This window comes from Euprymna scolopes, chromosome 46 (assembly GCF_053919585.1).
Source record: "Euprymna scolopes isolate OS-2025 chromosome 46, ASM5391958v1, whole genome shotgun sequence".
Classification (NCBI taxonomy): Eukaryota; Metazoa; Mollusca; class Cephalopoda; order Sepiida; family Sepiolidae; genus Euprymna; species Euprymna scolopes.
In genome coordinates, this window is record NC_136527.1 from 66,893,889 (window position 1) to 66,965,977 (window position 72,089).

General features: G+C 33.5%; 1 protein-coding gene and 1 long non-coding RNA gene across 3 annotated transcripts; one reads left to right on the top strand and one right to left on the bottom strand.

Annotated features, from left to right (window-relative positions):
* Nucleotides 1-1,486: 1,486 nt before the first annotated feature.
* LOC145270977 (uncharacterized) lies at nt 1,487-20,778 on the top strand. Its single transcript, XM_080126513.1, has 2 exons — nt 1,487-1,579; nt 18,099-20,778. Exons 1-2 carry the CDS (start codon nt 1,491-1,493, stop codon nt 18,922-18,924), a joined length of 915 nt encoding a protein of 304 aa, XP_079982639.1. The 5' UTR covers nt 1,487-1,490; the 3' UTR covers nt 18,925-20,778.
* Nucleotides 20,779-48,226: 27,448 nt separating this feature from the next.
* Nucleotides 48,227-67,555, bottom strand: LOC145271403 (uncharacterized). 2 transcript variants are annotated; one of them, XR_013865857.1, is made up of 4 exons: nt 67,455-67,547; nt 57,662-57,811; nt 56,892-56,950; nt 48,227-50,550 (listed from the first exon to the last, which is right to left on the bottom strand). It is a non-coding gene; the product is annotated as an uncharacterized LOC145271403 (long non-coding RNA). The 2 variants fall into 2 exon arrangements; XR_013865856.1 differs by lacking the exon at nt 57,662-57,811 and having other exon boundaries at nt 67,455-67,555.
* Nucleotides 67,556-72,089: the final 4,534 nt, after the last annotated feature.

Here is a 72,089-nt window from a genome sequence, read left to right on the forward strand (position 1 = left end):
TTATTTGAAAAATATATTAATTGTCGCTGAAGTTAATATTTTAAAGAATACTTAAATAAATATTTAATTGTCTTAAAAACGCACACAGAACCCCACCCCCACAAAACACGGTACATAAAAATCAATCTTGGTCGCAAAAATCCGAAACAGAAAGAGACACCCATTTATTAAAATATCTTTTATTTAAATACGTTCGTTTTGTTACTTATTTAAAAAAAAATGTTTTGTAAATATATACTTTTTCTTTTAAATCTTCAAAGGTTTTGTAAATATATTAAAAAAAAAAAAATGCTGGTGAATATTCGAGCATGTTTGCTATTTGACGTGTTTACAAACAACCGACGCCATGTGCTTGTGCCAATGTCAAGGTCGAATCACCGGTGTTAGTTGAAATGTGCGCCTGGCACTGTACGGGGTATCTATTCTTTACTTGGTCCGTTTTTTAAATTTTATTTTTAATTCCTTTTTCCAACCAAACTTACCGTATCAAAGAGAGTGTCGGTCGCCATTTTTAACTTTCCAATGCATTGGTAAGCACTGTGTTTTTCGAGCTGAATAAACATGTTACATTAAATAAAAATACTAAAATGTATCCAATTAGGTAGAAAAGTAACTTATCTTGCCTTTGACATTTATTTGTTATATATTTGTTTTTTGACAACTTCTTCGAATCTAAAAAAAATCGGCATTACTGTACAGTAATACAACCCCGATTAAAAAAAAAAAATGTCGTTTAAACCAAAAACAATATTACGCACTTAATTGTCATATCGAAAATAGTAATATATCAAAAACTTAGGAAAACTCGTCTAATAGAGCAACTGTTATTGTGTTTTTAATAAAATAAATTCTATCGTTATAGGCCAAAAAACGCCCAAACGCTAGTCTCAATTAAAATATAATATAAATTATACGTTCCAAATTATACCCGCACGTGTGAACTCTACACGTATACTTTATAACATCTAGGAAAAATGCAATTTTACCTAATTTTCTTTAACAATAACTTTCTATTAGATGCATTTTCATAATTTTTGGTGATATTATAATTTCAACATGGCAATAAAATACGTAATTAAAACGACATATTTTAAATAATCGATCTGTCGACTTTATCTAAACAAGCACCCAATTTTCATTCCTATTCATATCTTATCCGCATTAACTTTTTTTTTCATAAAATCATCATTCATCGATATTTTTGTTCTGACATTAGATAAATATTAAGATCAACAAAACTCAACAACATTAACACAATGATTTTTGTTTTTTATCCCCACTCATATTAAGTGTTTTCATTTTTTCATTAAAAAAATCAGGTGTTTTGTTTTTTTTATTGTTAAAAACATATTAATACATTTTAACGATAAAATCGTAATAGTTAATTTTTACTAACACGTCACGACAAAAAAGTAATAGAGAACTAGAAATCATAAATGAAAATAATATTTTAATTTTCTGCGAAATTGCTTTTCCGGTCGCCATTTTCAATGTCAATTTCCACACGTCAAACTCGTCTGGTTTTAATTAACACATTTTATTATTGTTTCTTTGTTGAAAGCAGATTGCCAATCAAAAAGTAAGTATCATTTGAATTTAAATACTTTTAAATGTTCTTTTTTATTACAGAGGCGCGTCCAAACTATTACGTTTCCTTTTTGTTTTGATATGATTTAGAAAACGAAAAATGGTAATATAAAATTCTCTGTAATCCGATATTTTTAAAAGCCCCCCCCCTTCTTTTTTTGCAATCATGAAGTTTAACTCGGGTTTGTATTACTGTACACATAGATTCGAAAAAGTTGTCAAAAAACAAAAAAAAAAAAACAAAAACAAATATATAACAAATAAATGTTATTAAAGTCAAGATAAGTAACTTTTCTACCTAACTGGATATATTTTTCGTATTTTTATTCAATGTAACATGTTATTCAGCTCGAAAAGCATACAGTGTTTACCGATGTATTGGAAAATTCAAAATGGGGCCCGACACTCTCTTTAACACGGTAAGTTCAGGAAAAGATGTTATAAATAATAAACTAGACAAAATACTGTTAGAAATTCGCTCATTATATGTTACGTGACATAAGTTGACATATATTAGGTGTTTTTTAAATGGTATTTTATCTAGTTTATTTTTATAACACCTTTTCCCAAACTTACCATGTTAAAGAGAGTGTCGGGCGCCATTTTGAATTTACCAATACATCGGTAAACACTGCATGTTTTTCGAGCTGAATAAACATGTTACATTGAATAAAAACAAAAAAATGTATCCAGTTTGGTAGAAAAGTAACTTATCTTTCCTTTGATAATATTTATTTGTTATATATTTGTTTTTTGACAACTTTTTCGAATCTATGTGTAAAGTAATACAAACCCGTTTGATTTTAAGTATTGTGACAATGGCGGCTCGTGCCTAAGATTAGTGGTGGTGCTGCTTCAAAAAGTTTTATCTATTATTTTAATATTGTGTTAAAGGGAAATAAATATTTAAGCAAATATTCAAATATAAAAGAAATACAAATAATCTATCAGAAAATGATAATACGCAAATTTTTTTTATTAAAAATATTCTTTTAAATTGTGTACACTTTACAGAATAATAAAAATAATATATACATTTATTCCTTTTAAACTTTTCAGATTAAATGAAAGTTTGCGTTTTTTTTTCTGCAAGCAAACGAAAAACATTTTTAAAAGACTTTTATTTACAATTTTTTAAGAAATTATTTAAAAAAAAAAACACAAAGAAAAACTTTCCCACAAGGATAATTATTTACCCACGAGAGTAATTTAGGGGTTTACTATTTGAAAAGAACGTTTTGTTTGATAACGGTTTTATTTACAAAAATTTTTTTAACTAAAAATATATTTATAAGAAACGTATTTGTAAATAAATACAAAATAAAATAAGATTACATTTTTGTATATTGGGCAAACAAACAAAAATTATTTAAAGATACATGATTTTATTTACAGATCCTTATGCAACTTACTTTTTATATAAAAAGAACAAACAAACTTCGCTATTTACTGACTTTCTCATATGAACAAAGTTCGACATGAGGTCAAATTTAAAGATTTATTATAAGACTAGCGGGGGTACCCGGTGTTGCCCGGGTGTTTGGAGGTTTAAAAGAAAAAAAAGTTTTGGTAGGTAGGTGGGTGTGAACCTGAAACCTTAAGGTTGATAGGCTGAGGATTTACAGCCTCACAAAGATAGCAGAGAACTGAAAATGTGTGAAATAAGATCATTAAAAGTGATGTAACCTGTGCGTGTTAAATGAGGTCAAACATCACGCCACAGTGAATGAACAATTTAATTCCGCACTTAATTTTACTGCGCGATAGTTCTTTTGGGTTAGTTTTTCCCAACTTTGGTTTTTTTTTTCCATAACATTTTGGGAAAAACCAGCTCCTCTTTTATTAGGGAAGTGTCCAAATGAAAGCAATTGTCTGATATGACAGTGAAAACTGACATTGACCAAACGTCAATCGTTTTCTGGATGTTCCCGGCCTGTAGCCGAGAACTGCTCCTTAGTTTCACATCAGTTTCGCTTTTATACGAAAAAGCCCAACCAACACGTGAGAAGCCGATATAGCAATAATTTTGTAAAAGTCGACGTAAATAATTCTAGATGTGACGCACATTCGCAATTTGTACATATTATGATCTACACAGTATATAAGAAGTTCTAAGCAATAGTAATCCCTGAGAACTCCCCCCCCCAGCCTTTCTTGGACATAAAAACGCGTGCCCGTTTTGTCTTTTATATACATAAAAAAAAATAGGGCGTCATATATATTGGATGTTTATATACAAGCATAATGAAAAATCGGATGTTTAATGCATCCCCCACCTAAAAATAAAATAAAATTGCCTCAGTCTAGAAGGATTTCTAATTACTTTTTAATGCATATTATCTGCTCTATCTGCTAACAAATTCAATGTAAAGTATAAAAATGAATAATTATAAAAACAGTTTTTTTTACTTACAAACACATTTTAATTAAAAAGACCTTTTATAAGTAAAAAACCCTTCTTTTCCAAAGTGTAAAACTTCTAACAATTACTTTGTGGGAGCCAAATAAATGCTAATTATATATATATATATATATATATATATATATATATATATATAGTGGATAAATGAAAAACAAATATATTCCAAAGTTCATGATGTTTCCCATCTTACAATTTATTCCTTTAATTCAGTTGACATTTACAATTCTTGACAGTATCTGTTTTGTAGCGCAAAATCAATCACTTAATTATTATATCAATAAGTGAATCTATTTTTCCCTTAACTCCTCAGAAGAAATAGCAACAATCAATCCGTCGAAAAGAAATGAAGTGCGTTTTGACATGATTAAAAATCCAATAATTGGAAGAGAAGCTGTAAATACCTGTTTACGTTTTGCGCTACGAAACAGATACTGTCAAGAATTGTAAATATTAACTGATTTAAAGGAAGAAATTATGAGATGGTCAATATATTGAACTTTAGAATATAATCTTTTGTCATTTATTCACTGTATTGCTCTGTAATTACATTGAGCTTCTTAAATAAGGATTGGTATATATTATAAGGAAATAAAATATATTTCTACAGAAACGTGTATATATATATATATATATATATATATATATATATATATATATATATATATATACAAGTTGAAAAGATTTCTAACTCAAATTTTCAAAATAAAATGTTTCTTTGCTTGTTAGCTCATGGAAAACAAAATGTAAACATTTTTTATTCTATTAAGTTTAGTTGCTACAAAATAAATAGCATTTTAAACTACTTAAAAAACAAGCATTACTAGTTAACTTTTTCTTTTTAAATAATTGTTATTTTATCACCGTGCATGAAAAGAGCTATGTAAAAGATGCTTAAAACCGTTTGAAAATACCATCAGTAGTTCAAAAGAATTTAAAGTGCCAAAATTTAGGCTTTTCCGTGGACATTTTTCTTTAGAAAAAGTGGGCTAAATTACGGGCCTCAACATTTCAAGAAATTCGGTAATTTCGCCACCATTTATTTATTTTTCAAGCTATTCTCATGAAACTTGGCACTCTTATGTAAAATTGTGTGTTCTTTCTGATTATGCAGTCAAATCTGCTTTATCTCTTTACCATAAGCCATGAATTATAAATTCAAATTTACAAATTCAAATTTTTTTAAAACCGGTGCATGGTATCATACAGTGGATGTCTATTTATGAACAAAACTAAGTATTATAGGACATTACCGTGATCCATTTCTCTCATTATCATGGTTGTTATTGAAGTAGGAATATTGCTTAAATCTTATTTTCACACACGTCAGCGTCCTCCCCCCAGTGAAGGGGAGGGGACGACCTGTTAAGCCATCTGTTCTTCTCTACGTCCAAACCAAACTCACTCACTCCAGCTAACCTGATCACATGACTCACACGCAGATCTGATCAGCTGACCCTCACTTCCGGTAAAACGTGTCTACAATATGATTTACTATATTTCTTTCTTATGTTCGACCTATTTCCTAACATATATATAATATAGTAATGGATGGTATTTACTACTCCCCTCAAAGAAAAAAAAATTGAGTAGATATGGATTAATCTCAGAAATAAATCGAAGAAAATTTTCATATAGATTTTGGATTTGTGTAATAGATTGAAATTCCCATAGTCGACCATTTTGGGACCAGTCCAATTTTCAATTTAGTAAATCCTCTCTATCTGGCCCAAAATATACCCCTATTTTCTGAGATGCAACCATAAATCGTACTCTACATGAATCCTCGATATAACTTTCACAGTACCAGAATACTAGGAATCCTGATAAGCAACAACTATATATTCATCAGTTGATGATAATTTTTGTCATTTCTATTGTTGTTTTACTGGAAATTCAATTATGTGAACAAAGAAATAAAACGGTAATTTTTTTACCTTGTTTCCACCTCAACATTTAAAATGATTACTTTTAAAGGTTGTTGGGTATGCTGAAAACAAATATCGTATTTAAATTTTCTGCAAATAACTAGTTTTCTTGATATTAACCAATATCATTTCTTATGTTATCGCTGGTAGCCATCTTGGTACATGCAAGCGCAACCTTGAAAAAATATGCACAAACGCACATACTAAGATGGCCACCAACAATAACATAAGAAATGACATTGCTTAATATCCGGAAAACTACTTATTTGTGGAAAATTTAAATGTGATATTCGTGTTTAGCATACCCGAAAACCTTTAAGTAGTCTTTTTCAAGAAAAATGTTAAGGTGGAAATGAGTTAAAAATTTACAAAATGCATAATAATGAAATTCTTTATCGAACCCCCAATTATTATTATTTAAGTATCCTCAGTTAAAAAAAAACGGGTGTGTTTTACAGATTCGAAAAAGTGGTCTTGATAATGAGTTAAAAATAAATTCAAGTTTCACAGTGTCTTTTTTTATTTAATTTTTAGGTGAAAGTACAGAATAGTTAACAAAACATCCTTCCTTCCCATGTTAAGAATGGGTTTCTAAATAATAATGTTATTATTTCAGCATGGTAACATAATTGCACAAGTACCTTTTATTTGTTACTAGTGGGGGTATCTGCCATTGCCCGGGTGTTTAGAGGTGTGTGTTGCAGGTGGAGGAAAATAAAAATAAAAGAATAAGCGAAGTATTAAACCTGTTTACATATTATATAACAAAAAAACAATGTTTACATATTATATAACAAAAAACAATGTTTAAATATTATATAACAAAAAAATAATGTTTAAATATTATATAACAAAAAACAATGTTTAAATATTATATAACAAAAAAAACAATGTTTAAATATTATATAACAAAAAACAATGTTTAAATATTATATAACAAAAAAACAATGTTTAAATATTATATAACAAAAAATAATGTTTAAATACTATAACAAAAAACAATGTTTAAATATTATATAACAAAAAATATTTAAATAGTATATAACAGAAAATTTAAATATTATATAACAAAAAAATAATATTTAAATATATAACAAAAAACAATGTAAAATATTATATAACAAAAACAATGTTTAAATATTATATAACAAAAAAAACAATGTTTAAATATTATATAACAAAAACAATGTTTAAATATTATATAACAAAAAAATAATTTTAAATATTATATAACAAAAAATATTTAAATATTATATTACAAAAAATAATAATGTTTAAATATTATATAACAAAAAACAATGTTTAAATATTATATAACAAAAAATAATAATGTTTAAATATTATATAACAAAAAACAATGTTTAAATATTATATAACAAAAACAATGTTTAAATATCATATAACAAAAAATCATGTTTAAATATTATATAACAAAAAATGTTAAATATTATATAACAAAAAATGTTAAATATTATATAAAAAAAATAATCGTTAAATATTATATAACAAAAAACAATGGTTAAATATTATATAACAAAAAACAGTTTTTAAATATTATATAACAAAAATCAAGGTATATTATATAACAAAAAAAATTAAACATTATATAACAAAAAAATTAAATATTATATAACAAAAAATAATGTTTAAATAGTATATAACAAAAAACAATATTTAAATATATAAAAAAATAATATTTGAATATTATATAACAAAAACAATTTTTAATATTATATAACAAAAACGATTTTTAATATTATATAACAAAAACAATGTTTAAATATTATATAACAAAAAAATGTGTAAATATCATACAACAAAAAATTATGTTTAAATATTATATAACAAAAAACATATTTAAATATTATATTACAAAAAAAACAATGTTTAAATATTATATAACAAAAAATAATGTTTAAAGATTATATAACAAAAACAATGTTTAAATATTATATAACAAAAAAACAATCTTTAAATATTATATAACAAAAAAAACAATGTTTAAATATTATACAGGGTGGGCCAAAATAAGGGTCCTATTTTTAAAAATTCATAAATTCATGTAAGTTTTAAGAAGTGTTTTTCGGCCAAAATTTGTTTTGTTTATTTCAAAAAAATCTCGGAAAGGTCAGTCTACACACACACAAAGTTTGGTGAGTTTAACTTTTATTTTGTGGAAGTTATTCAAATTTAAAGATAGGATCCTTATTTTGGCCCACCCTATATAACAAAAAAATTATTAAAATTTCTTTAAAAAAATTGGAAAAAAGACAATAAACGAACAATGTTAAACTTTCTTAAAATCGGAAAAACAAAAACTTAAAAAGAAAATGTAAAGTGGTGGAAAAAAAAGAAACAGAACTTTATGAAAAATGAACAATGTTAAAACTTCTTAAAAAAATCTGAAAAATAAAAACAAAAAAAAACAGCGAATGCGAAAAATGGCATAAATAACCCTGTTTCAATATAGTATTGTTTGGAAATCGAATTTGAAAAACTTGAAAATAATTTTTTTTAAATTCACAAACTCAGAATAAACAATGATTAGTCTCATATGGTGAAAACAGAAAAACAGTTTTCTATTTTTAAGAGAATACTTTAGTCAGCTCAGCGCATTATATTAGTATTAGTGTTTTGCGAGAGGTTTATCTGTTAATTTTAACATTTTAAAGAAATTTCTGCACAATTAATAATTATCAAATATTTACATATACATGCAAATAATTTTGAAACGATTATCTATATATATCTGATTTATCTGATCAATTTTGAAATATTCTTTGTTAATTTTGCTCGGTTGTAACTTTGCTTCCTGTGATCGTAAAAAAATCAAACACTAGTAGAGATGGGCTATAGCATGTAAAATTCCAGCCATATCCAATCAAATTTAACCCCACGCATATGTATCCAAGCATAACGTATAAAATGTAAACATTGAAAAAATAGTTTCCCTTTTTGCTGCCATCATTTTTTTTACCGTTTTTTTTTTTTCATTTTTAACCTGGTGCATAAAAATAAATTAACATCATCGGAATGCTTATTTTATAATCTTTCCATAAAAATTGACCAACAAATAAAAAAGATATGACTTGTTGAAGCACATTAGGTATGTAATATTGCTGATGTCCATGAAAATACAGCATATGCTTGTAATGCTAAAAAAACAAGCAAAAAATCAGGTGGAAAGGTGGAAAAGTAACTTTTATTTATTGTACATTTGATTTTTACCCTTAGTCGCATGTTGGTTTTACTGCTAAATCCCCAAATCTTTTTAATTAAAATAAAAAATGGTTTTGCATGTTACATATGTTCGTCTGTTACAAAATTAAATCGCAACATTAAAATTGTGCATAGTAAAAAGAAGTACAAGATTTTAGTTGTAAGCACGCATTATACACATATTTTAATAATAATAAAAAAATTGTAAATAAGCCTCCTTTTTTTTTAAATAAAAGAAATGTTATCAGAATAAGCAGATACACTGCTGATCAAAAATTTACAACTTAAAAATATTATAAAAAACGAACTTTTTTAAAGGATAAACTTTAAACTCTTCCGACTGAAGGTTACTAATACCATAATCTAAAAGGTTATGAAACAAAAAGGTACATTCCAAAAAATTTATTTTAAAATTTGCATTTTTATTAAATTAAGCTTTTTACACATGATCAAAATTATAAGACCAAGGGTATACATTTTAAGATTTATGGTAATTCTAATGTTTATAGTTCAGTTAGAGATTAGCAAGAAAACTAACCGAAGTTGAGTGCTCTCGAATTCTAGGATTCCATAAACAAGGTTTGTTACAGCGAGCGGTAGCAGTTAAGGTAAATCAAAGTAAAACTGTTATTTGCAACTTTCTAAAGAACACTGAGAATTATGGAAAAGCAAAATCCTTTGGTAGCCCCCCCCCCAATTTCTCCTGCATTGAGTAGGAGAATCAGACAGGTTGTTATGAATGACAGAAGACTTTCTTCTAGTCAAATTAAGGCGGTTACAGATGCTGATTGCAGTCCAATAACCATCAGATGACACTTCCAACAAAAAGGGATGGTAAATAAAAAAGCGTAAACAAATTTCTCGATTGCTTCCATGTCACAAACTGGACCAATTAAGATTTGGTAGTGAATGCAAAACCTGGGACATTGAGAAGTGGAAGAAAGTCCTGTTTTCTGATGAGAAAAATTAAATTTAGATGGTCCTTATGGCTTCCAGCGATATTGGCATGAGAAAAATATGCCACTTGGAATTTTTTCCACACATCATAATGGTGGGCGTCCGTAATGGTATAATGGGTGCCTTTTCTTACAGAGGGACGATGGAGCTCCAGGTGGTGCAAGGCTGTTAGACAGCAGCTGGTTATGTTAGCATGCTACAAAAAGTATCTTTGATGATGGAGGGTCATCGTTTGTGTGGAGACTGATGGTTATTCCAACAGGATAATGCTGCAATCCGCACTGTAAGACGGACCTTGAGCTTGAGAAAGCTGCGAGAGAAACCGTACATCAAAAGAAAAACCAAAATACAAAACACAAACATGACAGCAAATGCAACTCCGGCAGCATATAAGCACGGATAATTATTTCACAAAACACTGCAACAGTACAACACTGACTAGATTACATTCACAACTTTCTTAGCTTGAAATCAATATAACAAATGTATACATACACCAAACAGACGATTTCCTACAATGTATTAAAACACAAAAAATAAACACAAATAAAAAGCAATACACCAACCGGTGATTAAAACTCCCTTTGTTCACTACTACGTCCGCTCCGTGACTATAAAAGCATCAGCTTTTTCAACAACCAGCAGATCAGCCCATGTGTGGCAAGCTGTGAACTTCGCTCCATCAACAGCCACTAGCAGTTAACCCCTTGCCAGCAATACCAGATGCTGAGATTACTGTGCACTGCCGCCGCCACATCACAGCTCACTAATCCCTTGCTAGCGACACCAGCTATTAAGGATCGCCGCACGTGCTAAGCCACATTTCTGCCATCACCGCCCCTCACCCAGCCTAACAGTAACTTAGATCGCCACTGAGTTCATATCAGCACTTGATCAGCATTCCTACTGCCGTGCCACCACCACCGCTGCTGCCATCAAAACTGACACACTAACAGATCATTTCACAATCATTTAAACTTTAAATAAAATGTTTAAACTCAATCTTTTTGTTGTCACTTTCTTGCTTTCCATACGCTCAGTTATGTAATATAACAAATTGGTATCAGAGCATTTAGCAAGAGAAATATGGACAACTATAAAGGTTTCACATGATCCGAACTGTTCAGGCTAATTAAGGAACAAAAAAGCTTCTTTTCAACTTGATGACCCACACAGCCTTCTGAAGATGAACTCCAGGAAATTCGACTCGACATAGATGCCATGACAACTGCCTTAAAATCAGCTGCAATAACAGCCATCACTGCCCAGGCTAATGGTGATTATAAATTACTCATGCACCAACAAACAATTCAAGATGCCATGAGACAGGAAAAGACCTTCTGCCCAGGAAATGATGTGAGTTAGTTTATTACTGCACTAAACAAAATATATATGATTCACGTCGCACCAGAGTTAGGATCTTACCCACACTTGGAAGGCAAATTTGTCAAGTCCGCAAAAGACTTATTGGATCAAGGTGTATTCCAACAGATGCTCGACTCTGACCAAGATACAGCCACCTTCACCCTCCTAAAGAAGTATCTCTTACCAACCCATGGCAGCCAGATGACCACTTTTCAGCACTTAAGCCAAGCCTGGGACCTAGAACGTCGAGAAGATGCAGGCCAGCTTGAAAATACACTTGGAAAAGCAGCCGTGCACATCAAGAGAAAATTTAAGAAGGACAAGAATTGTGAGCTATTCGTCGACTTATTTTGATCATAAGTGCAATGCTTATGAGCGAAAAAGTCAAACCGTGGAATTCTAACATTTACCACCTCGTCAAGATAATGGACAGCCATTATGCCACAACTGGCATAGTGTCTGAGGTTCAAAGATACTTGCATCATAGTGTAAAATCTGACTTTGCCACCCTCGAAGACACCGCATTTCTCTCTCAAAAACAAAACTCGAGTCAGAGAAATCCAATGAATCAACACACTTGACCCAACAGACACCTTCACCCGAAATGTACGAGAACTAGTGAACAAATAAATCCACACCATCAGCATCTGAACTGTACGAGCACCAGCGAAAAATTTAATCCACACTATCAGCACCTGAACCGTATAAGCACTAGCAAACAGATCAATCCACACCATCAGCACCTGAACTGTATGAGCACTAGCGAACAGATCAATCCACACCATCAGTACCCGAACTGTACGAGCACTAGCGAACAGATCAATCCACACCATCAGCACCCGAACTGTACAAGCACTAGCGAACAGATCAATCCACACCATCAGCACCCAAACTGTACGAGCACTAGCGAACAGATCAATCCACACCATCAGCACCCGAACTGTACGAGCACTAGCGAACAGATCAATCCACACCATCAGCACCTGAACTGTACGAGCACTTGCGAACAGATCTATCCACACCATCAGCAACCGAACTGTACGAGCAGAAGCGAACAGATCAATCCACACCATCAGCACCTGAACTGTACGAGCACTTGCGAACAGATCTATCCACACCATCAGCAACCGAACTGTACGAGCAGTAGCGAACAGATCAATCCAAACCATCAGCACCAGACCTGTACAATGCTAGCAAACAGATCAATCGACACCAAGAATTACAAAGTTTTCCCATATGCCTTTTTATTTTTCACTTTCTTGCTTTCCATATGCTCAGTTTTGTAATATAACAAAGACAACACTTATGGATGCTGTAGAATGAGTGAAAGACTATCTTCTCAATGTGTCAATAAAATATATATATATTTGGTTCAATTAAAAAATATAGTCTTTGAATGATTTTCAGCTATAATTTTCTAAATATAGTTTATTTATTTTTTAAACTTTTTAATAAGTTCCTTTAATGAATGATAAATCTTTCGTTTGTTTAATAATTCTGAAAGAAAAGTTACTTTTTTAGTTTAGTTTACGTATATTCTTATGTATGATGTAAGATATATTTAAAATTGTTTTAAACATTCATCAAAATTTTAAAAAATACATGCTATACATCAATTAAATAAATAAAAATTTGTGTAAATTTAATGAAGAGCCAGATAAGATCTAAAGAAATACAGGATTGGATGCAGTGTCAAAGATGTTCATTTCAAATCAAAACAAAAGGTACACTTAACACATGACGGAATACAATTCATTTCAGTGATTTATTTTGTTATGATGACAAAACTTATGTTTCTTGTAGAATGAGTGAAAGACTGTCTTCACAATGTGTCAATAAAATTGTTAAGTTTGTGGTGGCAGTGGGATAGGCTGGGGAATGATTTCATCTTAACGAGTTAGCCCTTTCATGTGCATACTTGGCAATATGAATGCTAGAATTTACAAAAGGCTTTTTTCAATAGCATATGGTAACAAGATTACATCATCATTTTTATGAATCTCTTATTTTATGTGGTACAATACAAATTGACAGGAGGTTCAGAATGGTGTGGCTATTAAAGGAGAAATAACGCTAATGATATTTTGAGCATAAAACCTCAACCCAAATCTAATAAAAAATGTTTGAAAGATAACTGGATAAAGGCATCAGAAAAGAAACATGCAAAAGCAAGATCATTTTTGGTATCAATATTAATATTAAAAGCTGAATAAGAGAAAATTACTGCAGTTTTTTTATTCATGATCACGTGGTCGACGATGCAAAGAAATCATGAAAAATAATGTAATTCTTATCAAATATAAAAATTTGTTGATCTGTTGTTCACAATCAAATATTAACAGGTTCGTTTCTTAACTTTTGTCCAGTAATTTTTTTAATGGATATTGAGTGAGACAAGGCTTGAAGCCACGTGATTAAAGAGCTAACAAAAACAAAGATGATGACTGCAAAGGCAGGATATGCCTATTGATCTTAGTCTTGAAAAGACCAAGGCTGTAGGTAGAAGGAAAACAGTAAGCAGGAAGGGAGTTCAACCGCCTTGAATTCATTAGTAAAATGCTACTGGAATAAAAATCTGTTTTATAATTGGGTATTAAAACAATGAACTGATGGTGATCACTAGATGAACAGAACAAATGAGCTGTCTGTGAAAGAGAATTGCAGTAGAGAAGGGTGAGGCCAATCAAATTACAGATACGTTTCTGCAAATTATCAAGATTCTTCAAACAAGACAGAAAATATGACAACAGTACTACATGCATGGTCTGATAGTATTTTGGTAAAGATGGAGAAGAGTCGTCAGTGTTAGAGCAATAAGGAATAACGATTTTACAAGAGGCAGAAAAAGAAATTAAATATATGAATTCTAAGAAAGATTTGAGGAGAAAGAAACACAAGAAGTTTTAATATTGTTTAATCATCTAGAGACGAGCTACCCAGGAAGAAAAGGGACATGTATACGATTGAAAGACAATAGCTAAGTCTTAAGATTAAACAAAACAAGATATTTTTTACCAATTTATAACTGAATTCAGATAAACTTCTAAACTAGCTGAATATTTCAACTGATCCGATTTAAATAGACGAGTGTAAATGTTATATAAATATATCATTCATATAAAGAAAAAACAGTGTTGGGACTAGAAATAAACCCTTGTCAAACACTGGCATTGATAGGAAAAGAAAATGAAGATCTAGTTACTCATAAGCATTGATCAGAAAGAAAAGATCTAATGTCAACAAGTTTACCACCAATATAATAATCTCAAAATTTATATAGAAGACCAGGATGCCACACTTTTTTGAACGCTTTGAAATGCCAATGTCTCTACCCTTTTCCCCTTTTTATTCATAATTTGACAGAACCATAAAGTTACAACAGAATATAGATCAGCTATTGAACGAAAACTACAAAATTCAACAAATAGGGCCAGACTTTCTAGAATATTAACAAGCCTGCCGTGGAACAATCTCTAAAACACTTTGCTAATATTAGAAAGAAAACTAACAGGACTATATTTAATTTGGTTCGACCAATCACACTTTTTCAAGATAGGAACAACAGAGAAATATTTCCAAGAAGGGAAAAAAGAACTGAGACAACAGATTAAACCATTTTGAGAGGATACAAAAGATTTCAAGACCACAATGTTTATGAACAACAGGAATCAAAACGGGACCGAAAGCCATAGATTAGTCAAGAGCAACATGAAAAATAGCAACAATATTTGGATTAATAATCACAGAATCTAGAGATTGACCAATTTAAAAAAATTCGGAATAAAAGCATCAGAATCATGCGAGAATTGTAAACAAAAAAATGGCCAAAGAGATCAGTTTTAGATAAATTAGATTAAATCACTTGAAAATCATTAAAAATCGTAGAAATTATTTTTGCCACTGTCATATCAAAGAACCTATATGGCATAATCACGTTGACACACCTGTTCCCGTTGAGCCTGGTCAGTAATAAATGGGTGACCATTTAGGACTTCCAGTGTATGCTCTCTGCTTATCTCGGCATTGTTTCCAGTCGCCCTGGTCTTCTCCTTGCCACTGGACTCAAACAGGAGAGGTGTGGTAAGAGATTGCATGACCCTTGCCTCACAATTACACACGCAACTGCCTCTACAGGAGTATCCTTTGTCTTTCGAGACTGAATAGAGGCATCGATCGATCAAAGAACCTACTGTTGATTTTATATATCTGGTTTTAACAACAGCATTAAGAGACATACCAAAAATAGGATCTATGGAACCTCATATAGGAAGCTGTGAAGCGTATCCAATTTAGAGTTAAACATCCAAATCAGCTTTACTTGGGTTAAACGTCTTAATATGAAAGGGACGATCAATGGAATTCTTAGAAAAAGTCAATCTCAACATCAACAGCAGCATGACCATGAGAATCTAATGAACAAGAAATACAACATGCTTAAAGAACGGAAGAAAGAAAAAGATCAAGAAAGGATTGTTAATGAAGGTCAGTAACAGAAAAGCATTTAGAAAAGGTGACAAGTTGGGGCAAATTATGAGACAGAAATTTTAGAACGGATTTCATTATAAAGCTGTGCGATTAGACTGGGTGAGCCAAGCAGAAAGGTGAGTTAGTCTCAATAAGAACCAACATTTGAAGATATCTGTGCAAAAAAGAACTGAACACCAGGAAAGTTTGACCTGAAGCTCTGATTTACTATAAGAAATAGTAGTGTTCTTTTTGTGTGAATATGTTGAAAGAATTATAAAATAAACAAAAAGGACAGAAAGTAGAATAATTTCAAAACAAATAAATCCTGAAAGAGACCCCCCTAATACCATTTGAATGTCTGCACTTTAAACATTCGAACTAAACAGATAAGCCCTTCAAGATACAATAGAGAAGAAACGTGTTCCTAAGCTGGGCAACAAAATGTCTACCCTGTAAATCGTTATGTCGCTAGCCATAAACCATTGATTTTCTCATGACACTATCACTTTTGAACAAACGCTAAATAAACTACATAATACAGTAGATGAGGGTCAGATAACAATAATAAAAAGAAACAAAATTGAGACAATATGAATGAGTTTTCATAATAAAATCTAATCATCCAAGTATTATGACCAAAATGTGATTGATGTCCTGAAAATTCCATTACATATTTGAAAAATATGCTGTTAAAGACTTGAAAATTGATGTTAAAGATTGCATCATGTGTCGTTTTGTGAATATCACAATTAATATATGCTTTAATATTGATTGATGATTGGTAATCACATCTATGTTGTACTATTTGAGTGGCCACTGACAACTATCGGGTTCTTTATTTTGATTTAAAATCTGAATGTATCAAATATCAGTCTTGTTGTTCGACGAAGTTAAGCATTTTAAGAATGGTGAAGTATCACTAGATTGATTAATACTTCTAACATATTAATGAGGAATATGAAGAGATGTCTGGGTCGATAATTTTGCAGGTCAGTTCTTTCAAAAAATTCTTGACACCTTGTATCAGTACTGCTGTCAGGAAATCCAGATTCACTAAGGCACTTGGCATAGAGTACAGCGATCATCTCAGCGGCTCATTTATTTACTAGTTTAGCATTGCTGTAGAAATGACTTGATTTTGGTTGAATGATGGGCAATTATTAATTGCTCATTATTTTCCACACATTTAGAGATTTTCCAGAAATCGAAAGTTCCTAATTTCTTTGATGTAATGTGAACTCTAGGTATAAATATACTAATTATAGCTTCATCCATCACGCTCTTACAGTAATTTCTTTATATTTTTCATTTTCAGCTGACTTACTGTGCATAAAACGCATTGTTAATATTATTTTTAATAAAATCCCTTCTCTTTGGGGATCGATGGTTTAAACCTATGCCGACCATTCTAATGAGGTGATGAGTGTTGTTGAGGTCAAATATTAGCATTTGCTACACAAGATTCTGGCCGTGTTATTATAAATAAGTAAAGAAATGAGGCCAAAAAATGGATTTTTGTAAAGTAGTGGACAATCGATTTACACATGCATTCTTATTATTATAACACTCTTGAATAAATCTCATACAACTATCCTTAATTCTTTTTTGATTATAATGAAGTCTTGAAAGAATGTTATAAAATCTTTGATCACAATAAATAAAGTATCCTAATATTCTTAATGATGTAATTTAATAATATGACTTGTTAATCAAATCTATTTTCTAAAGCTATAATATCTTGTTAACATTGAGAAATTGTATATCATAATCTATTTTTATTTTCTGTTCATTTTACAGATACTTCAATTAGAAAATGCATTCTTACAGATTAAAATGGATTACGATTTCACAAACATGACAATGAAAACCATACAAAACTGAAATGTTTGAAATGATGTTATATAAAAGGTTAATAATTAACTTTTAAAAATAATTAGACATAAAAATGTAATCTTCATTTACTCATCTGTCAATCTTCTTAAATTATGGTGTACCGTTTCAACATTGTATCCTTACATGTTGAGCAAGGAATTCTTTTGAACATGATGCAACGCTTACTGCTGTAAATATATAATTGAACAAGAAAAACAATATTACTTGCACTTATATATGTAATCTCTTAGTCTGATAGTAGTTTTATTGTTTTTTATTTCCAGAGAAACAGATTCTGCTAAAATGCCGAAGTTTGAAGAGAAAGCATTTTGTTGCGATATATGTGGAAAAGGATTTTCATATAAATATACATTAAAAAAACATATCCAAATACACACTGAAGAGAAGCTATATTCTTGTGATATGTGTGATAAATCATATACAACTAAACACAATCTAACTTATCATATTCAAAGTCATACTGGAGAAAAGCCATATACTTGTGATATATGTGATAAATCATATACAACTAAACAAAATCTAACTATTCACATTCGAAGTCACACTGGAGAAAAGCCATATTCTTGTAATGTGTGCGGGATGTCTTTTGCAGAGCAGGCACTCATGAGAATACATATGAGAATGCATACTGGAGAGAGACCATATTCTTGTAGCGTGTGTGGAATGTCATTTGGACAATTGGGAATCATGAAAAGACATATGAGAACTCACACTGGAGAGAAGCCCTATACTTGTGATGTGTGTGGGACGTCATTTGCACAGAAGAAAACCATGAAAAAACATATGAGAACACACACTGGAGAAAAGCCATATCCTTGCGCTATATGTGGTAAATTCTATAATACTCAAGAGTATCTTACTATACATATTCGAAGTCATACTGGAGAGAAACCATATTCTTGTGAAATATGCAGCAAATCATTTTCCGATAGTTGGAAATTAACTATACATATGCAAAGTCATGATGTAGATAAACCATATAATTGTGAGGTGTGTGCGACTTCCTTTATACAGAAATCATTGTTGAATAAACATATGAAAAAGCACACAAAAACGTATGAAAAAGCACACAAAATCATTGTTGAATAAACATATGAAAAAGCACACAAAATCATTGTTGAATAAACATATGAAAAAGCACACAAAATCATTGTTGAATAAACATATGAAAAAGCACACAAAAACATGAAAAAGCACACAAAGACGATCTAAAAAAGACATGGTGTCTGAAAGAAATAAGCATTATACCGGTTGTGATAGGAGTGACTGGATTAATAAAAAAGAATCTTCATAAATACTTAGAAGCAATCCCTGGAAAACCAAGCTGTAATGAAATACAGATAGCAGCCATAAAGGGAACAGTATCTATTCTTAAAAGAGCCCTCGGATATAAATTTAAATCATAACAGAATCAAGTGTTAGCTCCAGGCGGGAGCCCCTTGATCTCTTAAAACTTACTAAAGTAAAATGATTAAAAAAAAAGGGAAAAGGTATATTATTGTAAAGTTTGTGGTAAATCATTTTGGGAAAATAAATTAAATAAACATATCGAAACTCATACTGAAGAGAATTGGACATTTTTAGGATTTGTGTTACACTTTTGTCAATTTTAAATACACATAGCAACGGACACACAAACGCAAAACTATGCAGATAAACACTCCTGAGTTTCTGCTCTTCCCATACAATTAACGATGCATGTAACTCCCCGTTTCTGCAATAAGATGTGCCAATGCACAAGTACCTCGATTATTAATGGATGCATAGAAAGACAAGAACATCAAAAGAAGAGGCGATCATGTAAATTAGTTGGAAAGATGTGGAAATTTTACACAGACTATCCAGTAGACATCTCAATTATTTAACTAATGTATACAACAGCACAGAAGAACAGAATATGTGGAATTCTCCAAAATTGACAATTAGAATTGTGCCACTATTGTAAGCACTGGACTCTATCTGATGAGCTCCCAAAATACAAACCCAAGATGGTACACTAGCATCACAAAAGAAAAGCCAGCAGAACAACTTCTATCATGGAACTGGCTTAATATGTTGCACAAGAGTGTCGCACAAATTAGAATAAAAAAAACAGATTACAGTAAAGTGAAACAAAAATGTAAACTATGTTTAATAGCCATCTTTTTCTATGTATCCATAAAATTGGGATATTAAACTTGACATAATGATATAAAAAGAAGAAAAAGTAACCTTGATTTACAATAATGTTGGGGTAAACAGTACTGGGAGAAAAAGGATGATGAAATATTTCTTCTATACGAAAAAAAACAAAAAAACTGGAATCCTGAGGCAAATAACTGTGGAACTACAGCACTCCCAACTTATTTGTGTTCAATATTTTCGTTAATGTAAAAAAAAAAATTATACGTCCGTTTTTTTTATTATTTTATTCTCTTTTTATGTGTACATACATACAGTACTGTTTCGTTGTATCACAACTCATCAGTGCAATTAGACTAACACCTTTCCCTACAATCATCACATAATTAGCCAACAGTTCTACTAGCAGTATCAGAAATTTGGGGGAATTTTTGACACCCCTAACAGAAAACTGCGATTAAAATATAGAAAACTCGTAATTTCTCTTTCTAAAGTGGGTTATTTATTTTCTTTATAGAATATGCTTCCAAAATAAACTATTTAAGTTGTTTAAAAAATAATAGAAATATTATTTTTCATTGTTTAAAAAACATTGTTTACAAAGTGCGTGCGTGCGCTCTAGGGAGCCATTTTGTTACGTAATGAAATCAATTGATTTTTATGAGATGAATATTTTTCAATTTTTAAACTTTAAAAATCTATCAAAATTTTCCTATTCGTTCAATTGTTACGTTTTTTTCAGGGTGAATGTAAAATTTTATGCTCTTTCCGATAAACTAAATATAATATTTTAGACAAACGTTGTTTTATAAATTCACCCCCCCCCCATTTTGGAATGTCTATGAGAAATTTAATAATTAATTTTGCTTGAAACGTTTTATATATCACAAATTGAAGATAAAACATGAATAAATAAAATACTCAAATTTAAAACAACAAAAAAATATTACTTATCTGGTGATTTACCGGTAAAGTCCAAAATTTAAATCCTTCTTTTTTCGATAACCACGTGTTTTTTTTTTGTTTGTTTTTTTTTACGTGGAAGCTTAAGTTTTGTTTAGAATGTTCCAGTAATTAATAGTCCATCAGTTGATATAATTATATTTAATTCCTGGTTTCCTTTTTTTCGATATATAAAAAAACAAAGACGAATTCGGGTAATGCAGATTTATAGTATAATAAAAAAAATATTCAGGTATTTCTTTAAGATATTAAAAAACGAAAAATACCATTGAACATCTGCGTCATATAGTAATCCGTCTTAATGAAAAAATGAAAACTATCAGATTTTGTCTACGATAGCGTCAAGGCACAAAAATAAAAAAAACCGGACAAGTTATCTCCCTTAAGTCAGGCAAAAACGTACTGCTACCGTCAATCTGTTCATTGCAATGTGGCCATAAAGTGGATGCCCATTTGATGTCACATCATTATAGAAAAGTGACCCCCCACTTTGTGACCATTTGTAAAATTTTTTATCTTGGAAACTATTAGTTTCGTTTGCCGTATATATGTTTATTTATGTTTTCAGCTCCTCCGAAAACTTTTAAAAGTGGAAAATTTGAAGGAATATAATCCAATATCGAGATTATTAAGGTTTCTGAATTAGTGTTTTTTTTTTACACTTATAGGCCTCCGTACATAAGTAAGAGATAATTTTTCACTTTCCGGTGTCGTCACAACTTGCTTTAAAGACACACCGTCGTCGCCGTGTGTTGGAAAAATCCTTCCATTTAAAAATACATGGATTATAATACATAAATATGAATAAATTCTCATACAGGAAGATTAAAAGAAAGCATATCTTACTCATTAACCAGGTAAGTTCTTTATTTTGCCGTTAAAATAATTATCGTAAGATTCAAGTAATGTTATTGTTCGAATGTTAAGTGTCACTTAAGTGAAGAAATCGACGGAAAAATAAATAAAATTGTTTATTTCTCTATTAAAGCTTTTATGATATTAAAATTTGGTCTTTGCTCGTTTTATTGAAATAAAATTTACGGGTTTAAATTACGTTTTACTATTATTAAAATCTGATAGAAAGATAGGTGTATATTCAAAATGGCGACTTCGCCTGCGAATATCCCCAAATTTCTGATACTGCTACAGTTCTACCCACTGACCCATGGGAGCGGTGCTCACAAATAATCTCAACAAATCTTTATTTAAAATAAAAAACATCCACCGCTTTTCTATAGAGCTGAAAGCTATGAGATCAAGGGTTACATCTTCTTAGTGTCCAAAAATTACGAAAATCGTTAATGTAAAAAAATGTACTTTTCGTGAAAAAAGTCTATAAAGATAAAAACAGTTTGATAAAATTAGCACCTTTTCCTAGCCGAGGATTGAACCTACAATCATTACACTGATAGCCATCAGTTCTACCCACTGGCCCATGGGACCGGTGCTCACAAATAATCTCAACAAAACTTTATTTAAAAAAAACATCCACCGCTTTTCTATAGAGCTGAAAGCTATGAGATCTTCTTAGTGTTTGCTCTTGTACACATGAACAAAATAAGCAACGGCACAAAGAAGCTGATGGAGAAATGTTGCTTCTCACAGCAACAGGCTTTTTGATTATACATTTGTTATGTTTATTATTAGTTGACAAAACACCCCTAAGATTAACTGTTTTATTTACAAACAAAGTTTTTCAATAAAAAAAAATGAGCATGTAAGAAAATGGGCTTTTAAACAAAACTATTTGCTTTTTGGTGTTTCTATATCATAACGAAAATGTATTCAATTTCAAGTACAAGATTACCTACGTAATTGCTACATTTTAAATAGTAACATGTCCAAAAATTACGAAAATCGTTAATGTAAAAAAACGTAGTTTGATAAAATTACATGCTGATATTAGGTCACGTGGTTAAGAAAAAGTGTAAGTAACTCAGTTGAAACAATTTGTAGCAGAATTTATTAAGAAACCACAAAGATGAACATAACATAATTTGTGATGTTTTTAAAAATAACTTTAGAACTGTTTTTATAACTGTTCGAAATTACTTTACCGATATTGGCAAAACTTAATTACCTCCCCTGTTAACTCTCCAATTCAAATCTGTAGATTTTGAAACCGAATCCCTAGATTTTACAAATGTCTTTTTTCATTTTTAATTCTCTATTTTATTGTTTTTTCGTAATTGTAATGGAAAAATAATAACAATCTTTTAAGAGCTTATATCACAGAAAACTTTATTAATTAATGGGACAGTTAATGGGACAAAATGATTTCTTGGTTGAAATATAAGGTATCGGATGAATGTCTGTCATTTGGCCGGATGCCTCATCTGCTGAAAGCTATGAGATCAAGGGTTACATCTTCTTAGTGCTTGCTCTTGTACACATGAACAAAATAAGCAACGGCACAAAAAAGATGACGGAGAAATGTTGCAACAGGCTTTTTGATTATATGTTTGATATGTTTATTATTAGTTGACAAAACACCACTAAGATTAACTGTTTTATTTACAAACAAGGGTTTTAAGTAAAAATGAGTAAGAACATGGGCTCATAAACAAAACTATTTACTTTTTGGTGTTTCTAAATTACAATGAAAAATATTGATTTTCAAGTAAAAGCTGGTACCTTGTTACGTTTTAAATAGCAACATATCAAAAAAATTACAAAAATCGTTAATGTAAAAAAATTATTTTTCTTGAAACAGTCTCTATACAGTTTGATAAAAAAAATTTTAAAACAGTCTCTATAACAGTTTGATAAAATTTTTCTTGAAACAGTCTCTATACAGTTTGATAAAAAATTTTTTGAAACAGTCTCTATAACAGTTTGATAAAATTACATGCTGAGTTTGACATAATGGGTCACGTGGTTAAGAAAAAGTGTAAAAAACTAAGTTGAAACAATTTGTAGCAGAATTTATTAAGAAACCACAAAGATAAACATTACATATATAATTTGTGATGTTTTTAAAAATAACTTTAGAACTGTATTTATAACTGTTCGAAATTACTTTACCGATATTGGCATAAGATATCCGAAAAGTTGAAAACTTAATTACCTCCCTGTTTTCTCTCCAATTCAAATCGGTAGATTTTGAAGCCGAATCCCTAGATTTTACAAATGTCTTTTTTCATGAATAATTAATTTTCTACTGTATCTTTTTTTTGTAATTGTAAATAAATCATATATATTATATATATATATTATATATTATATAAATTATATATATTATATACATATATATATATGTTATCGGTTTGTCGAAAATCATTATTGTTTTCTCACATATGTCACTTATTATTTCTGAATTCATTCAATTAAATAATTCCAGTAATTATAGGCACAACTGGAATCATATACAGGAATTGTAAAATTAATTGGCAAATACACTCGGAGATTAAAGTGAAATATATATTCAAACAATTTTAATTAAAATATAAAATGATCTCTCGGTTGAAACATGAGGTAGCCGGTTAATGTCTGGCATTTGGCCGAATGACTCATCTCTAGCTTAAAAAAAATTGAAAAAAAAAAAGAAACAAACTTTTAGCAGCTCATATCATGGGAAACTAAGTTAAGTAAAAGCCATTGCTGCAGCAAAAAATATTAAAGATCTGTGAGAGGATGTCACCTAAAAATACTTATAGACTTATAGAGTAACGTGAAACGTTGGAAAATGAGATGAAGAAAATAATATGTCTTTAAAAGATCACCAAGCAAGAGGTATATGATGAAACGACGTGTATTAAAAGAAAGCAAAGATACAATCAATACAAAACAGCAGAGATCTAGATGGGGATTCACCAAAAGTGCATAGACATGGATGCTTCAGTTCAATGGACCAATAGTGGGAGTCTTCCATTTGATAATAAAAGATTTGTAGCTGGCAAGATCAGTGCTTACTCGCAAATGGGTTTTAAAAATGGCTGATATACAAAAAAGAACAGTGCAAGTTTTGTCACAATAATTTATTTAATGGCTAGAATATCTTGTATTCAGAAATCTATAATAATTTCAATGTTTTTTTCTTGCATCTCTTAAGATACCTCCCTATTTCTGCAACAAGATGTGCCAACGCACAAGTACCTCGATTATTAATGGATGCATAGGAAGACAAGAACATCAAAATAAGATGTGATTACGTAAATAATTTAGCTGGAGACATTTGGAAATTTGACACAGACTATCCAGTGGACATCTTAATTATTTAACTAATGTATACAACTGCCCAGAAAGTAAAAGTAAAAATATACATCTGTCTTTTTATTACTTTATTCTATTTTTACGTACAGACATACAGTACTGTTTCATTGTATCACAACTCATAAGTGTAGTTCGACTAGCACCTTTTCCTTGTCGAAGATGGAACCTATAATCATCACACTGATAGCCTGCAGTTCTACCCACCAGCCCAAGGCAGTGGTGCTTGCAAATAATATCTACCATGAAAATCATCTATTCATATCGAGTAACAATAGCAAGTATGGTGCAGTATATCAAAAGTTCAACTAATATGACAATCGGAATGGTAAGAAATCCTCATAAATCCATATCCCAACAAACAACCTATACTTATGTATCATGAAGAGAATATGGCTAAGGACTATGATGAAAGCAAAGATACAATCAATGTAAAACAGCATCTCTAAAAATATCACTATGTTATTTTATATATTTAGTTTACCAAAAGCTGTATTGCTTGCTGAGGCTAATATAAAATAAGAACCTATGATATTTGTCAAGTAATACCTATTATTACTTGTGAATTCAACTTAACACTTTAGAGCCAAGACATGTTCAAAAGCTTGAGGAATGCAAATAGCTTACACATTCGGATCAGTATTGGCAATGATATCGCTAAATATTGAATCGTTATCCACAATTAAAGAAAGTGGTGCAAAAATCTGTAAAGTGCATATTGATATTCCTTGTAGAAAGACAACGTACGGAACAGGAACGATAACGGCATTATCGAATCATCAAAACATCAAAATAATTCCGTGTTAACTGGTCCTTCCAAGAATTACCATCACTTATGTCTACAATTAATCACCTGCAGATCTCGTTATTCTAGAAATACCACCATCTAAAAACGGAGATTGTGATCATATAGTCCAACAACTGTACTGAGGAAATACGCTAATGACAATGCAAATCCAGTTAAAAAATAGCGTTAAAACATTCACCAAAGTTCCTTTACGATGCTGATAATGGATAAAAAATTTCAGTTTCGATATTTGTTCATCAGTCATAATATCATCGGACACAGCGAGAGACATGTCCGTAATAATATTCTCTCAGAAGGGGTCACGTATTTTATACCACTGCCATGAAATGGGTCTGTAAGCTTATGACCGACTACAAGTTGACATGAAACACCACAAAAGGAGAAATGATTTTGCTACAAATCGGAATGATTTCTCTTCTAACAAATGTTTTAAGTGATTAAAAATAAAATGTACAAACTTTTCATTTGTATTATACTTTACTGAAATAAAATATTTTGAACAAACTTCTTATGTTCTCAAGGTTCAATTGTTTAATAAACTGGGAGACCGTCTTAAAATTAATTTTTCAATCTGATCGATAACAAGTTTATAAGATTCAGTTTTAATCTTTTATGGACTAGCAATAAAAATTATGAGCTTTCATAATTGTTGAGAAACAATCGTAAATTCTCGTAGTGTATCTTGTTCTTTATATCGGCAGATCCGGTTTAACCATTAAATAATTGGTAATTTAGTAATCATGGTTATGTCACGTCCTACTTTGCAAAACAAGGCTAAATAATCTGGAAGTTGAACAATTATAGATAAAAAAAACATCAAAGTGCAAATAATTTAGGTGAATTTAATAGAATTTCAATCATTCGAATACATACTTGTATTTAATTATCATTAGTGAAAATAACAGAAATATATTTCGAATTTTAATATGATGAATCGAAAAATTACATTCATAAAAATGCATTATAATGAGAAGGTATTTTCGTTTACTTACAAAAATATACCAGGGAGAGAATAGCACATATTTGCATTATGTTCAAAAGAACAGTCATAATTTGCTCAGATGCTGCCGTTTCAGCAAAGTGACTTTCCGGATGAAGTCTGCATCATGTATGATCTGTGTGATCAGTACTAAGACCATTTACTGGAATCTGGGTCATGTAGACGAACATGTTATCCTTGTATTTCTGGTTGTGTTGAGACTTTTGCCATGATTACTATCGATACAGACGAGTAGCTGTCTTTTCTTTTTGGGTCGAATTGTTGGGACACTTATAAGTTTCCCACAAGCTTTCGGTTCAATAGTAATTCGCCAGGTGATGGAATTACATGGGCGATATGGGTTGACTGTAAACATAGTGTGACGAGCCCCTTCTGAGGTTTGCTTTATTATCCGACCATGATAAATTAATTGAAAAAAAATTCCTCAACTCAACTGATGTTACATGCCAGTCCATATTTAATTGACTTCCTCTATCAAAAAAGAGCATTTTAAATGGGATAGCAGTTATCTGCCCTTCTCTGACTTAAACACGGTCTATAGGCTTGTATGTTGATTAAAATAAATATCGGATGGATAGATAGATTCATTTAGCAATCGGCTGTCTGTCACTGTAAGAGATGGTGGGTCAGAAAAGTTTCAGCATATATTTTTAACATGAAAATATAATCGATCCAACATGTATATACATATATTCATTTTTTATTTATATGTATATTTATATATTCATTTTTTATTTCAAGTGAATAAAAGAACGAATAAGTAATATATACAGATTTCAAAAGATGGTAATTTATATTTAAGTTCATAAGCCGCTCTTATCTTTTTCCTTGCTCTTTTTTTATATGTGCATGTATAGATATATGTCTCGTATACCAAACATTCAGTAAAAAAAAGACAAGTTTACAGCAGAGATAATTTGCAGAGTTGTGTCCCTTTTACCATCATTTTTTATATGTATGTCTTTTTATAATATACCAAGGGAGGCCACTCCGGTTGATCTTCTCGTTTATTTATTTTTGTTTGTTTTTCTTCGTTTCGGGCGATATATATATATATATATATATATATATATATATATATATATATATATATATATATATATACATATATATATATTATCAAACTCTAGCGAGATTTCTGAGTTTTCATATTTAATAGTTCTCTTAAAGTGATCCGATATGTCTTTATAATTGACAAATGTAAAAGATAAACCAACCTTTATTTTACGCTGATGGACATCAACGATATTCGTCTTTTCATATTTCTCGGAGCTGCTTGGATATACGGGTTCTCACCTTGAAATCCCTTCTCCAACTGACTTGTTTTTCAAATTGTTAACGGTGAACTTTCTCCGAAAGAAACGCTGGACACGTTTTTTCTGAATGTTAAATATATCAGCGCTTTTCTTTTTCTTCTTTTTTTTTATTGTTTTTCTCTTCGCTGACGCCGTCGCTGTCATGGTAACGGCTACTTGGTTGTTTTAACTCCTTCGCCTCTTGGAGTTTTAACGATTAAATTTATTGATATATCTCAATATTGTAGCAATACAATGTGTAAGTTGCGACCACTTGAGGCAGCCGTTGTAATAGCAGATTATATGGCTAGACCGCTTGATTGAAGGTAGCTAGGAGATGATGTATAATTTTCAAATCCACATTCTCTTGCCAATTGCTTGAACAGACTAGAGCTAAACTGAGGACCATTGTCGCTGAAGACTCTATCTGGGATTTCCTGTTCTCTGAATATTTGTTTAGCCAGTTTTATTATTTCCTGATTGGAGAACGCCTTTAATTTTCCTACAAAGGAGAACTTCCACCATAAACATATAATTGTGACCTTCACCATGGAAAAGCTTCGTGGCCACTATTTGCCATGGCCTAACAGGAATCTCAAAACAATGTACCAAATATGTTTGCTATCCACTGTATATACAAGGAAGCAGTTGAAAAAATACCAGTCAATAAAAGACCAACAGGTCAGGTTTGGCCTCTGTAATTGCATTTCAACCTCTGGAAGGTTGGAACGTAGACCCCTTATGTTAGAGAAACAAAACATTAGTGGGGATCTAATTTGGATGAGCTATTTATGGGTTTTCTTTTTATTTGTTAATTGGGCGTTTTCCCGGTTAGGTGAGAGAAGAGGTTAGTGGAACCATTTAGAGCAGGACTGAAGGAAAAGAAAGAAAGAGAGAGAGAGAGAGAGAGAGAGAGTAAGAACAAAAGAATATGTGTGAGAGAAAAAAAAATTTTTTTAAGAGAATCACTTAATCGTAGCAGTTTCCATTAATATGACATCGAGCGGTTCTACCAGAAGCTACTGCATTGTCCAAACTCGATTCACCAAATGTCAATGCAGCAGCCCCGGTATTTTGCACCTGCTAATAAGACATTCTCTTCGGGAGTGTTACAAGATGAGATCTTGCCCTGATGCGAGAAACGGAAGTTTTTGTCATATCGAGTGCGGAGAAAAGGGAATTTTGAACATCTGTGGGGTAGTCCGGGCGGCACTTCCGGGGAAAAAGAAAAAAAAGAAGGGATTAGAAAAAAAGGCAACACGTGGACGGACGGAAAAAAAAAATCACAGCCGCTGCGCTGCGGGATCTTCCATTCACAAGTGAAAGGTATTTTATTGTGTGCTTTTGTGTTTATTCGATAGTTGCCGTATCACGCGTCATCTCCACAACGTCACAATCAGACAAGCCGCGCCTATACCCCACGTCACGGACAACCACGTCATAAAAGACGAGCCGTCTCTAAACCCTGCGCTCGCCTCTAGGCGACCCTTACAACTTAATAAGACTTTACTGTGGCTATTATAGATGCCGGGAAGGATTCAACAATACCTCATCTGATTTGTGGTAAATAATTTTTTTTTTTTTACACAGTGACCATCACTTATCAAGGACCGGAAGCCACTCAGGAATAAGGGTCATTGCAAGTACATTACGTTAGTGTGGAGATTTGACGAAGTGTTTACTTAAGGGGGCGGTTCATTAGGAATTTGTTAACGTTGGACTTGAAGACATCCAAGTTGTAGTCCGGTGGGATGCAGTCAGACGGAACAGAGTTCCACAGGCGTGCAGTTCTAAGAAAGAAGCCTTGTTCATGGAATCCACGTTTTGATTTAGGCACAGATATAGAGTGGGGGAAATCTTTCACAGTGGTTCAGCTAGACGGGTGTTTTTCGTGAAAGATTGGCAAGGGGGGACCAGAAATTGGAGTTCAGACGAGCACCTGTCATGGAAATAACGATAAAACAAGTATAGGCTTGCAGCGTCTCTTCTGTGGGAGAGAGGTTGCAGGGTAGAGAAAAGGGCTTCCCCCGCTAAGCCACGAAGTCTATTTTGTACTCTGTCAAGGCAGGATAGGCTGTTTTTAGCAGCTCCTGCCCAGATATGGCAACAGTATTCCATCCTTGGACGTACTTGGCTTTTATATAAATAGAGATATATTTCAATCTACTCAGATATCGTATTCTCGTTTTTGCAACTATCGTATTCTTGTTTTGCAACCATACGCATTTCTCGCCCACAATACATAGAAGAGGAGCTACTTCAATATTCGGGTCACTGACCATCAGGAAGATAAAGTCAGTCCAGGAAAACTTTTATTTTCAGCATCATTTGATGGAATTTGGGGTTGTCACCAAAATCCGCTTTTTAAGGTACCAAATTAAAGAGGAATAAATAAATAAATAAATAAATAAATAAACAAGAAAAGTAAAGAAGAGTGAGCAAAAGAAATACGTACCCGAAATGAATTTAAAATGATCCGAATGTATTTAAAGAAAATAGTTACGGTTGCTTATATTTTTCCAAGCTCAAGTTTTAAAAACCTGTAAGTAACGTGAAATAAAGAAATGAAGAAAAACAAATACAAAAACAAATCTTACTTGAGAGAAAGGCTGAAATAAAAACACATACAAAAATAGAAAATATTTTTTTTTTTTCAACAAAAAATTATTTTCTTCTTTTTTTGTCCTGAAAAACATTCTTTTCCTTTTCTCTGTCTCTTTTTTTTAAAAACAAACAAAACCTTCAAAAGCTCTCGGAAAAAGGGATTATCTTCTTCAGATACCCCAGAAATCATTTTTCCTTTCTCTGAAATGATAGGTTTCTTTTTCTTTCTCTCCCTCTCTTTCGAAAGGGTTGGTTTCCTTTTCTTCTTCGAAATAATTTTCCTTTTCTCTGAAAAATGAGGTCTTGCTATTTCTTCATTTTTTCTTTCTTTAGAAAGGGACAAAGAAATAAATTACTGTTGATGAGTCTCTCGTCAACAGTTGAAAATATAGTGACAGGCTCTGTCACTCTCCTTACATCGGTCTCCTTTCTCTGAAAGGGGTTAACGTCTTCAATAAATTGGTGTTTTATGAAACACAAATTTTGACCTCTCCCTAAAGGTCTTCCACTCTTAAGGTCGGTTGAGTGTTTTATGTCGATGAAAAACAAGACTCCACTGTCGGATGTCTTCTTTGGAACTGATTTAAAAATGGCGGAAGAAAGTTTTCTGGAATTGTCTTCACAGCCCAACCAATCAACGTTAATTAATGTGATGGTTGTCATAATATAGGCTAATAGACTATTAGTCGCCTAGAGTTATGCCCCCTGGCCCCTGACGTATGAATCTCGTCCGCCATTGTTTCTCAGTGCAATGTTTACTACTAGACAATAAAGAACGCATTTTACACCACCTTCGAGTCTGTTTATCAATGCTTCCAAAGTATGTATTATCACGACATGGTGTCTGAAGTGGGATCCTCTAAAGAATCAAAGGAATAGTAACAATATTACTCTAAAAAAAAAAAAAAAAAAAAACAACGAACATTTTCGGGATCTAAAAAAAAATTAATACAAAAACGCACGTGGTGTCGGTATTTTCTCGCAATCGACGATGAATACATATTCGCAACTACCACCTCCAACAATCGATTGGAACACTTCAAATTTGGCCAAATCAATGGACCGATTTATCAGGCAAGTTCATTTATATTTCGACGGCCCAATGAAAGACGTAGATTCAGACACAAAGTTAAATTACTTGCTAATATGGTCTGGTATCGAGGGCCAGGAAATAAGTGACACTTTTCCCTTTCGACAGGGAGAAGAAAGGACATTGGATAAATATATCCAATTTTTTAAGGAATATGCGAATCCGCGATCGAACTTTCGTGTAGCTAGACACAACCTACTAAAATGTAAACAAAACGCGGATGAATCGGCACACGCATTTCTAAGTCGGCTGCGTCAGACAGCCAAACAGTGTGAATACGGTCGGACGGTGGAAGAAACCATTGTGTTGGACCTATTCATATTCGGTATTTATTTACAGTCTGCACAAAAGTCCCTAATAAGAGAAGGAAGCGATCTCACGATCGAGAAAGCACTCGGAATCGTCGAAACAGAAGAAGCCACGTGTAAACAAATGGAAGCATTACGTACAACAGCAGTAGAAGACAGCTCTACACTCGCAGTTAGAGCCAGACAGCCCAGTGGACCTACCACATGTGGTAATTGTGGCACAAAACACCATCAATATAAATGCCCAGCTAAAGGCAAATACTGCCTAAAATGCAATAAAAAGGGACACTTTGCTAAAGTTTGCCACTCTAAAATGGGAGACGAGGGGCACACACGTAGACAGTCATTCCAGCCACAGAGGAAATATAATAAGAATAAAATCCACATGGCAGCAGCACATATGGGTAGCAACGACGACAGTTCCACAGAGGAGCTGTACTTTCACACAGTAAAGGAATTACCGTTAGCGACCACAGAAGCTTTCACAAAACTGAAGATAGGCAACAGCAAAGCCCAAATAGAGGTTGACGCGAAAATCGACACAGGTGCAATGAGCAACCTGTTACCTAAACAGGTATTCAAGGAACTGAAAGGAGTACCACTGGAAAAATCAGCTATAAGGCTAATTGCGTTTGGAGGCTCAACGATAGACCAAGAAGGGACCTGTCGTTTAGGGGTCAGATCCCGCGACAAGTTCGTTAAAGCGACCTTTCACGTGGTGAAATCAAGAGACCCTATACTAATAGGACTCCAAACATCAAGAGAATTAGGGCTAGTCACCCTTAACTTGGCTATAAAAACGGACACAACTCATGTGACGGACAAAGCATCCCGGCCTACTCCCCCGCACGACATGAAACCGGTCCCCGTGCAGGAACCATGTACGATGGGAAACCTTGGAGAAAGGAGGAAAATCATTGAGGAATTTCCAGACGTATTCGACTCCATTGGTTGTCTGCCAGGTGAACACACCATCCATTTAAACCCCGAAGTACCACCAGTTGTCCACCCACCACGTCGAGTCCCAATATCCCTAAAAGGAAAGTTGAAATTGGAGTTGGACTCCTTAGAGGCCCAGGGAATAATTTCCCCTGTAAAGGACCCAACGCCCTGGGTAAACTCATTCGTCTGTACCACTAAAAGGAACGGATCGGTCAGGCTATGCCTCGACCCCCGAGACTTAAATAAAGCAGTGCACAGACCACACTATGCGACTCCGACATTCGAAGACATCACTGCGGAACTAGACAACGCTAGATGGTTCACAAAAGTCGATATCAAGTCCGGCTACTGGCATTTGAAACTGGACGAAAAGTCGAGACGTCTCACAACATTCATTACCCCACATGGCAGATACATGTACAACAGGTACCCCATGGGAGTCAAATCTGCCCAAGATGAGTTCCAGAGAGCCATGCAGGAAAACTTCGGAGACCTCGAAAATGTCCTATCCATATGCGACGACATAGTAGTGTACGGATTCGAGGAAGACGGCAGTGACCATGACAAGGCACCGAGGCAGCTAATGTTTAGAGCAAGGGAAAGAAACTGCAGGTTTAATTCAGAGAAATTTGTGGTGAAAACCTCCGAAATCCCTTTCTACGGCCACATAATCTCAAGAGACGGTGTCAAGCCAGATCCCCGGAAAATAGAGGCGATCACACAGATGCAACCCCCCGAGGATGCAAAGCAGCTCACCAGCTTCCTAGGCCTGGTGAACTACTTGAACAAATTCTCTCCACGACTCGCGACACTGACAAAACCCCTACGTGAGTTAACATCGAAGAAGAATGACTTCACATGGTCTTCACAGGAGCAACAGGCATTCGAATAAATCAAAAAAGAGATCGGAAATCATACGACACTCCGATACTTCGACCCTAAAGAACCAATAGTGCTACAGGTAGATGCGTCTTCAATGGGTATAGGCGCGGCTCTGCTACAAAACGACAGACCAGTAGCATTCGCGAGCAAGGCACTTTCCGGACCAGAAACACGCTACTCAAACATAGAGAGGGAGATGTTGGCTATCGTCTTTGGCCTGGAGAAATTTCACAGTTACGTTTGGGGCCACAAAACGACAATTCATACGGATCACAAGCCATTGGAGTCGATAGCATTGAAAAATCTAGCACAAGCACCCCCAAGACTGGCTAGAATGTTATTGAAGGTCGAGGGATATGATTTTACTGTAAAATATACCCCAGGAAAAACAGTTCCAATTGCAGACTGCTTGTCACGAGTAGCACCCAGACCCAGTGGGCACATTGAAGGGATCGATCTCAACGTCCATAGCATGATCTCATACCTCAACTTTGCGCCGACGAGAGTTGAAGATATAAGAGTGGAAACATCCCAGGATCCACTCCTAAAGCAACTTGTAAGCATGGTATTGACCGGCTGGCCTTCCAACCGGGCTGACTGCCCAGGAATTCTCCTGCCATTCTGGAATTTCAGAGATGAGATTGGGGTCCAGGATGGAATTCTACTCAAGAGCCAGAGAATCATTATCCCAGCCTCGTTGCAAAGAGGCATACTGGAAGAGCTGCATGCTTCACACCAATGAGTAGAGAGAACGAGGTTACGAGCGCGTTCAGCGGTGTACTGGATAGGGTTAAATAAGGACATAGAAGATATAGTCCGAGAGTGCCACACATGCCAGAAATACCAAGCCAGTATCCCGCCCGAATCAATACTCCAGCACGAAACCCCTACGTACCCCTGGCAGTACGTCATCACAGACTTGTTCACATTGGCAGGGAAAGAATATCTGCTTGTGGCAGATCAGTACAACCGAAACCCCTTCGTACGACGCCTTCCGTCCGCCTCATCAATATCCGTTATTAGAAGTATTAAGACGATATTTGAGGAACAAGGAGTGCCGGAAATCTTGTACTCGGACAATGGTCCACAATTTACAAGTAAAGATTTCAAGGATTTCGCCAGGACGTACAGCTTCCAACACAGGACATCGTCCCCACATTACCCCAAGTCTAACGGATTCGCCGAAAGAATGGTGGGAACATGCAAGAAAATTTTGACGAAGGCAGGGGAAACTGGTCAAGACAGCTACTTAGCAATGATGGCTTACAGAGCCATGCCACTGTCATCAGACATATAGTCCCCGGCAGAGTTACTCAACGGACGAAAAATACGGACACCCCTAGTATCCAAGCAACAACTTGGCGATGAGCAGACTAGGACAGCCATACAGAAACAGAAAGATCATTCTAAGGTCTGCTATGACAGGAAACACAACAGACACCACTCCCACCTACATGCAGGACAGAATGTCTATGTCCAGCAGGAAAAAGCAAAGATATGGGAGCCTGGAAAAATTCAGCGCTCCAGCGTGACACCCAGATCCTACATAGTTGAATCTGAGAACGGTAACACCTATAGAAGGAACAGGCAGTTCCTCAGACCAGCTGGGAGGAGATCAACAACCGCAAATAGATCCGACCAACCTCGCCCCAGCGACTCTCCACCGGATCCCACCCAGAAGGAAGGTCCCCCCTTAAACAAATCGAACAGCCGACCACCGAACAACACTCCAGCGGCACGCCTCACACCCGAACTGAGAAACTCACCCTCGAATTAAGAAGATCTCAGAGACGAGTGAATGCTCCTCAGAAACTGAACTTATAGGTTACACTACCCTAAAAAAAAAAGAGACAATACCATTACCCTAGAACAATGGAGACAAGCTAAATAATATATTAGAGACTATGTTATCCCTTAATCAGATAAAGGCTAAATATCGCCCTTGGACTATATACATATATATGGAAGGGAAGGGATGTCATAATATAGGCTAATAGACTATTAGTCGCCTAGAGTTATGCCCCCTGGCCCGTGACGTATGAATCTCGTCCGCCATTGTTTCTCAGTGCAATGTTTACTACTAGACAATAAAGAACGCATTTTACACCACCTTCGAGTCTGTTTATCAATGCTTCCAAAGTATGTATTATCACGACAATGGTTACCAAGAACAAAGGAAAGGCATTGAGGGAGAGAGAGACGCATACATATTCGCCAGCTGCAGGCTCCAACGACTGCTAGTAAGTCAAGATGAGAAGGGATTAGGGGTTAAGAGAATTTTACAAGTTGGTTAAAATGCTGGCACCCCCACCCTTTCCCTTTGAACTGTTAATGGCGAGTTCCTTAAAAAAATAAAATTCGACACATTATTAGTGTCATGACAATAATAATAAAAGGGACAGAGAATTTACTCATCACTTGCTACTACTTTCACAACACTTCCGATCGACTATACAACGTTTTCTTTCTTGTTTTTTTACATAGGCATAACCACTTATGAAGGCCAAGAGGCCACTCGAGGATAAGGGTTAAAGAGTGTACAGTAAAAATTGGACAATATAGTAATTGTTAGTAATGGAAATTCAGTAAATTTGTTAACAAGTGGAACGACTCATCAAGAACTTGTTTACGTTAGACTTGAAGACGACCATATTGTATTCAGCTGGAAAGCAGGAAAACGGAAGACAATTCCACAGGCGTGCAGTTCTAAGAAAGAAGCTTTGTTCATGGAATCTACGTTTAGGTTTAGGCACAGATAAAGAGTGGGGTGGGAATTATTGATAGTGTTTTCAGCTAGACGAGTGTTTTTTGTGAAAGTTTGGCAAGGAGGTGTTGCATTGGAGTAACGCCCCTTGGAGGTGACCGATGTGAGAAGAGTATTAAATAAAGATGGTTGCAGAGTAAACACAACGACTGGTTTTATGTTATATTTATCCGTGGGCATCCTCACACATGAAACATGGTGATAGCGGTGGGATGTACAATAAAGAGATGAAAAAAACAAAACGGTGGAAAGGTAGCAGAAAAAGAAAAAACAAAACAGGTAAGTAACGTTAAATTTTTCGGTGTGAAAATTACGACGCCACGAGGTGGTGGGGAAAAATGTCGGAAGGAGACATGAGTGCAATAAACAGACCGGTAGCATAAGACCACAACCACCCCTTTGTATGGAGCAGAATTTGACAGAGAATTGGAAGCTATTTAAGCTGAAATGGCATAATTATGCTATTATTACGTATCTGACAACCCAGTCGATACAATATCAAACTGCACTTTTGCTTCATACGTTGATGCTTTGAAAGTGTACTACGGGTTTCACTTTTCAACGCCCGAAGATGAAAGAACGCCTACGAAAATTATTCAGGCGTTTGATAAATATGCTATAGGGGAAACAAATGAAACTTACGAGCGTTATGTTTTTCACACGAGAAAGCAAGGAGAAACGGAGACCGTGGAATCTTTTATTACGGCACTTCGGACGTTAGTAAAATTTTTTTGCAATTTTTGTGACAATTGCGTTTCCTCAGTACTCAGAGATCAAGTAGTGCTGGGAATACGTAACCCTCAGACACAAGCGGAGTTACTTAAAATAAGACAGCTGGATTTACAAAGATGTATAGACATTTGTAAGCTGTCTGAAAATGCTATCTTACAAGCCAGTATCCATAGATAAGAGTGAACCGAGTGGAGTTCAGACACAAGAAAAAGCCAGGGGAAAAAACTGTGAGAGAATGCAGAGCGTGTACACTGCAGCATGGACCGAACAAGAAAGTATGTCCTGCATTTGGCAAGACATGCTACAGCTGTAATGGGAAAAATCATTTTTCTGCGAAATGCAGACTAGCAAGGAAAAAGAAGGTGCAGACTGTCAAAACGCAACAATACGAGGATCAAGATGACAGTAGTAGTTCTTCAGACTATGGGCAGGTAGACAGTGTAACAATAAAAGAAAAAGTTAACGCTGTGAATCATGAGGTGATAAAAGCGGAAATGATGGCGAAAGGAAAGTCAATTATTTTTCAGCTTGACAGTGGAGCATCCGTAAACATATTGAATGAGAAGCATGTAATGGGGAAAACAATGAAGCCTTCAAATAAGACACTGGTCATGTGGAATGGAACAGAAGTGAAGCCATTGGGAGAGTGTCGAGTCAAAATTTCCCAAGTGGATGAATCCAGCAGCCAGAACTCTGACAGCATTATAAACGAGTTCAGAGATGTATTTAAGGAGGAATTGGATCAGTTACCTGGAGCGGTTCATTTGGAGGTAGATACAGCAGTAACACCAAATGTAGCTGCAGCACGAAGAGTGCCAGTCGCACTGAAAGACAAATTAAAAGTTGAATAGGAGAAACTGGTTAAAAAGAAAGTTATTGAACCAGTAAGTGAGCCAACTCCATGGGTAAGTGCATTGGCATTGGTGATGAAGAAAAATGGAAATCTAAGGATTTGCATAGACCCAAGACCACTAAATAAAGCTTTGAAAAGGGAACATTTCCAACTTCCTACATTGGAATATTTGCTGCCAGAACTGGCTGACAGCAAAGTATTTTCCACCCTGGATTTACGAGATGGATTTTGGCATTTGAAATTGAATGAAGTCAGCAGTTGTTTGACTACATTTACCACGCCATTTGGTCGGTTTCGGTGGAAGGTTTTACCATTTGCGATTACTCCAACTCCAGAGATATTTCAAAAGGCCCTCTTTAACAATGTATGGGATTTAGAGGGTGTGATCAACAAAGCAGATGATCTTCTGGTGATTGGGAAAGGTAAAACAATGGAGGAAGCAACAGCTGATCATGACAAAAAACTGAGAAAACTGTTGCAGAGATTCTGTGATCGTGGGATTCGATTGAATGCTGGAAAATTGAACCTACTACAAACATCTATATCTTTCCTAGGTCACACGATAACCAGTGATGGGTTACTTCCTGACCCTGGGAAGGTAAAAGCTATAAAAGAGATGCCATGCCCAATAGATGTTAAAGGCGTGCAAAGATTGGCTGGATTTGTGAACTACTTGGCAAAGTTTCTGCCACATATTTCCGACGTGATGGCCCCAATTCGGAATTTAGTGAAGGCAGATGTTCCATGGACGTGGTCTCAAATTCGTGCAAGAGCTTTTGAAAAAATTAAAAGGTTAGTGAGTGAGGCACAAGTATTGAGATACTATGAACCCAACAAACCTTTCGTCATTCAATGTGATGCAAGTGAGAAGGGTATGGGGGCTGCACTACTGCAGGAAGGTCAACCTCTAGCCTATATCAGCCGTGCGCTGACTGGCACAGAACCCCGATATGCGCAAATTGAAAAAGAACTGCTAGTAGAAGTCTATGCTACGGTTTCATCAATATACGTTTGGTCGACAGATAACGGTACTGACCGATCATAGGACATTAGAAGCTATCATGAAAAAAGAGTTGGGAAAATGCCCCAAACGACTGCAAAACATGCTGATGCGATTACAGGCTTACGATGCTACCGTTCTGTACCACTCAGGGAGGAAGATGTTCCTTGCAGACACGCTATCAAGAGCATATATCCACGGAGTGAACAGCAAAGATATGGACAATGAAGATGATGTCAAGGAAGCTGAATACATTCCTGTAACAGAGAGGAGGCTGCTTGAACTGCGCTCGGCCACAAAAGAAGACCGAAGCATGCAGCAGTTGCAGCAAGTAATTGTGGAGGGATGGCCAGACGAAAAAATACATCTTGACCCAGAGGAGAGACCGTTTTTTGGTATACGAAATGAAATGACTGTACAAGATGGGTTAATTTTCAGGGGTAATCATGTAGTGGTTCCAATTACCCAGCGGGCTATACTGAAGGAGAATCTGCATTCTACACACCTAGTAATAGAAGGATGTTGCAGAAGGGCAATCTCTTGCCCTTCTGCAACATCCTTCTATTCCTGTATGTTTGTATTAGCCAAACATGAACAGTGAGATCAGAGACTATGTTTCAAAATGCCCCACATGTAGAAAATACGAAGTAGCCAATCCAGCCGAACCATTAATGGCTCATGAAGTTCCTGACGGACCCTGGGCGAACATGGGAGTGGACCTGTTTAAGTTTACAGATAGAGACTATCTTTGTACTTTGGATTACATGAGCAACTTCTGGGAAATTGATCATCTTCAAAATACAGAAATTAAGACAGTAGTAACCAAACTGAAACATCATTTTGCACGACATGGAATACCAGATCAGGTGGTAACTGATAATGGGCCTCAGTTTAGCAGCCAGGAATTTTCCACCTTTGCTTAGAAGTGCTGTCAGTCCATACAATAGCAAGGCGAATGGGAAAGTGGAATCTGCAGTAAAAATGGCAAAGAACCTTTTCCGGAAAGCGATGGAGGATAAGGCTGATCCATACCGAGCAATGTTGGATCATAGGTATATACCATCTAAGGGTCTCTTATCACGAGCTCAGAAGCTGATGTCAAGGAGAACAAAAACGCTTCTCCCAACAAGAGAGGAGTTACTCAGACCAGAATTGGCCAAAAAGCTCAAAAAGTGTGTCAAATGAGACAAGAATAGTTTTTTAACCACAAAGTGAAACCACTTCAACCGTTACACCCTGGATATGTAGTACGAATGAAACCCCACATAAAGGGTCAGAGAGAGTGGAAGAAGGCAATTGTATGGGAGAGACTGGATGAGCGGTCATACAATGTTAAAGTGAATGGGGAGCTATATCAACGGAATAGGGTCGACTTGAAAAAAACTGCAGAGGCACCCCCACTTACATCGTTGATTCACCAGCCATGCGGAGTGCAGAGCAAAATAGTCAGGAATTAAGGTAACGGCATAGAAGAGAGAGATGACACAGGCCAACCTGGGTATGAAGGTGAATTGGGAGAAGGAGTTAACCCGACACTACCCCCAATGATATCAAGTCCTGAACAAACAAAAGCAAGCCTACGGACAACACGGTCGGGAAGAGTAGTGAGAGATCCTGTGAGATTCAGGGACTACGCGAAATAAAGTAGGGAAGGGCAGAATAATCCCTGTTAGGCAGGAGGGTAGTCTGCACAATGAATGCCTAGGTCACTTTTTATATATATTTTATTTTAATTCCGTTCAGACGTTTTTTTTGTTGTTTGTTTTCTCCTTTCTTTGAGAAAAGCGAAGATGTTGCATGAACAGCAACAGGTGTTACACTGTTTGGAGTAACGCCTCTTGGAGGTGACCGGTGTAAGAAGAGTATTAAATAAAGATGGTTGCCGAGTAAACACGACTGGTTCTAAGTTATATTTTATCCGTGGGCATCCTCACACATGAAACAGGAGGGGCCATAGATTGAAGCTCAGTCAAACACTTTCCGTGAAAATAACGATAAAGCAGAGACAAACTCGCAACATCTCTTCTGTGAGACAGAGGCTACAGAGAAGAGAAAAGGACATTTCCTACAAGGCTACGAAGTCTATTTTGAACTCTATCAAGGCAGGACAAGTGCTTTCTAGCAACTCCTGCCGAGATGTGGCAACAGTATTCCATCCTTGGATGTACCTGGCTCTTACATAGATAGAGAATTGCATCAGCAGTGAGATATCTACTGGATCGATAGAAAGATCCCACCATTATTCCAGCAGCCTTGGCAACCGATTTGATGTACGTGTTCCATTTAAGATCAAGAGTAAAGGTCAAGCCCAGAAGCTTGTCAAAACTTGAGGCCTCCTCAAGACGAGAGCCATTCATTTCAATTGATGCAAGATGGGGATCAGAACGTTTATGATGTAAAGATAGAAGCTTGGTTTTAGATGCATTAAAAGTAACCAGCCACTCCTTTCCCCATTGTACCACGTGCTCAAGATTAGGGGAGAGAGAATCAGAGAGAACTTGGTCGTTTACTCTCGTAGATGTGCTACCATTGATGGTAGGGTCATCAGCATAAATGTCTACGAATGATGTAAGGATGTGATTTGTGATTTGGAAGATCATTAATGTAAATCAGGAAAAGAGTTGGGTCCTGGATGGACCCATGAGGGACTCCAGCATTAATACTGTGAGCTTCTGATTTTTGCCCATCAACTACTACTCTTATGAACCTATCAGAGAGAAATGATTAAATAATTGAGAAGACATTTCCAGCTATACCATAGCTAGAGATCTCGTGAAGTAAACTTTTATGCCATACCCTATCAAAGGCCTTTACCATGTCAAGAGCAATTGCCCTAGAAAGGTTGCCTCCATCGAGAGATTCGCTAATCCTGAGATATAACTGTAAGCACATCTGCTGTAGATCTAGCAGAACCATATTGAGTGTCACTAAGAAGGTTATTTTTGCTGAGATGGATGATTACTTCTGTATTTAACACAGATTCCAGCAACTTACTCATGACGCACAGGAGACTTATTGGCTTGTACTGAGAGCAGAATAAGCGATTACCTGAATTCTTAAAAACAGGACATACTGATGAGATTTTCCAGGGTGATGGGAAGCAATTCTCCTTAAGACAATGTTTAAACAGTTTTGTAAATATGGGTGCTACTTCTGGTTGAAGTTTTTTGAGTACTATAATTGGAATACCGTACGGGCCGGTTGCTTTACTGGAATCAAGGTTTTTGATTAGCTTGGCAACATCACGTACAGATATTTCTATATCACATAGCATGTTTTCTGATATGGGAGGAAATATTGGGGGTTGGCGGCCTAGGTCGCAAAGGGTAGAATTAGCTGCAAAGTTCTTGGCAAAGAGTTTGGCTTTGTCTGATGCTGACGAGATTACCTCAGGTCCATTGATGATAGTTGGGATAGAGCACACGCTTCTGTTCAGGATTCTGTTTGCTATTTGCCAAAACTGGTGGGAACCAAGCCGTTGCTCAGCTACTTTGTACTTGACGGACTGAGCATACAACTCTCTTGCGTTCTTTATTACTTTCTTACAATGGTTGCTGGCAGTCCTGAAAGTGGCTTTAGTTTCCATACATCTATTACGTTAGAAGCAGTGAAAAAAGTGATTTCTGGGCGCAATGGCTGCAGCAAATTCTGGAGAGAACCATGGCTGGAACCATTTGCTGGAACTTTTTCGAGGGTATGACACGGTCTATACCTACAATTAACCATTCCGTCAGGTCTGATACTATAGAGGACACATCCTTTTTAAACATGGAATGCAGAGGTAGAGCCGATATAAATGTACGGAAGCTATCCCCGTCAGCCATAGTATATCTATATACTGTACGATGGAGAGGTATGTCTGGGGACTTATTACATTTCATTTTTATCTTAATTGATACAACAGAGTGGTCGGAAGATCAAAAGAGAGACAGAACAGAAACTGAACATAGTTCAGGGCAAGTTGTGAGAAAAAGGTCTAGTAGACTCGCATATTGGCTGTCATTGTCGGGCACACGGATGGGTCTCTGAACAATCTGAGTGAGGTCATAAGCAATGGAGAAATCATGATAGAACCTCCCCTCATCATCGGTCTTGTTTGAGTGGGTCAACCATTCCACAGTGTGAGCATTGAAATCTTCGCATACGTGAATGTTAGCTGAAGGATAAGCAGATAGGATTTGGTCAATTTTCTCAGATATGTTTTTAAAGATAGTAACTCCGCTGTTGTGGGGGGCGATAGAGAGTAAATATAAATGCAGTAGTGTGAGCTAATTCAACCCAGAAGCACATATAGGGTAAATTAGGATCTTCTCTGGAGATATCCCTACCATATGGAAAGCCATCTTTAATATAGGCACATATTCCATGCCCATGGCGATCTTGGGGGTCAGATTTAGAAGTTAAGTTAGAGTATCCTTTAATTACGAACTAATCTAGGGAAATAGCCTGTCCAATGCCAGTTTCGCTTAAAAATAAAAGGTCTGGTTTAGTCTTCTGTAATTGGATTTCAACCTCTGGAAGGTTAGAACATAGACCCCTGATGTTGGAGGAGACATCGTAGTGGGGGTCTACGTTGGAAGTTGGAGATCCGGGTTTAATCGTGTACTTTTTCTTGAAACTTGTCATGATGGAATTTTGGAATTTGTGGACTAGGTCGTCAGACTTGCTTAGAGCAGGACAGAGAAGGGAAACTAAGAAAGAAAAAGAAACGAAGAATTTTTTTTTTGTAGAACATGATAAGGTAAATCTGTAACAATTACCCACTAATATGGCATCGAGAGGCCCCAACAGAAACTACTGCATGGTCCAGAATCCATTCACCAAACGGCAATACAGCAGTCCCAGTACTTTGCACCTGCCGATAGGACAGCCGCCTTAATGGTTTATCCAAGGTTCGGGTCCCTGTCTATCAGGTGGATAACGTCAGCCCAGATAAAACGTTTACCTTCAGCACCTTTACTAGTGACATGGCTACAAGGATAGACATAGAAACAGAAAATTTCCGACATCTCTGCCAACTGTTCCTGCAAAATACTGCCAACCTCGTATACAGCTTTTTCTTCTTCCTTCTCAGAAAAATCACTCATTAAAAAATGAGGACTGAGGGACAAAATAAGAAAAGTGTCAGTAACGGGAGCTGCCGATAACACATCCACAATGCATTTTCTACTCTCCATTAAAAAAATATTATTAAAAGTCCAACTGGCGTGTTAAAGGGAGAGTATGGTGATAGAACTAAAAATGAATACAATTACCTTCTTTATCAAAAATTGATGATTGAGCAACAAAACAATTCGGATTTTTTTTAACATACACATCTTATCATACAAACAGAATAAAATTTAAATACAAATATTTTCAATTAAAGTTAATATAATTATTTTGAACTTAGAAAAACTTTTAATATAATTAATGATGGAATGATAAACGAAATTAGAAAAACACTTAGCTTTTTTCTATTAAAAATCGGCACCTGAGACGCAATAAACGTTTAGATTTTCTAAAGGAAAATTAATTAATCAATCAGAAATTTGTCAAAATTTTCTGTTAAATATACTTTTTATTTGTCAATCAAAATATTTGCTTTCTCATGGGAGCAAAACACGAATGTATCAGCACACAAAAACAGTTTCAAGGAACCAAATGTTTTGTTCGTTTTTTTTGTTCCAACAAAAATCCATTTTGTATGCCAACAGCAAGAACAGAAATCAAAAAATTAAAATGAGTTGTTTAATGAATACATATTTAATTGAATAAAAAAAAAAATAAGCATCAAAATATTTTACTTTTTTGAAATTTATAACAAATATATTTTGGAGCCAAACTCCATCCTCAGTATGTTGTTTTCTTTCTTTTTTCTCTTCTTTCTTGCCATGTTGTAAAGTTAGAAAAAGTCTGTTTGTATTTTGAAAGGGTGTGACTTCCATTATAAAAACGTTGATTTAATTTGAATAAAATAAAATATGCATCAAGTGCGCTTTAAAGCCAAATCACAACATAATATTAGGAAAATAAACAAATATTTTACTTGTTTGAAATTTATAATATAAATATATTTCAGAGCCAAACTCCATTCTGAGATACAATGCGTGGAAATGTTAAAACAATTTTGTTTTAAACTGAGTATTGAAAAATATAAAACTTTCATGCAAAAACATTTCTAGAGAAAGCAATTGATGAAAACATGATAGGCCTGTTCAAGTGACAGCATTACATAGAATATAAACCATAAGGTATCAGAAAAATAAAGAAACAAATACCTTTTTCCATTGTGTAAGGTTATATTTATGTACCGCAACATGATGATATTATCAGCAGTGCAAACAAAAAAAAAATTAAGTGATTTTCACACTGGACATCCGTGAACTTTTATACTAAATGCAGATTTATATATGCTAGCCAGATATGCATAAAGATATTGAAAATGTGGCAAAAACATAGAAAAATTGCGCATCTGTAGCAAAAGCAGCAATAAAATTGAGCGCTTTGACTAAGACAGAAAAACCATTGTCACATCTACTATTAACAACATTGCTAAAAACTGTTGTATTTGACAATGGCATAGAGTTGCTATTAAAAGAATTTAAAATTTGTTAAATGCTATCGAAAAATCACCTTCTCACCCAAGATACGACTGGTTGAGAGTTATATTGATGCTTTGAAAAGGGCGATGGTGTTGAAGCAGAAAATGAAGAATTATTATCTGTTTATTAAATCACACCGAATATTAACACAAAAGCGAATTAATTGCAGATTTAATGTTTACTAGGAAAGTATGCTCATGTTTTGATAATGGGCTCAGTTAAACAGCATAAACTAAAGAAAGAAATAATACTATAAATAAACATCTCTAGAACGCATAACGTTTTACTCAATATGACCATCGAAATGTTGAAGGGATCTTTTTATTTCAGTTTGCAAATCTTAGATTTTGATTTTAATTTTAGTTAAATATTTGGTCAGAGTATGCTTCAAATTGGAAGTATCTTTATGTCAAATCTCTGAAAAACCCAAAGACACGGAGGGTTGTGTCTGGTAAGAATTCAAATCCATTCTTTATATTTTACTTCAGTTATTACAAAGATATGCAAGGCCTGTCTGTTTGAGATTACACTTAATTTTATTATGATTTAAATGCATACCTGAGGGCTCATTTAAGAATCGACATTGTTCCTTTTTTGGCTACTATCTGTAATTGTTACAGTGTGATCTTGCAAGGATCATTTCAAAGTATTTTTTAAACATTAGGTTAGTTGTTTCTATCACACATGGTATGTATTTTAAAAATGCCAATTGGACTATGAAATCATGATCGAAGTTCTGATATTTTGCCTTGTTCAGTTCTATTAAGACCAGTCATTTTGAATGGTGACATCAATAAACACAGACGTTTCGATTTTGTTCGATACTACGTTTGACTTTAAGGCCTTGTATTTAATGTATCTGCCCACCTGTATGCATTTGTCATCGAACATTGTCACCTTTTCCGGTGGATGTTATAATTGAGGTTCCATCTTCCCAGATGCTCGATGGTTTGTCAAGCAGCATTTTTCTACAGATCTTTCAATGGACATATTTACATACTTTGTTGTGACAGACAACAATGTAAAAGCCATCTGTAAATAGGATTTTGCATCCAGACATTAGGCCATAGTTTTATGTTAATTCATTTGAAGTTTTCAGAAATCAATTAAAGTAATTGTTCATGTATGTTTCAATTAAATTAGTTTTGAAGAAAAGACAAACGATACACTATAAAGAATATGTTTTTAACAGGGGTATGTTCGCATATGAAGAGAAAATTTTAATGATGACTAAAAGTCGGATCCTACTCTACAAAAATATTACTTTAATTTAGTGTTTGTCTTTATAATTGAAGATTTTATAAAACAGTGGCTATTCTATTTTTTTATTTTTTATCAGTCGAAGTTCTCAGAAATCAAGTGGCCCATGCCCTGGGGCTAACACTTGAACTCTATATGAGATATATAGATATTCGAATGTTCCATTAAGCTTCTTTATCTCTATTTTCCTTTTTTATTTTATTTTACTTCAGTGGAAGTTCTCAGAAAGTGCCTACAACCTGGGGCTAACACTTGAAGTCTATATGAGCGACATAGGTATTCGAATGTTCTATTAAAGTTCTTTTTCTCTCAAACACTGTGTGAGTTTCCTAGAGTAAGTTCTAATATGTATCACTAAGTATGATTTTGTAGAACAAGAATATCCACAAACTTCACTTTTTATTTATTTTACTTCACTAAGCTTTATGAGATCAAGAGGTTAATCCCTCCTGGAGCTAACACTTGATTCTGTTATGATTTAAATTTATATCCGAGGGCTCTTTTATGGCTGCTATTTGTATTTTGTTACAGCTTGGTCTTCCAGGGATTGCTTCTAAGTATTTCTGAAGATTCTTTTTTATTAATCCAGTGTCTCCTATCACAACCGTTATAATGTTTATTTCTTTCAGAGACCATGTCGTTTAAGTGTGTACTCTCATATGTTTTTTTAAATTTCCTTTTTCCGAAAATGACTTGCTGCATATTTCACATGGATATGGTTTTTCTCCACTGTGTATTCGCATATGAGTTTTTAAGTGTTCCTTCTGTGTAAATGAAGCCAAACACATTTGACAAGAATATGGTTTCTCTCCAGTGTGGATTCTTATATGATTCTGCAAAGAATTGCTATGTGAAAAAGACTTCTGACACACTTCACAAGAATGGGGTTTTTCCCCAGTGTGTATTCGAATATGCATTTTTAAGGAGCCGCTTTCTGAAAATGATTTATCACATACTTCACAAATGTATGGATTCTCTCCAGTGTGTCTTAGCATATGTTTAACTAATGTTGATTTCACACTAAATGAAGAGCCACAAACATTACAACAATATGGCTTTTCACCAGTGTGTGTTCGCATATGTGTATTTAATGCTGATGACCTATAAAAAGACGAATCACAAAGATTGCAAGAATATAGCTTTTCTCCAGTGTGTAATCGTATATGTTTAACTAATGTAGATTTCAAGCTAAAAGAAGAGCCACAAACATTACAAAAATATGAATTTTCTCCAGCGTGTGTTTGCATATGATTAACTAATGTTGCTTTCTTGGTAAATGAAAAGCAACATACATTGCAAGAATATGGCTTTTCTCCCGTATGGCGTCGCATATGTTCAACTAAATACTTTCTAACACTAAACGCCGAATCACAAACTGTGCACGAATATGGTTTTTCCCCCGTGTGTCTTCGCATGTGCTTAACTAAAGTGTCTTTCGCACGAAACGAAGCAGCACAGACTTCACAAGAAAATGGCTTTTCCCCAGTGTGTATCCGCATGTGTGATAACAAATGTGCCTTTTGACGAAAAGAAGAAGCACAAGCTGTACACTGGTATGGCTTTTCTCCAGTGTGTGTTCGCATATGTGAAACTAACTGTGATGAATAACTAAATATCGAGTCACACACAGTACAAGTAAATCGCTTTTCTTCACTGGCTCTTTCCATATCTACAACTAATGTATACTTATTAATTGATGAGGAAATTATCTTACAGGGAATTTTTTTTCTAAGAGTCACAAGCTTTACATGATTATTTTCATATATTTTTTTGGTATATGCACAACTTTCTAAGGAAAAGCAACAACTTTCTAAGAAAATCCACAAGCTTTACCGGAATATTTTAATATATCTTTCCATATCTACAACTAATGTACTTATGATTAATTGATGAGGAACTGATTTTACAGGGAATTTTTTTGCTTTATGCTAAGAGTCACAAGCTTTACATGTGCTAATGTATACTTTTGGTATATGCACAACTTTCTAAGGAAGACCTACAAATTTCTAAGAAGAGCCACAAGCTTTGCATGAATATTTTCATATACTTGCTAAATGTGCTAAAATGAGGTTATTGTACAAGAATGATTTTTGTCTATGGACAACTTTCTAATGAATCGTTATAATTGATGATGAACTTATTGTACAAGAATACACTTTCTTTTCTCACTAAGTCAGTATATAGCTATGTCAAGTGGATTATACTTGGGAATTGATAACTATGTTATTTTTAATATTTAGTCAGTTTATAATTGTAGAAGGAAGTATGCTCATAACAGGTTAACTCTGACAAAGATACACATTAATTACTCATGGATAATAGTGTCTATTAGGGATTTAAATTGTTTTCCAGTGTGTATTTACATATGCTGAAACAAATTGTGTTTGTCACAAAAAGAAGAGACACAAACTTTAGAGGAATGTTTTCAGGTGTGTTCGTATATGTGCTAAAATATTTGAACCAGAAAATCTACATATTCGATTTTAAAAAATGGATAATTCCCACTATAATTTCTAAGCATACTGCAAAACTTGACTTGTATTTAAAGAGTCAAAACCTTAGGTAAAAAGATAGCTTTTCTGTGGTGTGATTTTGCTTTGTTCTATTTAGAAGTACTTAAATATGTTGTTTCTTTAGAATATATTGATGTTAAAGTCATTTAATCCTTTAATCTGATGAGAGAAGAATGAGTTGTTAATAAAAATATGCCAGGAAAATGAATCGTATGAAAATATTAAAATTCTTCCAAATTGCCTCGTTCAAGAAAATCCATATATGGTCCAAGATATGCTTTGTTTCTAGTGTATATTGTCTCCATAGAATCAAATGTTTGGGTGTGTTAGGGCATATTATCCGTTTTACAGTTATTTAATATCCAGTAATTTTGGAAAATACTTTTACACTTCAAGTTCTTTATATCAGCAAATATTTATAGTGTTTGCTAATGTTTTATGGCATATAAACACTATACAGAATTTCCAGTAATTTTGGGAAACTTTTAGTTTTCCAAATCTTTATAACTTTTAATATTTATTCATACATTTCTGTTTGGTTCCTTTGTAGAGGAACATTGTTTTTTCTAGGCCTTTGCCAGAAACGATTCTGTTATACAAGGAGAAAGAAAAAAACAATAACATACAGGTTTAGTGCATTTTAAGTCAAAAAGCCAGTATCTTCTGACATCCTATTCTCATAGCACTAGTTGAACCAAGTGAAAGCAATAATACTTGTCAGTATAATATTCATTGAAGTTGTGATTTTAATTCCGTAAGAATGAATAATATTCATAAACTGGAACATCTGTGAAAAAAATAAATACATTTTTATTATTTACACTCCATGTTGTATATAAGCATTCAATTTATTAGAATTGTCATAATTCTTATATTAATTTGTCACAAAGAGATTACTCTAACAAATCATACTAAATGCGCAGAACATAGCAAATAAAGTTGTTAATAACAAAATATTAAAAGGAATTCAGTCTATAACACTGAGTGGGACATGTCTGTTTTAATAGATTACATAAACTATTCAGTTACAAATCGTTAGCAATTAATACAAGTGAAGGGAGAACACGGCAATCACTGATAGAATTTCAATGTAACAAACATGAAAAGGATAACATATTCTATGCTATTGCTGATATTAACTCATTCAAAAACTATATTATTACATAACTAATTAACAGAACTAATTTCTGAAATCTGTCTTAAAATATTTATTCAGATCATAGAAAATTATTTGGAAAATGGCACAAACTTTTCATCTAATCACTCTGTTAAAAGAACACAAAAGAAAGCTTTTTGGATTTATACTATTACAGAGATATATTTTGGTATTAATATTTATGAATTTGTGTCCATCATGAGAAATCGTCCTTCAATAATAAAAAGGAGAGAAAATTCCAAATTAATTTTTAAATCTTTTCTTTACAATAATAATTCAAATACTGCAGAATTTTATTTAATTGATAAACAAACAAAACTTTGCTGGAAATATGCACAAATCTTTTCAATTTGTTCTAAAATATATATTACTTTATCATTCGATAAATAACATTTTCTTTGTTAAGTTTCTGAAATCTGTTTTTTTACAAGGAAAACCCTGCTTATCCAAGCCTTAAAGCTGATCAAGGATAAGAGTAAATGAATGGTAGTCTTATTGGTAATGGTGTAGATGGGTAAAATTTGGATTATTTAACAATGAAGGCCACCATATTGTAGTCCGCTAGTAAGCAAGCCAGCAGAACAGACCTTCACAAATGGCCAGTTCTTTGGAAAGACAATCACCTGACATGAAAATAATGATAAAGTAGAGGCAGGGTCGCAACATCTCTTCAGTAGAAAAGAGGTTGAAAGGAAGAGAAAAGTACATTATCTAATAAGTGTTGATGTAATTTTTTAACTATCAGGGCAGGATAAGCGGGGCATTCAGCATCTGCCAGATGTGGGAAGATTACTCGATTTTTGCTCTAATATGCATAGAGAATTGCATCAGCAGTGAGATACCTACAAGAGCGATAGAATGACTCTACCATTTTTCAAACTGGCAACTGATTTAATGTATATGTTCCATTTCACATCAGGATTGAAGCTCAGGCCAAGAAGCTTATCAAGACATGGTGCTTCCCCAAGACAATTTTAATTGGGGGTAGATGGGACTCAGAGCGATTGTGATGAAAAGAAAGAAGCTTGGTTTTAGATAGATTTAAATTAACCAGGTACCTTTTTCCTCCTTTCACCATTTGAATGATCAGAAAAGAGAGAATCAGAAAGATCTTTTTCATTGCTGGTCTTTGAAGTGTTGCCATACATTGTGGTGTTAGCTGCATAAATGTCTACAAATGATCTAAGAATATGATTTGGGAGATCTTTGATTAAGATCAGAAAGAGAGTTATGGCCCAGGATTGAAGCATGAAGGAAACCTGCGTTGATAATATGAGCTTCTGATTTCTGCATATAAATGGCTACTTATAAGACTATTAGAGAGAAAGGATTTAATAATTGTGAGGACATTTCCAGCTATTCTATAGGTGACAATATTGTGAAGTAAACCGTTATGCAATACACTATCAAAAGCCTTGGATATGTCAAAGGCTATTGCTCTACAAATTTAGCTACTGCTGAGAGATTTACTGATGCTGTCTTCATAATAACTATTCAAATACTGAAGAACTTTATTGCATTGTATGAAAACAAACAAAAGTATTTTTCACAGTTTGAATATTATATTGATATATTCTGAGATAAGGAAATACATTGTTTTCCATGTGAAAAGATGGTCACTTAATACATAACCACATAATTGCAGGAATAGCAGATTAAAGCATCCATTTCTATGCATTTTAAAGAGAAAAGTTATCCTACTTTCTGAAGTGTAATTTTTTTAAAAACATGATTGCGAAAAACAGTTGGCCGTTACTAATGGCAAATTGAAAATTACTGAGAGACAGGTACCTTGAAAAATGTAGTAATACTAGACTACCCGTGACCCATTGTGTCAGTATGCTATATTAGCTATGGAATTACTATATGAGCATGACACTTGTGACGTAACGAAAATAGTTTTTTGTGACATAACAGAAACATTTCTATGAAAGTATATTAAAATGAAAAAAGAATATAGATTTCTATGAGTCATTCTGAAAAACATACACGGTAAAACAATACGTTTTTATTGTCATGGTGATTATTTGTAATACAAATTTTTTAAAAAAGCATATTTTTGGGGTTATTTATTTATGTTGGTAGTGTAGGATTGTTTATTTTTGAAAAAAGAACTTCCAGCCATTGAATTATAAGTGGTTTGCCATACTTTAGGTAAATGTGCAGTGAACAGATACCATAATCCTTTAAGTTAAATTCAAATTTTTATATATCTTTTGATTTAAACATGAAAATAAAAAACAATTGAGACACTGAAAACGTACACAGTAAAACAATATGTTTTATTGTCACATTGATTATTTATTTGTAATGCAAATTAAAAAAAAACATATTTTCAGGATTATTTATTTATGTTGGTAGCGTAGAAGAAAATGTATGAATGTTTTTTAAGAAAGGTGTTTTAAAAAATGGAGAATAAATTTAAAAAAATGAAGGCAGTAGGTAAATCGCTGTTGTAAAATGCCCTTATGGTTGTCAAGGTACCTTGAAAAATATAGTAATACTAGACTACCCCTGACCCGTTGTGTGGAATTACTATATGAGTGTGACACTTGTGACGTAAAGAAAATAGTTTCTTGTGACATAACAGAAACATTTCTATGAAAGTATATTAAAATGAAAAAAGAATATAGATTTCTATGAGTCATTCTGAAAAACATACACAGTAAAACAATATGTTTTATTGTCATGGTTATTATTTGTAACGCAAATTGAAAAAAAAAGCATATTTTGGGGATTATTTATTTAGGTTGGTAGTGTAGAATTGTTTAAAATGAAGGCAGTAGGTAAATCGCTGTTGTAAAATGCCCTTATGGTTGTCAACGGGTTAAAGTAGATTTAGTTGTAAGAAAATTGTGTTAAAATAACTTAAACATAATACGAAAATGAACGATGTAAAAAATGCAGAAAGTATTAACAATTGTTTAGTTGGATAATTAAAACACTAAAAATAACAAAACAATGGGACGCTGAAAACGTACACAGTAAAATAATGTGTTTAATTGTCGCGTTGATTATTTGTTTATGTACATATGTGCAACCGGAAGTCGTAAATCGGATGTTGGTTACAACACCTGTTACAAGGTCATTTGAGTTTTATAATTATTTAGGTTGAGTTTTTGAACGAGAAAATCGTCTATTAACTAGTGTAATGAATTTATTTAAGCATGCTTTAATAGGTTGGTTAAATCATCTGACAAAGTCTGTCTTTTTTAGTTATATTTTTCAGTCTTTCTACTTTATTTTCTTAAGCAATATTTTCCTGTACACATAATTTACTCTTATAATAAAGCAGAAAATTGTTGACAAACGAAAAGTAAATTTGATATTAAAACTTGAATATTAGAATGAAATTGATGTGTTGATTGCTTAATTATTTATTACCTCATATTAAATTTCAATATATCTCCTCATAATATTTATGCTATTGCTAAAGAAATTTAGCTACTGCTGAGAAATTCACTGATCATGTCTTCACAATAACTATTCAAATACTGAAGAATTTTATTTCATTGTGTGAAAACAAACAAAAAGTGTTTTTCACAGTTTGAATATTACATTGATATATTCCGAGATAAGGAAATACGTAGGTTGTTTTCCATGTGTAAAGATGGTCACTCAATACACAACCATGTAATTGCAGAAATAGCAGAATAAAGTGTTCCTTCCTATGCATTTTAAAGAGAAAACTTATCCTACTTTCTGAAATCTAAATTTATTTTTTTTAGTTAATATGATTGTGAGAAATATTTTGCCTTTACAAACGGCAAACTGAAAATTGCTGAGAGACAAGTAACTTGAAAAATATAGAAACATTGAGTTTTTGAACAAAAAAATCAATCTTCTATTGACTTATGTAATGAATTTATTTCAGCATACTAAAGAAGAAAGATTAGATATTTGAATTTGTTTATTGTTTGATGTACTTTATGTAAACCTAATTATTTACTCTTATATTCAATTCCAAAATCTAACAAAAGGCAATAATAGTGAACATTTAAATGATGCAATGTGATTATCACTTAAGTGAGTTTATTTTCTTAAAGTTTACTATACTTCCTCTCGGTATTTACAAGAAAATATGTATTTTTAAATGCATAAATAATTTTTTGAATAAAAAGCGTAAAATTGTAAGTAAATTTAAATTGAATATTTATTAAGAAAAACGTTGGAACTTAAAATATTTGTTTTCTATGAAGAAAATATCAAGTTTCTAACACAGAAATTGTATGAGATTTTCTCAAAAATTAAGGCTTCAATGTGATTTGATGTGATTTTGGAATTTTTACATGTACACTAGTATGGGCCAATAAATGATGGGGCTTATATGCTATTAAGTTTCTGAACATTCACACAGACATTACAAAGTACATTTCAAACAAAAATCGTAAAGAATTCTTGTTTGTTCACTTCAAAATTAGCCCATTTTTTGAGGATTCAGAAATACCTAATTGGTGGAAGCAACTAGTTTGGATATGTAATATATACAAGTAATAAAAGTATATTATGGCAATTAAGCTACACTAGAACTTATGCATTTCAGCTCCATAGAGAACGTCAGACGCAGAAGCCCGAATAGTTTAATTTCCATGGATATATTTTCATAACTTACTACTAAGTGCTAGCAACATATTGAGTCGTTTTGACTGAATATCAATACATAAAACTGAACATTGATAAATGTATCGCCTCATCATATTTTATGTGGATACATGAAATCATATTTAAGCATTGTTAAAATAACAGAGTTCTTTTTAATCTGAAATTTTTCTTTAATTTTTAAGATTTCTTATCTATTTTATGTTTTTTCTCTTGTTCATTTGCTTTTATCACTTGATAAGAAAACATTTGTGACACTTTTAAGGCTTGCATTGATTTTATATTGATTTTCACACAAAAATAAAAAGCAAAAAAATGATAATTAAACCAGTTCTGTTATTTTAATAATGTGTGCTTAAATACGAAATGCTACACACAATATATATATATATATATATATACACTGTGAAAGAAAAATCAAGACTTCAAACAATGTGTTGATGGCAACAAAATGCGTATTTCATTTTACGTTACAATTGTTTCCATGTCCGGTCGAACAATTTCAAACATTATATCGTTTGAAAATTTTCAAAAACCAGCATTTCTTCAGACTTTATGAATAAAAACACTTTTGACAATAGAGTATTTTTGAAGAGAAAGAAAAAAGAAAGAAAAATTCCCTTAACGGGAAAAGCATGTGAGAAATATTTACCTTTGCTACGGAAAAGCCCATTTAAATATTAATATATCGCCTAATTTTCATATCCTTATTTAAGAACAGAGCCATGAAAAGTTTTCACAGGCCAAGCCATTTAAAAAAAATTTTTTCACAGGCTAAGCCATTTAAAAAATTTTTTTCAATATATCCCATTCGTTGAATTTTTATTTCTATATTTATAGTATGGCCGTGACACAACCTTGCAATAACATTACAGTTAATTTTAGTTTCATATTATTGGAAAGTAATGTTTACATATTATCAGTGGTTTAGTACTTAGATTTAAGACCATCTTAGGTTTAAAGTTTAATTGAATATGAGAATAAATAAAAAGGCTGTATTATATATAAATCCTTGTGCAACATTTCGAGAAAGGTATTTTAATCTATTTATTATTATTTAGTGTTTTAAAATTCATTGTCATTCTACTTGAATATGTTTTTATATCGTTGCTAAAGACAATTGTGAAGGGAGATAATCCAATTATGTTGTTAATTGCTACTAGTTAATTCTGAGAAGCAGGGTTGATTTTATTTTCTATAACAATTAAAGGGAGGTAATTCAGGCTGTTTGATGTTTTCGGTCTGTTGATTAACTAGAAGGCATCTATGATTTAATAATTAATTTAATCAGACAGATCCAGAACGTGCTTTCATGGCTTATTTAACATATATATAAAAAATTATTATTAATAATAATTATAATTTATACTCACATGTGCTCACTCAGGTCATCATCAGATATTATTCACAGATAATAATTGGTGGTTGTTGCCTGGAGAATATAAAATAATAATTATTTACATTGTTTAAATAACAGAGTTCTTTTCAATTTTAACTTTTCTTACTTTTTTAAGATTTCTTATCTTTTTTGGTGTTAAAAATAAAGTAAGTTTGATATGTATCACAAAAAATTCCTATTCTTTCAAAAATAAAGTAAAAGCTATCTACAAAAAAGCTTACCTTACAATTAACAATATTGCATATCAAACCAGAAATAATATTTTCAATTGCTTAGTGTAATACTACATTAATCTTGTGATCCATATTCTGGCCAATAAATATTTTGCAGTGAAGTTCACCATGAATAATTTGCCATCTGTTTCCAAATGTTTACCTTGCATCTGCTTTAAGATTCCTATTTTTTCTATTGTTTATTTGCTTTTGTCACCCGATAAGAATTCAGCAAATAATCAAAAACGTTTGTGACACTTTGAAGGCTTGCATTGACTTTTTTTTTTTTTAGATTTTAACACAAAAATATAAAAAGCCAAAAAACGATATAATTAAACCAACGTTCTGTTATTTTTAATAACGTTTGCTTAAATAAAAATGCTACACACAATATATATCTATAATTATTATTATTACAAATAATTTATACTCACAAGTGCTCACCCAGGTCATCAATATATATATATATATATATATATATATATATATATATATATATATATAATTACTATTACTAATAATTTATACTCACAAATGTTCACACAGGTCATCATCAGATATTATTCACAGATAATAATTGGTGGTTGTTGCCTGGAGAATATGAAATAATAGTTCTTTACAGATTTCAATGTCTTTTGACAACCTTTGCAAATAGCTTTCTTTTATAACAGCTGTTTGCAATCTGTAAACAAAACAAAAAAAATTAAAAAAAACATTTTGTTTTTGAATTTTTGAGATGAGGATAGATTATTCGTATAATTTGGATTCATCAGTCTACTGTTCTCATCTTGAGTGTCGTTTTTACAACATTTCGGTTGATAAAACCTTTTATATTTCTTCAGGTTTATCTTATCAAACTTGGGAATGTTTCTGTTGAACTCGGGAATTTTAATGAAATTTTGAACGGAGCCCTTTTTTACTTATGTGGATGAAACATTCATACTATAACATCAGCAGGAAGATGTTCAAACCTTACTAGACCAATGACTCTATGCAACTATAGTGTTCACCATGAAAAAAGACATAACAAATTATCATTCAATAACTCGCATTTGTCAGATGTTTATGCCATCTGTATACCGAAAGCCAACTTTCACAAGACAATATGTAAACTTCAAGTCACACTATCAGTATATAATGTAAAGAATGAAATGATTTGTTGGCGACAACACATCAAAAAGCAATATGAAGTAACAACAATGCAGATCAAGAGAAGATGGATAGTTTAAGAGAAACCTTCCACCAAAGAATCTATCCAGATAGCATAACATCAGCTCCAAGAAATCTGGACAACTCACCAAAGGACACCACTCGGAAACTCACCACAGTTTTTATACCATACATTAAGGGCTTGTTGATAAACTTGAAAGAATATATAATCCATATGACACCAGGACAGTATTCAGAAGCGATTCAACTATCAGGAAACTGCTTGTGTGAGTCAATCCTCCCACAATCTACATAAATTAAAATATCATGTTTAAGCATATTGTACGACCGGGAAGCGCTAGGTGTATCAGAAACCTTCATTAAAAATGCTGTATATGAACTTGATTAATTAAACTTACTATCTTTAAGAGCTTAGACTACTTAAAAAATGTAATTCAGACCCTAATTTTTTTCAATAAAAGGAGCAAAGACCAAATAAAAAAAATAACAGGTTTAATAGCAAATCATGCAATATGTTTTTTTAATCTGTTTCCTTTAAAAAAGATTTAAAGAAAATCAACGAAATTTTACTTACTTCGATTATAAAAAATATGTATCAATTCCAAAAAATCACTTACCTACAAAAAATACTATTCAATGTGTACTTCCATTGTTCATTGTAAAGAATTTATCCATATTTATACTTATATTCCATATCCCTTTTAAATAAAATACTTTTTTAACCAAGGATAAAAAAAACGTGAACTCAGATGTTTTTTCACTGTTCAAATAAAGGGAGACAAACGTCTGATTTTATTCCAGTTTATCTTACAGTGGTTTTGAAGTGCCACAATTAATGTCTCTTTCTATTGTGTGCTGTAAACCAAAATTAGTATTTTTGGTTCACCTTAGTTGAAAAATGAACGCCTACATTATGAGTCTTTTTCCTTAAAAAAAAAAAACACTCTACGGATTTTTTTTATTCTCTTAATTAAATACATGAGTTATTGATTGATATATTTTATTTCTTCTTTATTGAGTGAATATTTTTAAATATCTAAAAAAGAAAACATTGAATGAAATAGAAAAAAATTCTCATAAGAATTCGATATTTACTTGACAATATTCATAACATATTCGATATTTACTTGACAATACTCATAACATGAGCTTTCACTTAAAAAAATCAATGTGGATTTTACAGGGAAATGTCAAAAAACACGTTTTTTTGTTTTAAATTATTGATCTTTTATCTTCCATTTGTGATATATAAAACTTTGGTGAGTAAATTAATTATCTAAATTTTAATAGATATTTCAAAATGGGGGAGGGGAATTAAAAAAAAACGTTTGTCTAAAATATTATATTCGGTTTATTGGAAAGAGTATAAAATTTCACATTGACCCTGAAAATATTGTAAGAATTGAACCAATAGAAAAATTTTGATAGTTTTTAAAGATTAAAAATTGAAAAATGTTTAACTCGTAAAATTCAATTGATTTCATCATGTAAAAAAATGGCTGCATGAAGGCGTGCCAGCATTTTGTAAACACTGTTATTAAAAGATAAAAAAAAATAATATTTCTATTATTTTTTTTAAACAACTCTAATAGTTTATTTTGGAAGTATATTCCACAAAAAAAATAACCAACTTTAAAATACTGAAAGTATGAGTTTTTTTTATATTTTATTTACAGTTTTGTGTTAGGGGTGTCTAAAATTCCCCAAACATTCTGATGCACCGAGGGAAGCTAGTTTGTAATTAAATAGTGTTTTTACAACTAGAAATAGAGCAGATTTAAAAATTTGCTTAACCTTACTCGTTTGCCTATTTTCATTGTTGTGCTGAAATAGCTTGCAGTTAAATATATTGGTATTATTAGAAATTAAATATGTTGGTATTATTATAAAGTTAAATATGTTGGTATTTTAAAAAAAGCTTAATATGTTGGTATATTAAAAAAAAGTTTAATATGTTGGTATATTTAAAAAAGTTTAATATGTTGGTATTATTAAAAAGTTAAATATTTTGGTATTATTAAAAAGTTAAATATTTTGGTATTATTAAAAAGTTTAATATGTTGGTATTTTTAAAAAGTTTAATATGTTGGTATTATTAAAAAGTTTAATATGTTGGTATTATTAAAAAGTTTAATATGTTGGTATTATTAAAAAGTTTAATATGTTGGTATTATTAAAAAGTTTAATATGTTGGTATTATTAAAAAGTTAAATATGTTGGTATTTTTAAAAAAAGTTTAATATGCTGGTATTTTTAAAAATGTTTAATATGTTGGTATTTTAAAAAAAGTTTAATATATTGGTATTTTAAAAACATCAAATATGTTAGTATTATTAAAAAGTTAAATATGTTGGTATTATTAGAAAGTTAAATATGTTGGTATTATTGAAAAGTTAAATATGTTGGTATTATTGAAAAGTTAAACATGTTAGTATTATTAGAAATTAAATGTTTTTTTTTTACATAGAGGTTACTAAGCCACTCAGGGACAAGGATTATTGCGTGTACAACCATTACTATTGGATATTTGATATGGTGTCTTACTTAAGAGAGCGGTTTTTCAGGAATTTGTTTATGTTGGACTTGATCCAAGTTGTAGTCAGCTGCGAAAACAGGCAAACGGAAGAGAGTTCCAGTCATGCACTTCTAAGAAAGAAGCTCTGCTCATGGAATCTACGTTTGGATTTAGGCACAGATAAATCGTGGGGAAAATTAATGACAGTAGTTTCAGCTAGACGGGTGTTTTTTGTGAAAGATTGGTGAAGGGGGAACAGAGATTTTAGGTCAGACGAGCACTTGCCATGGAAATAATGATGAAACAAAGACAGACTCGCAACATCTCTTCTGTGGGAGAGAGGTTGCAAGGAAGAGAAAAGGGCATCCCCCATTAAGCCACAAAGTCTATTTTGTACTCTGTCAAGGCAGGATAGGCTGCTTTTAGCAGCTCCTGCTCAGATATGGCAGAAGTTCTCCATTCTTGAACATACTTGGCTTTTATACAGATAGAGAATTGCATCAGTAGTGAGATATCTTCTGGAGCAGTAGAAGGATCCCACCATTTTCCCAGCGTCCTTGGCAACAGACCTGATGTACGTGTTCCATTTCAGATCAGGAGTAAAGGTCAAACCCAGAAGCTTGTCAAAATATGGAGCTTCCCCAAGACAAGAGCTATCCATTTCAATTGATGCCAGATGGGGATCAGTGTTGATGATGTAGAGATAGAAGCTTGGTTTTGGATGCATTAAAAGTAACCAGCCACCTCTTCCCCAACTCTACCATGCGCTCAAGATCAGAGGAGAGAAAACTTTGTCATTTATGGCCTTTGATGTGTTGCCATAGATGGTCGGGTCATCAGCATAGATGTCAACGAATGATTTAAGTATATGTTTTGTGAGATCATTGATGTAGAACACATACTAAAATCTTTCGTTGACATCTATGCTGATGACACGACTATCTATGGCAACACATCAAAGGCCGTAAATGATGATGTTCTCTCTGATTCTCTCTCCTCTGAACTTGAGTGCGTGGTACAGTGGGGAAAGAGGTGGCTGGTTACCTTTAATGCATCTAAGACCAAGCTCCTATCTCTACATCATAAACGCTCTGATCCCCATCTGGCATCAATTGAAATGGATGGCTCTCGTCTAAGGGATCCCCAGGATTTGATAAGCTCCTGGGTTTGACCTTTACACTTGATCTTAAATGGAACACATACATCAAGTCTGCGGCCAAAGTCGCTGGGAAAATGGTGGGATCCTTCTACCGCTCCAGAAGATATCTCACTAATTATGCAATTCTCTATCTATATAAGAGCCAAGTACATCCAAAGATGGAGTATTGCTGCCACATATGGGCAATAAACAGCCTATCCTGCCTTGACGGAGTACAAAATAGACTGCGTGGCTTGGTGGGGGATACCCTTTTCTCTACCCTGCAACCTCCTTCCCACAGAAGAGATGTAGCGAGCCTGTCATTGTTTTATCATTACTTCCATGGCAGGTACTCGTCTGAGCTCCATTCTCTGGTCCCCCCTCGCCAATCTTTCTCACAAAACACCCGACTAGCTGAAACCACCGTCAATAATTTTCTCCACTCCCTATCTGTGCCTAAATCAAAACGTAGATACCATGAACAAAGCTTCATTCTTAGAACTGCACGCCTGTGGAACTCTGTTCCGCTTGCCTGTTTCCCTCCCGACTTCAACCTGGATGTCTTCAAGTCCAACACAAACAAATTCCTGATAAACCGCCCCCCCCTAAGTAATGACACCTTACCAATTCTCCAATACTATTGCTACACTATCCCTTTGATTACTGTACACACAATAACCCTTATCCCTGAGTGGCCATTGGGCCTTGATAAGTGGTGAACTCCATGTAAAAAAAAAAAAGATCAGGAAGAGAGTTGGGCCCAGGATTGACCCCTGAGGGACTCCAGCATTAATACTGTGGGCCTCTGATTTCTGCCAGTCAACCAATACTCTTATGAGCCTATCAGAGAGAAATGATTTAATGATTGAGAAAACATTTCCAGTAATACTGTAACTGGAAATCTTGTAAAGTAGGCCCTTATGCCATACCTTATCGAAGACTTCCGATATGTCAAGAGCAATTGCCCTGGAAAGGAAGCCTTTGTCAAGAGATTCACTAATCCTATGAGATATATCCGTTAGCACATCTGCTGTAGATCTTGCGGAGCAGAAACCATATTGCATGTCACTAAGAAGGTTATTTCTCCTGAGGTGGTTGACTAATTCTTTATTTAATATGGATTTCAGTAACTTACTCATGACACACAGGAGACTTATTGGTCTGTACTGAGAGGAAGATGACTTTTCGCCTGAATTCTTAAATACAGGGAACACTGATGAGGTTTTCCAGGGTGTTGGAAAGCACTTCTCCTAAAGGCAACGCTTAAACAGTTTTGTAACTATGGGGGCAAGTTCTCGTTAGAGCTTTTTCAGCACTATAAATGGAATGTCGTCAGGGCCAGTTGCTTTATTGAAATTAAGGTTCTTGATTAGCTTGGCGACCTCACGCACAGATATTTGTATGTTGCATAGCCTGTTGTCTGTTACAGGAGGAAATACGAGGAGTTGATGGCCTTTGTCGCTTAGGGTAGAATTAGCTGCAAAGTTCTTGGCAGATAGTTTGGCCTTGTCTGATGCTGACGAAATGAGTGGACATCCCGGAATTCGGAGGACAACATATTTTGTCCGAAGAGTGTGTCCTTCAACTAGAAGAGAATCAATCAAGGCAGCTATACGCTCGTGTGAAGAGTGTCAGCAAATTGATCTGGCACTGTTCCAATGGCAAAAAGGGAAGCTTGAGGTGGAGGACAACTGGTATCAAGTAGGAATAGATATAATGCATTATGAGGGCAAGCATTTTTTGAGCTTGACAGATTGTGGCCTGACACGGTTCACGATATGGCGCCTGTTGACACGACAGAATGCATCTAGCATAATACGACAGTTGAGAGCTGTCTTTTTTAAACGTGGTGCCCCGCTGGAAATTCTGGCTGATAATACCACTACGTTTCGATGTCAAGAATTTCAGAAATTTACGCAGGAATGGGAGATTAGAATGCGTTACCGATGTGCATATTTTCCAGACGGTAACGGTATAGCGGAGAGGTGTCACCACACTATTAAAAGAATTGCGGCCAGGACACAGTGTTCTATTCCAGAAGCTGTGTACTGGTATAATGTGGCACCAAAGGACGATGCAACACCAGAAACTGTGCCAGTTAATGGGATTTAGAGCTATGAACAGCGTATACAAGGAATTGATGTCAGTGGTTAGTGTTGTCAATACACCATATCAAGTGAGAGACCGTGTTTGGGTAAAACCCCCAAATGCTGGGTGCACTGTAAAATTTTGCAGAGGAAAAATAGACAAAATCATAAGTCCTCGGACCATGTTGATTAATGGTGTACCATGTCATGTAAAAGATATCCACCCCTGTTATACCTCTTCTGATTGTGAGGATAATGAGGAAGATCACATACAGTTCAGGAATGATCCTGATCGCCTACTGCCCCTACAGGTGAGCATAGAAACCTACAGAACCAGATGAGGGAATGATGGAACATACTAGTGACAATTGTTATGAGAACGATGGACATGAGGAAGTAATACCACCAGTTCCTCATCAAAGTACTCGAGAAAGACGAATACTGCCCACCCGCCGTGATTGTGAAACACCGCTTATAGCACCACGAGAGGGGATGATGGAACATACTGAGGAAGATGGAATCGAGGAAGTGATGCCTCTGATTCTTCGAAGGAGTACCCGACAAAGACGGATACTGCCCCCTTGCCCTGATTGTGAAACACCGCATAGGGAACCACAAAAGGGAATAATGGAACAGACTGGTGGCAATAACGGTGGTAATGAGGAAGATGCCAATGAGAAAGTGCTTCCCCAATTCTTCGAAGAAGTACCCGACAAAGATGACTGCCCCCCTGCCCTGTGTGTGTGATCATGAGATCAGGGGGGAGTGTAGGAAAACGTGCGACTTACCTAATTAGCACGTGTGCATAATTCAATGGGTCGGTCGTGGAATGAAATGAATGAAGAAGAAAGAAACAAAAATGGCTGCCTTATTTCTTTATATGCCTGCAATGTGAACACCCGATATGCAAATGAGATGGGTTAAGTTTTTAGAGGGATGTTCATTTTGAAGTTGGATTTCAAAGAAATAAGTTGAATTAGCAGAAGTTTGTTTGGAATTGAGAGAAGGTATACAGAAGTTTGGAAGTTGGAAGTTTGGACAACAACCTTACCCAGGAAATTATTGGTGTGACGGGCGGAAGAAATAACACTCAAGTTATTGAATTATATTGTCTAAGATTTAGGATGATTTTCTATGAGAATAGGCAAAAATATTATAATATAAGTACCTAGATTTCAAATAATTCCACTTATTCATATAGGCAACCAGTTACTTTGTGTCGATTTGAGACAATGCTTACATTTGTACTTGATAAAAAGCAATATACCGAGGACCAAACAGGCCAAAAAAAAATGTATTTTTCAGTGACGAAAATTTCAATGTATTATTAACGCTGAGGCTGCCCAGTACCAGATGGGTGACCATTTGTATGAGTTTGGTTTTTAATGTGTATGTGTGTGGAGGTCAGGCTCTTCAAAATGGGGAGGGGCAATTTAAAGCAGAATAAAAAAGTATTTCAGCGCGTTTGGTCCACCGCAGTCGAAACGCGGCAAACGTTTTCAAACGGGATCGAAAAAATTATGATATTTTTAACACATGCATTATTCGGCTCGCTAAAAAAAAATTGTTAATTTATTTATCAAAGATTTTAAAATGGCTTTTTTTCGTATAAATATTAAAAAAAATTTTTTTTGTTTTGCTTAACTTAAATTAATTATTTTACTTAACATATTCACTGAATTTCACACTTCAAAACTCAAAAGCGGAATAATTAAACACAATCGAATTTCTGATATTCAGACATCAAAATAAGGTATACAAACAAGTTTTTTTTTTTTTAATCTATAATCCTGTCCCTTACAACAAGACAATAGGTTTTGTTCAGTTTCAGATGATTATTTTAAGCATATTTGGAACCCCCACAAAAGAAAGGGGTGTTTGTAAGCAAAAAAAAAAAAAAAAAAAATATACATAAATATCGTTTATGAAAAATAAGTACACTGTTATAAAGTTCATTCTTCTCTTAATAATCGCTGAAAATTTCGTATTGATTGGATAATTACCTGATTTTTGGTAGATTTTTAAAAAGACGGTGCCTAGCATACATTAATAACAAAACAATGAATTTGCAACGTTTTCAATTTCTGTGAAGAAAAGGATTAATGATTACTTGAGAAGAGAAGGATCGGCGTGCACTTACCTTGAATACTAACCAAGAATTGTTGCTGTTGTTATCCACCCTTTTAAAGTTTTTTTGTGCTCCGGATCATGTGATAGTTAATCATCTGATTCTTCCACTATTTAAGGGAGGAGATTCCTTGCCCCCCCCTTTTTTTTTCTCTTTCATGGTATGATGTTCTTATGGTGACTGACGAAGGATTTATATGCTGATGGATGTATAGTATGAATGTGGTATTATGGTGGAAGTAGAGTGAAAGTAGGAACTAGTTAGGTTAGATTAGATAGCAAAGACCCCCCCCCCATGTTTGGCCTTGTGTCAAATTTTTCTATTTTTTACTTTTGTAAAATTTCGAAAATCAATTACTTCTCTTTCTTTCACCACAAGTTGATTCGGTTGCCGGCGATTGAACGTAAATCTTTTTCACTTTAGTTTGGCGAAGATACTACAAGACGGTTTCGTCACGTAAGGGAGCAATTCTTTCGCAAGCTAAGGTAAGTGCATTGCTCCCTTCTCGATCTGTAAGCGGTCATTGATTCTTTTCTGGAAATTAATCTTTTCTGAGAGCAAAATAAAAACAAACGGGTTTGTATTACTGTACACATATATTCGAAAAAGTTGTCAAAAAACAAATATATAACAAATAAATGTTATCAAAGGCAAGATAAGTTACTTTTCTACAAAACTAGATATATTTTTCGTGTTTTTATTCGATGTAACATGTTTATTCAGCTCGAAAACCATACAGTGTTTACCGATGTATTGGAACATTCAAGATGGCGTTTTATTCTCTCTTTAACACGGTAAGTGTGGGAAAAGATGTTATAAATAAAAAACCGGATAAAATACTGTTAAAAACTCGCTCGTTACCGTGACATAGGTTGACATATATTCGGCGGGTTTTTAATACATCGGTAAACACTGTATGTTTTTCGAGCTGCATAAATATGTTACATTGAATAAAAACACAAAAAATATATCCAGTTTGGCAGAAAAGTAACTTATCTTGCCTTTGATAACATTTATTTGTTATATATTTGTTTTTTGACAACTTTTTCGAATCTATGTGTACAGTAATACAAACCCAAACAAACTTTAAAACAACAGCAACAATAAAAATTACCCGGTCGGAAAGAATTCTATAAAAGTCTATCATTCTTCGTTTAAATGCGAACATGGATTTTTGACTCATTTCAAAAGCAAATGGAAACATAATGGGTTAGGCGCAACGCAACTATGTAGTAAAAAAAAAAAAAAAAAAAATTTTTAAAACAATTAAATTCAAGTCATACTTACCTTTTGTTTAGCTATCTTCGACAAAGAAACGATAATAAAATGTATTAATCAAAACGAGCTGAGTTTGCCGCGTGGGAATCGACATTTAAGATGGCGACCGGAAAAACTAGTTCGCAGAAAATTGAAATAATATTTTTTTAATAATTTTATTGTAATTTAAAGTTTTTTTTTTAATTTTTGTTTTTACGTATTGTGTTAAATTAAAAATTATTATTTTATTGTAAAATATTAATGAATTATATATTCACAATGAAAAGAAAACAATTTTAATGTAATAAATAAATAAATATATAAATAAAAAAATACAAAGATTTGAGGTTTTTGGTGAAAAAACGATTCATCTCAAAATTAAATAAAAAAAAATAAAATAAATTAAATAAAAAATAAATAAAAAATACAATAAAGTAAACATTGAACTTTGTTTTACTTTGCATGCGAAAAATTCGTTGCATTGATTTAGGTCAAACGTCAATGTTAGTTTTATTTTTGATTAAACAAAACAAAAAAAAACGAAATGTTTTTAACTTTTGGGTTTGCATTACTGTACACATGGATTCGAAAAAGTTGTCAAAAAATAAATATATAACAAATAAATGTTATCAAAGGCAAGATAAGTTACTTTTCTACCAAACTGGATATAATTTTCGTGTTTTTATTCAATTTAACATGTTTATTCAGCTCGAAAAGCATAAAGTGTTTACCGATGTATGGAAAATTCAAGATGGCGGCCGATTCTCTCTTTAACACGGTAAGTTCGGGAAAAGGTGTTATAAATAATAAACTAGACAAAATACTATTAAAAACCACCGAATATATGTCAAGTTATGTCACGGTAACATATATTGAGCGAATTTCTAACAGTATTTTGTCTAGTTTATTATTTATTACACCTTTTCCAAACTTACCGTGTTAAAGAGGGAATCGGCCGCCATCTTGAATTTTCCAATACATCGCTAAACACTTTCTGCTTTTCGAGCTGAATAATCATGTTAAATTGAATAAAAACACGAAAATTATATCCAGTTTGGTAGAAAAGTAATTTATCTTGCCTTTGATAACATTTATTTGTTATATATTTGTTTTTTTGACAACTTTTTCGAATCTATGTGTACAGTAATACAAACCCGAGCTTTTTAACAAACTTTTACATACATAAAAAATAGATTTGCAAAACAACGGCGTTGCCAAATCCTATCTCAGCATGGTAACTTAAGTGCATAAGTACCAAAAAGGTATGGAAATTTGATCAATGTCAAGTTTCTTTCCAACTCCTAAAAAACATTAAAATGACGACCTACGAAGGTTTTCGGTGGTGCTAAAAACGAATATCACATTTTTGGGGCAGATAAGTAGCTTCCATGATATGAAGAAATTACTTTTTCAAAAAGTGGGGGATCACTTTTGTATATAAATTTAACGTAAAATAAGCACCCACTTTCTAGTCACCTAGTAATTTCTTCATGTCATAAAGTAAATTTAACTATGATATTCGTTTTCAGCACCCCCGAAAACCGGCGCTGTTTTTTCCAAGTTTCGGTTTACATAAAACATACTTTTGTTTTTCGTTCTTTTTTCATTATAGAACTTTATAGTTTTTAACAGGTTCTTCTGCAGTTTAATATTTCACAAATTTTGTTTACATTAGGGGAGCACCCCCCCCTAATGTAAACAAACTCTCTTAAATGTAAACGAAAACATACACCCACACACGAGGAAAAAAGTACAAATTCAAAAAAAGACGATATGCCGTAAAAACAAAAGTACAAAAACAGTATTTAAAAAAGAAAGAAAGAAATTATTGAATGTCTCGATTAAAAGAGAGAGAGAGAGAGAGAGAGAGAGAGAGAGAGAGAGGGGGGGGGGAGAGAGAAGAAATATATGTCGAACTGGTTAAGAAGAAAGAAGAAAAAGTAAACACAAATTAAATGTAAACGAATCTCTTAATAAAAAACAGCGCCGATTTTCGGGGGTGCTGAAAACGAATATTACAGTTAAATTTTTTTTATGATATGAAAAAATTACTAGGTATCCAGAAAGTGGGTGCTCATTTTACGTTAAATTTATATAGGAAAGTGATCCCCCACATTTTGAAAAAAGTAATTTCTTCATATTATGTTTTTTTTTGGTTGGTTGTTTTTGTTTTACAGCATATCGGGTTATTTAATGCCGAATCCAAAGATTTCGGGTTATTTAATGCCGAATCCAAAGATTTGGAAGAACATTTTTTTTAATAGAATATATTTGTTGTTTTCACGTTGGTTTCTATTGGGACCCTAACAGGTACTACCACTCCGGGTCAGAGTGGACCTGGGAGCAATGGTAATTAAAGGGTGGCTCCACACTCCCCAAAGCCCACAAGCTGGGGCCTCACCACTGGAGGGATATAGTTTAAGGTCATATCCAGGACCCCCAATGAGGGACTTTTACCCTCTGCAGGGGGGCAGTCGGCGTATTCTAATGCCCCACCGACGGGGCCTCATATTATGAAAACTACTTATCTGCCCCAAATTTAAATGTGATATTCGTTTTCAGCACCGCCGAAAAATGATAAAAGTCATCATTTTAAAGTTTTTTGAGGAGTTGGAAAGAAACTTGACATTGACCGTAAATTTTATTTTATTCGGTTATCTTATGAGTTTTATTTATTAATTATCGTTGAAATAATTTCAGAAAACTAATTATTTTCTCAATTTTTATTTTTTAAGTAAATTTATTCGGAATTGAAATTCGAAAAAAAAAACAGTTTTTAAAAAAAAACATTTTTCACAAACATTAACACATAAAGATATTTTAGTGAGTTTGGTCTGTTATCTTTCAAAAAATCTATGTGCCACTGTAGTAAAAAAAAAAAAAGAAAAAAAAAAGAAAAAAAAGAACCCCAAATATCAATTAACTTCAAATAATTAAAAATATTTTTTTTTATTACATTTTCACCCCAAATGAGGCACATTACCACTTTGATGTAGGGGGGCTACTATTTGGGACATAAGCTACAGTGGTACTATGTGGGGAGTTGGGCAGCAAGATGTCAGTTCACGTTACACTTGAACGTCAGTATAGTTGGGGAAGCAGGAACCCAAAAGGGAATTCCAAAGGCTAGCAGTTCTGCTGAAGAAACTACTGCAGTAGAAGTACATCTAGGGATCTCTACTGTGAAGGGGTGTGAGCTTGCTGCTTGTCAGGTTTGTTTGGGATATTTATGTAGAGGGGGTACAAGTGCTTGTAGTTCGTCAGAGCATTCACCGTTAAAGTACTTGTAGAACAGACAGAGGGATGCAATATTTTGTTGATGGGACAGAGGCTGAAGCTTAGATGACACTAAAGGACATATCAGGTTGGCGACTCTCTTTTGAACCTTGAGAGACTAGTAGCAGATGCACCAGCCCAAATATGACAACAATACTCCATACATGGGCGAATGGTGGCCTTATAGAGGTAAGTATACTTTCCAGCATTAGTAGCTTTCTATCATGGTAGAGGGAATTTACCTTTTTCTCAGCGGTGCTGACAATGCGAAACATGAGTTGGAACAATTACATTGATGTAATTGTTCCACCTCATGTTTCCTGTGAACGTTAGGTAAAGGAGTTTAAAAGATGTACTTTCAGATAAAGAGTCTTTGATCATTGCTATTGGTGGTACTTATTGGTTAATACTTTTTTTTTGTTTAGCAATCTTCTTTCAACAAAGAAACGATTATAAAATGTAAATTAATTGTCAAAAATGTATAAATATTTTTATCGGACCAAGTATAGAATAGAGACCGTGTAGCAGAAGATGACGACTGGCACACATTTCAAACGACACCGACCTTGACATTGGCGTTTGTTCTTTATAAACACGTCAAACGGCAGACATGGTCGAATGTTCGCGAGCAAAATGTTTTTAAAATATATTTACAAAACTTTTTAAGATTAAAAAGAAAATATATCTTTGCAAACCATTTTTTAATATTAAATATTCACAAAACTTATTAAAAAAACTTTTTTTCTATTTACACAAAACTTTTTAATGTAAGAAACAAAAGGAACGTATTTAAACAAAATATATTTAAATAAATAGGTGTCTTTCTGAGTGCGTTTTTTAATATATTAAAAGAACTTTTAAATAAAACTAATAAAAATAATCTATATATTAATTCGCTTGTCCGTACGGTGTCACGTCATCATTATCGCAAACATTAATTAATGAAACGCGTCATCATCATCGCAAACATTAATTAATGTGAATTATCTCCCTTTATTGTTCACTCTTTATTAGTTAAAAAATAATTAAACCCTTTTATTTTCCAAAACTTCCCGAACAATAGCAAAATATATATATATATATATATATATATATATATATATATATATATATATATATATGTATATATGTATATATATGTGTGTGTGTGTGTGTGTGTGTGTGTGTGTGTGTGTGTGTGTGTGTGTGTGTGTGAACTGTCTATTTATGGTTCGGGATTATTTTAAAGACAATTACGCATAGAAGGTATCGTTCCACAGTTTAAATAGTATTTTACTTACATTTTTTAACGATGTCTTCTGTTTATTATTGTAGTGAATACGGAACGCTTATTCTATTTTATTCAGTAATAAATATATTTTTTACATTTAACGTTACGAGTTCTTTTTT

Coding starts and splice junctions, on each gene's coding strand:
- LOC145270977 (XM_080126513.1), top strand. CDS start 1,491: ATGTCAATTTCCACACGTCAAACTCGTCTGGTTTTAATTAACACATTT. Junction 1,580..18,098: donor AGCAGATTGCCAATCAAAAA/GTAAGTATCATT, acceptor TTTTATTTCCAG/AGAAACAGATTCTGCTAAAA.